At 34.7% G+C, this 71819-nt stretch overlaps 8 protein-coding genes across 9 annotated transcripts; 6 read left to right on the top strand and 2 right to left on the bottom strand.

Annotated features, from left to right (window-relative positions):
* The first annotated feature begins 9344 nt into the window (after positions 1-9344).
* Positions 9345-10529, top strand: LOC125195499 (F-box protein At3g07870-like). The gene has a single exon (XM_048093642.1). It carries the CDS (start codon positions 9345-9347, stop codon positions 10527-10529), a length of 1185 nt encoding a protein of 394 aa, XP_047949599.1.
* A 7106-nt stretch (positions 10530-17635) lies between these two features.
* Positions 17636-18888, top strand: LOC125197428 (xyloglucan endotransglucosylase/hydrolase protein 24-like). Its single transcript, XM_048096163.1, has 3 exons — positions 17636-17975; positions 18077-18270; positions 18391-18888. The coding sequence occupies exons 1-3, from the start codon at positions 17664-17666 to the stop codon at positions 18746-18748; spliced, it is 864 nt and encodes a 287-aa protein (XP_047952120.1). The 5' UTR covers positions 17636-17663; the 3' UTR covers positions 18749-18888.
* Positions 18889-20156: 1268 nt separating this feature from the next.
* LOC125195500 (ATP-dependent DNA helicase PIF1-like) lies at positions 20157-21674 on the top strand. Its single transcript, XM_048093643.1, has one exon. It carries the CDS (start codon positions 20157-20159, stop codon positions 21672-21674), a length of 1518 nt encoding a protein of 505 aa, XP_047949600.1.
* A 1274-nt stretch (positions 21675-22948) lies between these two features.
* Positions 22949-27277, top strand: LOC125197296 (serine/threonine-protein phosphatase 5-like). The gene is made up of 12 exons (XM_048096024.1): positions 22949-23253; positions 23326-23495; positions 23584-23655; positions 23897-24047; positions 24380-24488; positions 24665-24782; positions 25254-25401; positions 25845-26093; positions 26283-26408; positions 26514-26614; positions 26725-26799; positions 26926-27277. Exons 1-12 carry the CDS (start codon positions 23169-23171, stop codon positions 26983-26985), a joined length of 1464 nt encoding a protein of 487 aa, XP_047951981.1. The 5' UTR covers positions 22949-23168; the 3' UTR covers positions 26986-27277.
* Positions 27278-28461: 1184 nt separating this feature from the next.
* Positions 28462-31521, top strand: LOC125196171 (ubiquinone biosynthesis O-methyltransferase, mitochondrial-like). Of its 2 annotated transcripts, none has more exons than XM_048094578.1 (10): positions 28462-28794; positions 28880-28969; positions 29093-29171; positions 29421-29498; positions 29841-29889; positions 30281-30330; positions 30451-30600; positions 30857-30937; positions 31026-31138; positions 31338-31521. In XM_048094578.1, exons 1-9 carry the CDS (start codon positions 28511-28513, stop codon positions 31131-31133), a joined length of 969 nt encoding a protein of 322 aa, XP_047950535.1. In that variant the 5' UTR covers positions 28462-28510; the 3' UTR covers positions 31134-31138; positions 31338-31521. The 2 variants fall into 2 exon arrangements, with proteins under 2 accessions (XP_047950535.1, XP_047950536.1); XM_048094579.1 differs by having other exon boundaries at positions 31367-31521.
* A 1439-nt stretch (positions 31522-32960) lies between these two features.
* LOC125194484 (citrate synthase, glyoxysomal-like) lies at positions 32961-36749 on the top strand. Its single transcript, XM_048092726.1, has 13 exons — positions 32961-33318; positions 33464-33644; positions 33864-33949; positions 34124-34228; positions 34435-34497; positions 34619-34728; positions 34891-35010; positions 35089-35164; positions 35279-35352; positions 35453-35573; positions 35726-35823; positions 35914-36037; positions 36342-36749. Exons 1-13 carry the CDS (start codon positions 33082-33084, stop codon positions 36471-36473), a joined length of 1527 nt encoding a protein of 508 aa, XP_047948683.1. The 5' UTR covers positions 32961-33081; the 3' UTR covers positions 36474-36749.
* A 198-nt stretch (positions 36750-36947) lies between these two features.
* LOC125194485 (pentatricopeptide repeat-containing protein At2g01860) lies at positions 36948-38667 on the bottom strand. The gene has a single exon (XM_048092727.1). It carries the CDS (start codon positions 38407-38409, stop codon positions 37009-37011), a length of 1401 nt encoding a protein of 466 aa, XP_047948684.1. The 5' UTR covers positions 38410-38667; the 3' UTR covers positions 36948-37008.
* A 12076-nt stretch (positions 38668-50743) lies between these two features.
* Positions 50744-51301, bottom strand: LOC125195501 (transcription factor ILI3-like). The gene is made up of 2 exons (XM_048093644.1): positions 51143-51301; positions 50744-50938 (listed from the first exon to the last, which is right to left on the bottom strand). The coding sequence occupies exons 1-2, from the start codon at positions 51230-51232 to the stop codon at positions 50744-50746; spliced, it is 285 nt and encodes a 94-aa protein (XP_047949601.1). The 5' UTR covers positions 51233-51301.
* Positions 51302-71819: the final 20518 nt, after the last annotated feature.

Genomic DNA, 71819 nt, shown 5'->3' on the forward strand with positions numbered 1-71819 from the left:
TTAGCTCATATAGTGACGTAATTGATTCAGTTAATGGTTTGATTCTTGTGAAGGATAAATGTCCTAATTTGCTTTATGTGTGCAATCCAATTACTCTTGAATATGTCGAGCTTCCTTTCCAGCCTACATGTGATGGAATATTTTGATTTGGATTAAGCAAATTATGTGAGCAATATAAAAATTTATACGGTAGTAGATCTATGTCATGTCATGTATGTACTCTTGGAGAAGAGTCTTGGAGAAGCATCTCAGAAGCAGCACCTTATGGAATTATGATATTGCTGTGTTTTTAAATGGAAGTCTTCATTGGTTGGCATCTGATGTCGAGGAAAAGAATAAATTCATTTGTTGCTTTGATCTCGAAACCGAGCTATTTACAAGCTTTCCTCTTCCTCCCTGTGTTTATGGTAGCGACATACTTTGCGAATATCGCCTATGTAATTTGGAGGGTCGGCTATGTTTTTGTGATACTTAGCAATAATTTCGCAATTTGGTTGATGCACAACTATGGTGATGACAAATCTTGGGTAAAGGAATATACCTTCCAACAACCTATACCTATTTGGCAATCCGCTCATAATATACTACAACGTTTTCGGCCGCTCAAAGTTTTGGAAAATAGTGATCTATTCTACTAAAATAATAATATAATGTTTATATACTCTACAAAGACCAATCGTGTTGAGCCACATAGTTTTGTTCTTCGATCTTCGTATCGTTTTTTCCAACATTGCTACTTATACCCCAAGTTTTCGTTCGCTCAAAGCCATGGGAATTCACAATGTTCGATCATTGACATCATTATATCATATGAGTTTCTCCAAACGACAACAATGGTTATCCAAAATCGCCAATCGTGTTCCGAAATTATCATGTCACGGTATTTGGTAATTTGTAGGCAAAACATATTGTGTACTTTTATAGATTCTTGTAGGAGTGGAGTACTATTTTTTGGTTTTCTGTTTTTATTTCCTTATTAATATTTATGAAAATTAAATACTTAAGTATATAATAAGGGTGCATGACCTCTCAATTCATAACGAGAAATGTACTCATGTATTTGTAAAATCGAAATGAAACTTATACACACTTTGTTACATATTTTAGAATTCAAATATTTCTTGTAGGGAAATTGAAGTTTTCAATAATTTTTTCCATTATGTTCTATGAATAAAAATCAAAATCATACATATATCAAATATACATTTAAGAGCTAATTCTTTTGTGTGGGTTATTCATTATTAATAATCATCGTTAAAGCGTTAAATCTGATGTGAAACAAAGCGGAAGAACAGCCTAATCTATTAAGTACATAATTTACCTTTTCCAATTTATATAAAATAATTTAAATATTAAAATATTTATTTAATTTAAATATTATAATAAGATTTGATATTTGAAAAAAATTATTGTGTAGTCATCGAAAATAAATTAATACTACTCAAGTTATAATTTATAAACCTATTAAAAGTGAACAATAAATTACTAATATTGATTGCTATAAATAATTAAGGAATCAAGTGAATGATTGGTAAGGGAAGAACCCAAGCGGGAGAAGATAAAGAAAGTCGCTAGCTTTGTCACAATCAATGATTCAAGACGGAAAAGTAAATAAAGATAAAGTATATTATTTCATTGATTGATTCCTAAATATAATAATATGCCCTATTTATAATACTAATACTGAGCCCAATAAAACCAATATATAAAAAAGATATGGAAATCCTAAAATATCTAAATATAATAATATTCGTATCCGAGTAAAGATTTAACTGACATGATTTACATCGTTTCCCATTTAAATTAGGGTTATCCCGTTGTTTATATAGAACTAGAAGAGAATAGATCATCTCCAATATAATATTTTTTTCCTTCATCCACACTACTACGATGAAGATGGAATGTGATAGTACTACTGAAACGAAGGAAGATTTTTATCTTCCGGAAGAGTTGACAAGAAAGATCCTCGTAAATCTCCCGATCAAAAGCATCTTAAGGTTCAAGGGTGTTTGTAAGTCATGGCGCGATATGATAGAGAGGGTTGACTTTGTGAAGTCGTATTCTCCGAAACCATGTCTGGTATTCTATTGTAGGAACACCTACACTGTCTGCGATGGCGAGGCATTCGAGCCACTTTTCAAATTCCAGACACTTGCTCAAACCATTGGATATCAAGAAGTTGTTCACAATTGCATTGTAGCTGGTTCAGTTAATGGTTTGCTTTTGGCGAAGGAGATATACAATAGTATTCTTTTTCTGTGCAATCTAATCACTCGTGAATGTGTCACGCTTCCTCCTCTACATACGTTTTGTTGCATATTTGGATTTGGAGTGAGCAAATTAAGCGGGAAATATAAGATTTTATGTTCGAATGAATTTGGGTCATGCCATGTGTGCACTCTAGGAGAAGCTTCTTGGAGAAGCATCTCAAAAGCCGCACCGGGTAGGCGTTTACCGGATCATTATATTGCTTCATTTTCGAACGGAAATCTTCACTGGCTGGCATATAATTCCCAGAAGAAAAACTTTATTTGTTGCTTTGATCTTGAAACCGAGCTTTTTACCAGTTTTTCTCTCCCTCCTCGTGTTTATGGTAGCAACATACTTCGCGAGTATCAGTTGTGTATCTTGGAGGGTCGCCTATGTTTATGTGACATTTTTTATCGCTATAATTTTGTTATCTGGTGGATGAGCAACTACGGAGATGAGAGTTCCTGGGTAAAGAAATTTGTCTTCCGCCAACGTATAAATAAACCTACTTGGCAGAAAAACTTTGATTTCTTACAACTTGTTTGGCCGATCAAAGTTTTAGCAAATGGTGACTTGTTGTTCTGTAATAATCAACTATATACATACTCCAAAGAGTCCGAAACTCTTGCGACTTGGGGTGGTCGTCTTGGGGAATCTACCCATCATAATTGCAACATCGCTATTTATACACCAAGCTTTCTTTCGCTCAAAGCCATGGGGATTCATAATGTTCAGTCATTAGAAATACTGAGTCCATTTTATTCATCTTTCTTACAAGAACGACATGCCAACTCTCATAAGAGGAAGAGAGGTATTGATGATATTCAATCATTAAGTTTATCGTAGTGTTCATGTCGTAATGTGATCTTCAATAATTACAGACTCTTGTACTATTTTTAGCTTTAATACATTATAGTAATTTATTCTAAATTTATTTCAATAGATCCTTATTTAATTGTATCACTCTTTATAGATAAATATAATTGATTTTTATTGTTAAATAAATATAATTAAGAGGGATATAAAAGATAAATTTTAATTTTATAATAGACACAAATTTTCAACTTAGAAGATTGTGACAAAATGATTAGTAGATATTATTAGTTTTTTTTTCTTTTCTAATTAGTTTAATGGCATATAATGATGTACTGAAACAATTAATCATTCTACAAACAAGGATCCATGTAACTAAAAACTAAAAATACAAAATGAACTATTAAAAACAAAAAAAAGGACAAAAATCAATACGAATATGACTATGTTTTGCTTAATATAAGAACTTAATGATCGATTTTTTGCAAATTCCGATGCTTTTAAGCGAAAGAAAGCTTGGGGTATAAGTAACAATGTTGGAATTGTTGGGGATTCTGTATTACAAGAGATAAACACTAGCCGGACTAGCCGGACGTAATATAACCCAAAAGAAGGAATATAAATGGAAAATAGAAATGAAATTACAATATTGAAATCGAAACAAATAAACCGTGAATAGTTGTTACCCAAGTCGAGAAGTCCTATTTCCGCAAGATGAGATACACCCCGGTAGTGCTCTTCGGATTGGCTTTTCGTCCCCAAAGATAAAACGACTACGTCTCTGATGAAGCAGCACCGCTATCAACATAGCTCCGGCGAACTGGATGGAGGAGAGGGCAGAGCTTCGACAGAAAAACAATGCAAGAGAGGAAGAGAGCTTATGCCTTCTAGAATGCTTGTGAATTGTGTAGAGAATGCAAGAGAATGCATGCCTATTTATAGGCCAAGCCCAATCATTTGAATTGATGGAGTCAACACTCATAAAGTGTGTCATGATGGCTATATTGTAACCGCCGGGGGTTACTAGCCGTTACGGACGTTACAAACGTCAACCATGGAGCATGACCCTGGACGGATGTATCTAGACACCTCTCACGTAGTTGTTCATTCCAGAAATGTATCTGGACTACCCAATCAATGTGCATGCATTCTACGAAGCTTTCTCCGTATGCTCAATTGCCACATTGTTTTATCTACGTGTCCAAAATTAATTAATTAATTATATATCTCCATATATCGTGACATTCTTTGATATATTATTTCTCACTCACCGGGAATCGGTTTAGAGAAAATGAATATACCACAATCATCTACTCGGAGCGTAGATCGATTATAAATTATTTAATTTTATCAAAATTAAATATTTCGTCACTTGAACTATCCGTCAAATTGCATTGACCGGACCACGATTCCAACAATGTCCCACATGAGTGGAAATAGACAAATGCAAATGCATGCAGACACAAGTGAACCGTCGAGAGGTATATAAGCATAAGGATAGTGATTTTTTAGCTTTGAACCTTCCATAGTCAACGCTATCGGATACACAGGCGGCCTAGTAGCGCGATGATTTGAACTAGTCCCCCACGGCGTGCACCGAGACAATGGTATTAACACTTAAACACCTCAACCTCATCCGTTCTCACGTTTTGTTTCCTTTGCGGCCTTGGATACCACTTTGAATTCATAAGTGTGTAATTTGAAGCGGTCACACTTCACACACGTAGGTGATTCCTACTCCGAGTATCTTGACCTACTCGGTCTCTTTAAGAACTCAATCTCCTTGAGATCCTTAGGAGTCATTAAAAGTCATAGACTTAGCCTTACCACAAGACAAGCTTTCAAACACTCTATTGCTCTCTAGGGAATAGATGTAGATGAGTGTTTACCATGAACTCTCATAGCTTAGTTTTTCCATTGAACCAAGTTTTTGGGATCTCCAGTCATCATGGTTGGGTTACCACTATGACAATTCTTTAGTTTTTGGATTTCAAACTCATTCCCTCTATCAACTTATTCATTTGATCATGGTTTAACCCTTTGGTCAGAGGATCCGCTAGATTATCTATTGACTTCACATAGTCAATTTTGATCACCCCTGTTGTGATCAAATGTCTCACGGTATTATGTATTCAACGAATATGTCGAGACTTACCGTTATAGAAGCCATTGTTCGCCCTTCCGATAGCGGTTTGGCTATCACAGTGAATCAACACTGGTGGCACTGGTTAGACCAACGTGGAATCTCATAAACATTTCATCCTTCAATTTACAATTTAGGGTTCGCAATTTGGTTGGGGATTTGAAGCCCGATATTAGAGGAAGAATATGCTCGCAGCTCATTTGATTCTCCAACGACGACGTCGGAGGAAGAACGAATGAAAAACGATTCTTCTAATCCTATTGAAGCCCAACTGTGTCGCCTTTCTGTATTACGTAGGTAGCTCTCGTACTGAGAATGGTCTTTCGATATCCTCACAATTGGATATCACACAACACCTATGTTAAGTGAGCTTGTTCTTCTGTTCCTCGTTTGCATTTCACAGCTTTTTAGTGTTGCTTTTGATAAATGTCCTAATCTGCTTTACATGTGCAATCCATGCCATGTTATGTATATACTCTTGGAGAAGAGTGTTGGAGAAGCATCTCATCACCAGGTGTGCCTTTATGGAATTATGATATTGCTGTGCTTTTAAACGGAAATCTTCATTGGTTGGCATCTGATGTCGAGGAAAAGAATAAATTCATTTGTTGCTTTGATCTTGAAACTGAGCTGTTTACAAGCTTTCCTCTTCCTTCCTGTGTTTATGGTAGCGACATACTTTGCGAATATCGCCTATGTAGTTTGGAGGGTCGGCTATGTTTATGTGATACTTATGATAGCAATAATTTCGCTATTTGGTTGATGCACAACTATGGTGATGACAAATCTTGGGTAAAGGAATATACCTTCCAACAACCTATACCTATTTGGCGATCCGCTGATAATATACTACAACGTTTTTGGCCGCTCAAAGTTTTGGAAAATGGTGATCTGTTCTACTATAATAATAATATAATGTTTATATACTCTAGAAAGACCAAACGTGTTGAGACACATAGTTTTGTTCTTCGATCTTCGTATCGTTTTTCCAACATCGCTACTTATACCCCAAGTTTTCGTTCGCTCAAAGCCATGGGGATTCACAATGTTCGATCATTGACATCATTGTATCATATGAGTTTCTCCAAACGACAACAATGGTTATCCAAAATCGCCAATCGTGTTCCGAAATTATCATGTTTCGATATTTGGTAATTTGTAGAAAAAGCATATTGTGTACTTTTATAGATAAGAGGACAATATTTAGGTTTTCTGTTTTTATTTCCTTATAAATATATATATGAAAATTAAATACTTAGGACTCGTTTGATAAAAAAGATGGGTGAAGCTACTGGAATGGTACATGTGTAGTGTGTGTGCAATTTTGCGATATTCAAATAAGGCAGGTTCCCCAGATCCAGCAAGTCCACTAAATCACTTGGTCTAGGAACTCGTAGGTCGTGCGGAATCCCGGTCGTCGGACACACAAGTACTTTCCCGCTTCAAAAACCCTCAACCACTTTACTAAACCTAGTATAGGGAAGTAGGGATCGATCTCACAGAGAAGGATGCGTAAGACTTATAATCAAGGATTTGGGAGTATTTTTGGTGTTGGCTGCTGCCACGCATTTTCTTGGGTTGAGGAAAATTAAAATTAACTTGACTTGGGAATCTTAGAAAGAAACTTAACCTAACAGCTAGACCTAGGAGATAATTCTACGGTGGGGACCATGTCTAAAAAAAAGCAAAGTACGACTGAAAAGTGGCAGAATAACTAACTCTCGTACTAACTGACAGTGACATCGTCTTCTACAACCAAATCCGCATAAAACTTCTTAAGAAAACACATAAGCAAATCAAAACAGAGCTACTAACTTGAAATCAAATCTATGCATAAATAACGAAGAACTAAACAGATCTGCATACCTAGACGAAGTGAAATAGAAACCAAGAGGAAATAAAACAAGTCTATCAACTACTGTTTCTTTCACACGCCAAAACCAACTTCAGACGCTAAATCCACTCCGGATCCAAGCGTCCGACACGAACTCCGAACAGAAGAAATTCTCCATCACGTCAGATTCTACAATTTTAAGCTCCGAATACTCAATCAACCACAGATCTGTCACCAAATTCCACATCAAACACCTCAATAACGAAATAAACAGAGATCGACATAGCAATTTAAGAATTACGCTAATAGCAGAGAGATCTAAGCAAAATAACTTGAAATTAAACAGATAAACGCAGATCCATAAACGGTAAGCAGTTAAACATCATCAACATCAAAATCGACTCCCAAAAGTGAAGTTCGACGGTGGAAACTAGCAAAAACAGCTGAAATTAAAATAATTGTATCTTCGCCCTCACTAGGACGGTGTTACCAAACACGAGATCTTTAGAAAGTACCCCTCCTATCACGATTACCCCAGAATCATTCCCAAGTGTGTGTAAAAAAATGTATGAGCTAAGAAGAGTGAAAAACTATCTCCATTGCGCTGCATGCTCTTCTCTATTTATAGGCATTTTAGTGGGCCCAGCGAGGTATTGATAATGACTTTGTTGCCCTCAGCTGTAGACTCCTCTGTCACGCCACTTTCCTTGTAAATTCTGCTCATTTTCATTCCTTTTTCTCGCTAGACCACCTTCTTCTTTGCTTCCTTGATCTAGCGCTTTTCTTCACACACCTGGCTTAGGAAACGTGTTAGACCCAGCAAATTATAACATTTTTTTGCATATACCGACGCATGAAATTAGCTTTATCAATGGGATATGAGAAGATATGTAAAACTGGCAGAAAATCGTGAAACCGAGCTGTAACCGCAAAAAACCGCCGGAAACCCCAACCATTTTTTGGTGGTTCCGAACCGAAACCGTAACCGCCGGTTTTGGAAGCGGAACCGCGAAACACCCTCGCGGTTCGGTTCTAATTCGACAATTTCCCAAACCGGAACCGGCGGTTCTGAACCGTAACCGCGTGTTCTGGAATCGTGGGAATCTCTAGTTGCAACTAGAGCTGATTCATTGGGCTAGCCTATCGAGTTCCGAGTCATTGTACCTGAGCTAATTCTATCTCAGCTAACCGGGTTAATATTTTACAACCCTAAGACCAATTTAGTGTTTGTTTGGTAGCTTAGATAAGACCAAAATATATGATTTATATGGATTATATTATTTGATTGTTTGGTAGATAAAATAAGGCCATGTTAGGCTATCAAAGCCCATCTCTGCCTACTTAGGCCCGGAGTGATTAGTTCAAAAATCAAAAGGGTAGATTATTTAACAACCAAAAAAAAGTGAGATAGCATATCCTTATCTTAAAGTATATCTTAATTAATTATCTTGTGCTAATTTAATATGCCTACCAAACATGCACTTAACTTTATAAATTTAGCGGGATAATCAGATTAGCTCTCGGATTTTGCGCTACATTGATATTTCTCATCGGATTAAGTAAAACTTTATCGATAGTTCTCGTCGTTCAGTTGTTTCGTTTTTTCCAATCTATATCAACTAATTATTAATTTATTTATATTTTAATATTCAATATATAGTACTCCCTCCGTCCCAATAAATATGAAACATTTGGTTTTCGGCACGGAATTTTATGCAACAGTGTTTTGTGAGTTGATGAAGAAAGAGTAAAGTAGGAGAGAGGGAAAAGTAGAGAGAGTGATGTTTCCATTTTAGGAAACGTTTCATTTTTAGTGGGACAATCCAAAAAGGAAAACGTTGCATTTCTAATGGGACAAGGGAGTACTATAAGATTTGATTGTTTTAATTTAAATCTTTTTTAATGTACTCCATAATTAATCAACCGAATCTATATGTTAAGTACATAATTTAGCTTTTCCAATTTATAGGAGTATAAAATATTTATTTAATTATTTAATTTAAAGATTATAATAAGATTTGATATTTGAAAAAAAAACTTGTGTAGTCAAATAAAATAAATTAATCCTACTCAAGTTAGAATTTATAAACCTATTAAAAGTAAACAATAACTTACGAATATAGAATGCTATAATTAAAGAATCAAGTGAATGATTGAGAGGATATATACGAATCCGAGTAGAGATTTAACTGACATGATTTACATCGTTTCCAAATCAAATTAGGATTATCCGGTTGTTCAAAAAGAAGTATAAATAAATTATCTCCAATTTAAATTTTTTGTCTTTCATCCACAACTACTACGATGAAGATGGAATGTGATAGCACTACAGAAACGAAGGAAGGTTTTTATCTTCCGGAAGAGTTGACAAGAGAGATCCTCGTAAAACTCCCAATCAAAAGCGTCCTAAGGTTCAAGGGTGTTTGTAAGTCATGGCGCGATCTGATAGAGGGGGTTGACTTTGTGAAGTCGTATACTCCGAAACCATGTCTGGTATTCTATTGTAGCGACACCTACGCTGTCTGCGATGTCGAGGCATTCGAGCCACTTTTCGAATTCCGGATGTTTGCTCGAAATAGGTATGGAAACACTGTTCACTATTGTATTGTAGCTGATTCAATTAATGGTTTGCTTTTGGTGAAGGAAATAGCATACAATAATATGCTTTTTGTGTGCAATCCAATCACTCGTGAATGTGTCAGGCTTCCTCCTTTGCCTACTTATTGCTGCATAGTTGGATTTGGAGTGAGCAAATTAAGTGGGAAATATAAGATATTATATGGTGATAAATTTGGGTCATGCCATGTGTGCACTCTAGGAGAAGCTTCTTGGAGAAGCATCTCAAAAGCCTCACCGGGTAGGCCTTTACTAGATCGTAATATTGCTTCATTTTCGAACGGAAATCTTCACTGGCTGGCGTCGGATTCCCAGAAGAAAAACTTTATTTGTTGCTTTGACCTTGAAACCGAGCTATTTACCAGTTTTTCTCTCCCTCCTCGTGTTTATGGTAGCAACAAACTTCGCGAGTATCGGTTGTGCATCTTGGAGGGTCGCCTATGTTTATGCGACACTTTTGATCGCTATAATATTGTTATCTGGTTGATGAGCAACTACGGAGATGAGAATTCTTGGGTAAAGAAATTTGTCTTCTGCCAACGCGTAAATAAACCTTCTTGGCTGCACAACATTGATTCCTTACAACTTGTTCGGCCGATCAAAGTTTTAGCAAATGGTGACTTGTTGTTCCGTAATAATCGACTATATACATACTCCAAAGAGTCTGAAACTCTTGCGAGTTGGGGTGATCGTCTTGCGGTATCTACCCATGATTATTGCAACATCGTTATTTATACACCAAGCTTTCTTTCGCTCAAAGCCATGGGGATTCATAATGTTCGGTCATTAGAAATATTGAGTCCATTTTATTCATCTTTCTTACAAGAAGAACGTTACGACTTTCATAAGAGGAAGAGATATTCAATCATTTAGGTTATCGTATTGTTCATTTCGTAATGTGATCTTCAATAATTACAGATTCTTGTACTATTTTCGTTTTTATAAGTTATAGTAATTTATTCTTATTTTATTTCATTAGATCTTTATTTAATTGTATCATTCTCTATAGATAAACATAATTGATTATTATTGTTATATAAATATAATTAAGAGGGATATAAAAGATAAATTTTAATTTCATAACAGACACAAATTTTCAACTTAGAAGATTGTTTTCAAATATTTAACGAAAAGGACTAACTTTTATTATCATTAATGGATGCAATATTAATTATAGTTCACCCTTCGTGACAAAATGAACTCTACAATGATTTGTAGGTAGTATTATTAATTTTTTTGGTTGAAAATGAAGTTCACTTCATAATAGATAAGTCTTTGTCAAAAATAAAAGTTGACTAATTTTGTAGGACGAGCCAAACTAGAAAATAAAGCACGGAAGAAAGCTCCAAATAGAAATTGAAGAATATACAATTCCTTATGCACTAAGATACTTGTACTATCAAATTTGAAAAGTAGTAGTATATGATGTGGGAATTAAATAAATGGCAAATGATGGTGTCGAAACAATTAATCATTCTATAAAATGAACTATTAAAAACAAAAAAAAAAAGTACAAAAATCAATACGAATTTATGACTATATTTTGCTATAAGAACTTAATGATCGACTCTTCGCGAATTCCCATGCTTTTAAGCGAAAGAAAGCTTGGGGTATAAGTAACAATGTTGGAATCATAATAGGTAGTTAGTTGATCAGGATCATAAGGCTCAACTTTTTTAGTCTCTCTGAAGTAGATAAATATGTGGTTATACGACCATTGGTCATTCACTGATGATAACAACAAGTCACCATTTCCAAAAACTTTGAGGAAAAAAGAAAGTCCAAGAGCATTCGGTCTTTGTTTGCGAAAGGTATGTTTCTTTGTCCAAGAATTCTCGTCTCTATAGATGTTCATCCACCAAATAACAATACAGTCATTTGAACCATCAAATAAACATAGTCGACCATCCAAACTACGTAGGTGACATCCGCGAATTGCACGCAAAGGTCCAGGAGGAAGAGAGAAACTAGTAAACACCTCGGTTTCAATATCAAAACAACAAATCAACCCATTTCTCTGAAGATCAGATGCCTAACCAGTGAAAATTTCCATTAAAAACCAAAGCATAATTTGCACCACATCGCAGTCTAGGGTTGTAAATCTTGTTTAATAGTTGCATTTTTCCAAGTCTATTCGGCTTTGTATTTATTTATTTTAGGTTATAAATTGGAATTAGATATGGCTTTCTTAATTGAAAAAATAAATATAATCTACTCCAGAATTAATTTAAAGAATCCACGGAAATCATTAAGCATGTCATGAGTTGAATTAATAATGGAATAATTTTAATTTTTAAAATTAAAAAAAAAAAAAACAAGTTTTATTGATAATCTTTCTGCAAATTTTATCTTTCTCAAATTATGTAAGTATTTTCGTATTTAGAAAATTAGAATGATGAATCATGCTTAATTATAATAATAATGATAATAAATTACAACAGTTATAATTATAGCAAAGATATTATCAATATATTTTTCTATTATTATAGCAATATACAATAATTTTGTCATTAAATTACTATAATGATATTCACTTAATTTAGACCCGATTGACATTTACTTAATTTAGATCGTTTCGAATTTATAATAGGATTAATCGATTGTTATAAATATGACTTAGGAGAATAGTTCTTTTCTTCATCCACTACTACTCTCTAATTAACGCAAGTCTAAAATGGAGGAAGTTTTCTTTAAAAAACTATCGAAAAAGTTGACCAGAGAGGTCTTGGCTAGACTCCCTATTAGAAGCATTATGAGGTGCAAATGTGTTTGTAAATCATGGCGCGCTCTGATAGAAGGGTGTGAGTTTGCAATGACTTATACTTCGAAACCAGGCCTGTGTATCTCTTCTAAAGACCGCGGCTATACAGTCTGCGATGGTGAGACATTCGACCCACTTTTTGGATTCACGATTCATCGTGACATATTATATGCATGTGCAAATATATTTGTTGATCGTCATGTGATTGATTCAGTTAATGGTTTGCTTTTACTTTTGTTGCGCTATGGATATGATTATGTTTATTATGTATGCAATCCAATTACTCGTGAATGTGTTGTGCTTCCTTCATTAGCTCCTCTCCTTAGAAGTGGAGCGAATTCCATGCTTGGATTTGGAGTGAGCAAATTAAGCGGGAAATATAAGGTTTTATATGTGGTTGAATATCGATTATATGTATGCGATCTTGGAGGAGGGACGTGGAGAACCATATCAGAAGAAGCTCCGGGCAGACGTATATTGCTTAATAAGACTACATTTTTTAACGGAAATCTTCACTGGCTGGCATTGGATATCGAGAACAATCCCATAGTTTGTTGTTTTGATCTTGAAACCGAGTTATGTACCCGTTTTTCTCTTCCTCCTCGTGTTTATGGTAACGAAAAACTTCAACAATCTCGGCTATGTGTTTTGGACGGTCAACTGTGTTTATGTGATGTGAAATTTGACCGTGTTGTTGTTATTTGGGCGATGAATATCTATGGAGATGAGAATTCTTGGATAAAGGAATATATGTTCCACAGACCGCATCACATTGATTCATATGTTAGGCCAGTTACTGTTTTAGCAAATGGTGACTTGTTGTTCATAACGAAGTATATTGGTCGACTACTCATATATTCCACCAAAAACAGTAGACATCTTGCGAGTTTCGATCTTCCTAAAAGAGTTGAGGAATTTGAGTCCGAGGTTGCTATTTATACACCAAGTTTTTATTCGATCAAAGCCAATGGGGTTGGCCATGTTATTCTTCATTCTACCTAAGTTTTTAGTAGGATTCTCAATGTTCCGTCTTTTAAATTTGGGTCATTTCAATTGTTATTAGGCAATACATATATATTACTCTCTCCGTTCCATAATAATGGAGGCGTTTCTTTTCGGTATGGAGATTGAGAAAAATAGTGTTAGGTGAGTTAAGTAAAAGGATAGTAAAGTGGAAAAAGAAAAAGGTAGACAGATGAAGAGAGAGTAAAGTAGGTGTGGAAAAATATGTCGACTTTTATTAAAAAGGGAAATAACTCTATTACTATGGAACGTACCAAAATGGCAAAAAGACTCTATTACTGAACGGAGGGAGTATATTTGATATGAGACATTATTTTATTTCATACTAATATGTAATTCATTTACTTTATTATAAGTTCGTTTTCGGATATTCATTGTATTGAACGATAAATCTACCAACAAAATCATAATTTATCTTGTTCAATTAATTTATTATCATGGTATGTCCTCTAACTACTTTTTATAGTGAATATTTTCTTCTGTAACATAAAAATAGTGCATATAAAATTAAATGAAAATTAATATAGAATTAGTAAAATAAGAGAGAGGAAAGGAGAATGATTGTTAAAATATTGTTAAGAGAATGATAAATCATACTTACTACTTAATAATAGTAATAACAATAATTATTATAAATTACTAGAATTATACTAATAGCAACAAGATTAATAAAATATTATTTTATCATAGCAATAATTTTATCTTAAAATTATTATAATGATAATATACAACTCACTACGATAATTGTAATTTAATTAGTTAAATTATAATCATAGTAATACTTCAAAATTAATGATTTTTATTTATTGTTTTTATTATTATTGTTACTACTGTTATTATTTCATTATTAGTTAATAGTTAATTAATAAAGTATTACTTTTAAAATTATAAGTTATAACCAATCATAATAAAGTAACAATAAATAAATAAATAAATAAATAAAATTGTAACAGTAATCATGTTCATTGTTATATTTATAATTTATTATTTTGCTAAAAGTTTTTAAGAAAGTCCTATGATTATTATAACTATGAATCATAATAAATTATAATTATAATTATGATATTTTCATTAATTCCGTAGTAATACGAAATGTTGAGGGTTGATTGAATATTTTCTTGATCCGCCCTTATTCTAGGTGGATAGATACAATAAAGCCAAGAAAATCTTATTAATATAATTTTTATTGATATTTCTAATCACTATATAAGTAATAAATATGAAGAAGAGAAATTACAATCTCCAAAAAGATTTCTTTCCTAACAAACAAACGCCAAATATTCACTTAATTTAGACCGTTTCCCATTCGCAATAGGATTAATCGGTTGTTAAAAATATAAGTTAGAAGAATAGTTTTTTTCTTCATCTACTTCTACTCTTCTCTAATAAACGTGAGTCTAAGATGGAGGAAGTTTTCTTTACAAAACTATCGGAGAAGATGATGAGAAACATCCTTGGAAGACTCAAGATTAGAAGCATTATAAAGTGCAAGTGTGTTTGTAAACAATGGCGCGATCTCATAGATAGGGTGTCTTATCAACAACAGACATGATTATGATTTATTGTTATAGCGGTTATGATTTTTGATTCATTTTAGTAGTATATTTTTTTGTATCACACGTATTACAAATATGTGTGGAGATATTTGATCGATTAAGACCGAAGAAATAAAACACGATATTTTTATCATTCTCGCGGTCTCCCTTAAACCACTCCGCTTCCTCCTGATCTCTTTTAATATTTGAATGGAAATTTTCACTTGTTGGCATTGATTTTGAGAACAATCTCAAGATTCATTGTTTTGATATTTTGAAACCGAGCTATTTATCTGTTTTTGTCTTCCTCCTCGTTTTTATGGAAAAACCTCGTATTGATACATATGTTCGGTCGTTATCAATTTTGGCAAATAGTGAATTGTTATTTATGGCAAAGTATGATGGTTGATTATTAATACTATTGAATGATATTTTTCCAACACATGTCGTGTACATTCAATGGGGTTTGCAATGTTCATTTATTAACCATTTATTATACCTAAGTTTTAAGTAGGATTCACAATGTTCAGTCTTTAAAATTTGGGTAGTTTCAATTGTTAATATGCAAAATATATAGATGTACAATTGAATAGTAGTAGTAATATATTTCCAGCACATGTCGCGTACGTAAATTTAATATAGTATGAACTACAAAACAACCCCAAAATCCCATTAGATACATCAAATAAATTAACTTACTCATTTGGGGTATGAATTATTTCTATGGGAAGGATGAAAAAGGAAATATGACTTATTTCTATGGAACGGAGAGAGTATAAAATATGCACTTTGATACAAAATTATTCCTAAGCTACACATAATTTCTCTTATACAAAAGAAATGCTCATAGCCAAAAAAAATTGACAAGTAATATGTATCAATTCGTAATAGAATCAATAAAATATAACTAGAAGATAATAGTAAAACGAAAAAAATATACGAGAATCTTATGAAATACTTACAAATATACGAGAGTTTTAGTTTCATTTTTAAGAGGTCTAAATATGTAAGAAATCTAGCAAAAAGTACAACTTTCCTTAATAATTCAATGTTTTATTACCTCAAATTGTGATAAATAATTCACTAGCTAGCTCTAGTTATTTATACACATTATAATTTATATTTGAAAATTAGATAGAAGACATAAAAATAAATGAACGAAAATAGACATTATAAATCAAATTATATAATATATAACTATAAACTAAACCTAATAATAATGAGTTTAAAAACGTGGTAATATCTTACGATAAAATCCAAACTAAGTACTATATTTAATAAGAATTTCAAATAAATCACCAAATTAACAAATACAACTAATCAACAAACTAAGTACTAATCCCTAAAAACCAAAGAAAAAAACAAAGTAATAAGAATAAAGAGTATTATTCTTTTATAACGACACTAATTCTTAAGAGAAATATTACTATATGTATGTTATACAAATACCTATAATTATTTTAAATTGTAACGAATCAATTAATCCTACTAAAAGGAAAGGGACCCTCTTCACCGTCTCACTATGTAATTGGTCTCAGTGAAATGATCAAAAGTTGGTAGACTCTTTATGAGAAGCTGCCAAGAAATAATTAGCACCGCCGCCTAGTATATAAAATATTAATTCTACCAATAAAAGTTACAAATTCATAACTTATATTGCTTTATTAGTTTATTATCATGATATCTATGTCCTCTAACTACTATTCTTATAATGTATAATGATATATATGTCCTCTAACTACTATTCTTATAATTCATGCATTTACTTTTTTCCATCTTTCTCTAGGTGTGATATACCTAAATTTAATATTTTTAAATTTTCAAAATAATTGGATTTTTATTTAAATGGGACCGCATTTAAAATTAAAATAAATTCACCTTCATTTTAAATAGTGAAAGTCGGGTAACACAAGAAAATACTCCCTCCGTCTCAGATAATTCGACTCAATATTTCATTTTGGGCAGTCCTACATAATTTGTTTCATTTCACTTTTACCATTTTTGATAGTGGACCCCATATTCCACTAACTCATTCCTACTCACATTTTATTATAAAACTAATACTTTAAAAGTAGGACCCACATTCCACCGACTTTTTCAACTCACTTTCCATTAGATTTCTTAAAACTCATGCCGGGTCAAAATATCTTAAATTATCTGAGATGGAGGGAGTAATATGTATTTACGATCTAATTTTATTTGAGAAAACATATGAAAATAAAACTAGAAAATGATAAAAGTGTGATTTACAAAACATATCAATCTAATTTTAAAAATAAGTTCGCTATATATATTTACTAGTGAGGATCACCTATGGCTTTTCCTACACCATCGTCTACTCCACTCCTCATAAATATAAAATATGATGGTGGGGTCATTACTCATGTATATGAGCGATGGAGTAGAGGATGGTGTAGGAAAAGCCGTAGGTGATCCTTACTGTTTATTTACAGCACGCCCGAACTGAAAAATCCTGACTCCGATACTGCACCAGAGAGAAAGAGCAACGTTCTTTCATGGTCATATGTGGTCAAGACATGTTCCTCTTGGTATAGGCGCCAACCGAATATAATAATATGGGTGGATTAGGATATGACCCATTGCCAATGAATTACGCGTTCAATTATTGTGTTTGCTCTTCAATTGCCAGCTCACACTTTCCCAACTATATATACTCTTCCAAATCCCATGCTTCTCTATCCATATCTCTTTCTCACTCTCATTTCACTACACACAAAAATGGTACCTTCATTTCTAGCATTCCTCTCAGCCTTCCTGGCCCTAGCCTTCTTGACCGCCGCCGATTTCTACCGCGACACCACCACCACATTTGGCGAAGGCCGCGCCAAGATACTTGAAGGCGGCCGCGGCCTCTCTCTTTCCCTCGACCAATCCTCTGGCTCCGGTTTCCAGTCCAAGAACGAGTTCTTGTTCGGCCGCTTCGACATGCAGCTCAAACTCGTCCCCGGCAACTCCGCCGGAACCGTCACCACTTTTTACGTTAGTATTTAGAATTAATTCAAATTTAGAATTCGATTTCATTATTGAAATCATTAAAGTATTGAAATATGACTTACAGTATATACTTATAAAAAATGCAGTTGTCATCTCAAGGTCCAGGCCATGACGAAATCGACTTCGAATTTCTTGGAAATTCGAGCGGAAATCCCTACACAGTTCACACAAACGTGTTCTCGAAAGGAAAAGGCGACAAAGAGCAACAGTTCCATCTCTGGTTCGACCCCACCGCCGCCTTCCACACCTACTCCATCGTCTGGAGCCCCAACAAAATCATGTAATTATTTTTCATTTTGGTCCGTTTAAAAAAAATAGTTTTTCTTTTTTTTTTAAGTAACGTATCATGTCATTTTATTTTCTCTTTCTTATTTTATTAATTTTATATTTAAACTTGCAGATTCCTAGTGGACAACAGCCCCATCAGAGTGTTCAACAACCACGGTAGCTCGGGCGTGGCCTTCCCCACGAATCAACCGATGAGGGTATACTGCAGCCTCTGGAACGCGGACGACTGGGCCACGCAGGGCGGCCGCGTGAAGACCGACTGGACCCACGCTCCATTCACCGCATACTACAGAAACTTCAACATCGGCTCGTGCGCAGCCGGAACGCCCTGCGCGACTCAGGAGCTCGACGCGAAGGCGAGAAACAGGCTCAGATGGGTGCAGCAGAATCACATGGTTTACAATTACTGCGCAGATTCCAACAGATTCCCTCAGGGATCTTCTCTAGAGTGCAAGCGTTCCAGATTTTAATATTCCATCATCAGTTTATTTTAATATCGTGTCATATCATTCCTGTGTGTCTATATTTGATTCCCTTCATATTCTTATTCAATGTAATTTTATGTGATGAAGTTCTCACCATAATAAAATATTTCACATTTTATTTGTAACTTTATTGTAGTGCATAATTTTTCTCGTACACATACGTGAATCGCATAAAATAAAATTACAATGTTATAAAGATATGTAATGTTAGTGCCATTGATAAATTCAAAAATTATGATTTTATAAAAAAAATTCAAATTTTTTAGAATTAATTTTAGTTATGATGTACTAATATTATACTAATAAATTTTAAATTTATATAAATATTTAAGAGTAAAGGCTAAATCTGGTCCTAAACATATTCTCATTTTATGATTTTGGTCCTATATTTTATCTTTTGAATTTTTGCATCCTAAACATTTGAACTCGGATCACAATTGGTCATACACTAACAATTCCGTCAATGTTGAAACAGTTTTAATTTTGACATATTTTTAAACGGTTTTACCCCGAAAGGGACTGTTAAAACCATCAAAATCGGTCAAAATCGGGTTAGAACCGTTTAAAAATTAACAGTATTGTTAGTGTATGACCAATTGTGATTCGAGTTGAAATCTTCGGGATGCAAAAATTCATAAGATAAAGTATAAGACTAAAATTATAAAATGGACCTAATGTTCAGGAACAGTTTTGGTCTTTTCTCAATATTTAACTTTGGAGTAGAATATAATTATGTACAAAAAGCGTGACACTGAATCTTATCCCATATTATTAGTACTCCCTCCGTCCCGACTAAAATGACACATTGCTTAGCCGGCACGGGATTTTAGGAGTTATTGGTTAAAGTGTTTAATTGGAGAGAGAAGGTTGGTGTAAGTATTAAAGTAGAGAGATAAAGAAAGATAAATATTTTAATAGGAGTGAGAAAAAGTGGTTGAATGTATTAATTGGAGAGAGAAAGTTACCAAAAAAGGAAATGTGTCATTTTAGTTGGAACAAACTAAAGAGTAAAACGTGTTATCTTATTCTTAAGCGGGACGGAGGGAATAGTATTTATTTTGATTAAAAAGATAAATGGCAAATTCATGCCCCCAAATCGAATTTAATCAATTCTATAAACCTAGTGCTGAGATAGGCCCAAAATATCGGCCCGAAATCAATCCGAGGCCCGGATTCAAAGCATCGCCTGCAACCTCACTCCTCCCTCTCTGCTAAACCTAGCTGCTGAATCCAAAATTGCGATGCTGTGAGCAAGAAATGAGGTAATTTCACTCGATTATGTTGATTGCTATTGATTTTAAGAAGAAGAATGCCTGTTTTCGAATTCGATTTTCCGTTATCTGCCGACATTTCATGACCTAGAGTGAGAGAGAGCATAGATATGATTGTGACTATGAAATTGTGGTCGTTCGCCGTCACCGTGTGCCGCCATTTCAGCTCCAAATCTGCTTTTGGCACTAGCCAGAAAACTGGCAAATTTAATTATTGGATTAAGGCTGCAAATCGTTCCAAAAAAGTGAGAACGCCTAAAATTAATTGGACGGATGAGCAAAATCGAGCGTTGGAAGCTGTTTCGAATGGAAAATCTGTTTTTGTTACAGGCTCTGCTGGTACGGGGAAGACGTTTTTGCTTGAGGAAATCATTAAGAGGCTGAAGAAAATCCATGGCCGGTCTAGGGTTTATGTGACTGCTTCGACCGGGGCGGCCGCCTGCGCCCTCCACGGACAGACGCTGCATTCGTTTGCCGGCGTTGGTTATGGGGAGTTGGATAGGGAGGGGCTGCTGGAGAGGGTTTTGTCGGATAAAAGGGCGTGCCGGAGGTGGAGGAACGTGAAGGCATTGGTTATCGATGAGACGAGCATGGTTGATGCGAAGCTCTTCGATGGCATGGCTTACGTTGCCAGGACTTTGAGGGAGGAGGATAAGGAGACTTGGGGCGGGATTCAGCTGATTGTGAGTGGCGATTTCTTTCAGTTGTCGCCTATTATTGAAAAGACGAAGACGAAGGAGAAGGGGAAGAAGAAAAGGAAGAAGAAGGGGGATGTGAAGGTGTATGCTTTCGAAGCAGATTGTTGGGGGTCGAGCTTTGATCTTCAGATTGAGCTGACGAGGGTGTTCAGGCAGTCGGACTCGTTGCTGGTGCATTTGCTGCAGGGGATACGGAGGGCAGAGATCGGCCCTGAAGAGTTGGAGCTTCTGGTTGAGTGTTGCTCGGTGAATGAGCCGGATCCTGACGCTGTGCGTCTCTTTCCAAGGATTTCGGATGTTGATGAGGTAAATAAGGAGAAGATGAAGGGATTGGGCGAGGAGATTTACACCTACACAGCTCAAGATTCGGGCGAGAAGCAGTGGAAAAGGCAGCTGGAGATAGGGATTGCTCGCGACACCCTTGAGCTCTGCGTTGGTGCTCGGGTGATGCTGATAAAGAACATAAGCCCGTGGCGTAAGCTGGTGAATGGTGCAACCGGGACTGTCTTAGGGTTCTGCAAGCTCGTTGACAAGAACTACGGGATGTCTGCTGGTTGCAGCCACGGGGACGTGCTTCCTTTGGTGAAGTTCGACTCGGGCTCTGAGCTGATAGTCGAGCCAGAGACGTGGGAGGTCAGGGACGGGGATAAGGTGGTTGCTAGACGAAGGCAGATCCCACTTATACTGTCGTGGGCGCTGAGCATTCACAAGTGTCAAGGGATGAGTCTCGACAAGCTGCACGCGGACCTGTCTCGGGTTTTTGGGCATGGGATGGTCTATGTTGCGCTGTCGCGTGTGAGGAGCTTGGCGGGGCTGGGTCTGTCGGGTCTGGAGCCATCGAAGATCAAGGCTCACCCCAAAGTTCTGGAGTTCTACCGCGGTTTTAGTGAGAGCGGGGAAGGGGGAAGTGAAGTGGTTGTTGGCAAGAAAAAACCATCTTAGGATTGAAGAGAAGCAGTTTTAGCTCTGTAACACCAGCCTTTGTGTGTGAATCTGAGATTCCTTGATATCGAATTTAATGGGATAAGATTCAATAGATTCAATCTTTATAGATCACATGTTATAGAAAAATCAATCAAGTACAAACTCTGCCGAATATCGAATACTTCCTCCATCGGATAAGCAAGACATTTCTTTTTCGCACTTGTTTTGGGAAAATAATATATTACATTATTCTTCCTCTTATTTTAATTAAACTTCATTTTAAATATTTTAAACGTGTGCGAAAAAGAAGCGTGTAGCTTCTCTTTGGATGAGTTGTTTTATATTTTGAGATTCTTATAAATCAATACTAAAATATAATATTGGATTCGCTAAAATTTAAGAACTCATGAATCAAAGGCAAATTTTAAAGTAATGCTTATTGCTTTATTACATGGTTAATAGTCATTTAACCACTAATAAAGTTTGATCAAAATAATCGGTGACAATCAAATGCCGATGTATCAGTAAAATAAGTGGAGTACTTGTTTCGTCGGGGCGTCCATGTTCTAGATACCTCTCCGTCATGTATTAGTATCTGGCTCCTGCACGACACAATTGGTGTGGTGTTCTTATTATCGGTAACTTCGTTTTTTGAGATTTTCAGGTTACTTTACTACCAAAAAGAATAAAATAAAGTGGAGTACTTTTTATTTCATTATTTTTTAAAATAGTGTTATTTTAAACATTATTATTAAAAGATATCGCTTTGAACATAAATGAGTTGATGGAGAAAAATTAAAACTTCTAGAATTAAATTAAAATTCATGATTAAAAAGACTACTCCTTCCGTCCACATAAAATAGATCACTTTTGCCATTTTGGGACGTCCACAAAAAATAGATCACTTTCTAAAAATGGAAAGTTTATCTCTCATACTTTTTCCACTTTTTCTTCCCTCTCTCATACTTTACTCACTTTTTCTCCATATCTCTCTTACTTTACCTACTTTTTCTCCTCATCTCTCTTACTTTACCAATTCTACATTAAAACCCGTGCCGAACAACAATAAATCTATTGTTTGTGGACGGAAGGAGTATTATTCTAGTACTATTATAACGTTATTAATTATAGTAGTATTAATTATAGATTCGTGACATAGAAGAACTACAAGTTAAATTACAAGTTCCCACACACTAAATTTGATCTTAACCTAAATTTTTATTTTTATGAATTTTTGTAAACGCATATATCTATTTATTTATTATTTGTAATTTCTCACTCAACAGTATAAACTACTACTCCTGAATCAGCTAGGGCTGAGCTCTGTTTTTCCCCTCTTCTCTCCTTCGTCTTCTCCACCGCTCCCCTCCCTCTCTCTCACACACCACACGCACTCAAACCTCTCCGGCAATACCAAATCCACTCTCCTCAAACAGCAAACAACACCAATCATCGCCGCTCCCTAATTTACATCACCAATTTACACTTGCCAATTTACACTATCAATTTCATATGCCCCCATCCATGGCGACTGAAAACTCCACACACACTTCGCGAGCTGAGGAATTCAAAGTCCAAGCCAATGAAGCCTTCAAAGGTACTATTTTTAAATCAATTTCATTTGTATTTGTGTTTAATTGTAGTAGTTTATTGATTATTGCGTTTGCAGCGCATAAATACTCTCAAGCAATTGATTTGTATACGCAAGCGATAGAGCTGAATAAGGATAATGCGGTTTACTGGGCTAACCGTGCCTTCGCGCACACTAAGCTGGAGGAGTATGGGAGTGCTATACAGGATGCTTCGTCGGCTATTGAGATCGATCCGAAGTATTCGAAGGCGTGTAATTTTTTTGTTTTGCTTTCTATTTGGTGAAGGAATGAGGCAATGTGGCTTGGTGGAATGATGTTGTTCTTTTCCAATGCAGGGATATTATAGGCGAGGCGCGGCCTATATGGCGATGGGGAAATTCAAGGAAGCTCTCAAGGACTTTCAACAAGTTGGTTTCTTCGTTATCATGTTTGATTTTTTGCGTGTTTGATGAATTATTTGTTAATTTGAAATGAATTTGAAAGGTTTAGTCTTGTTAATATTTTACTGTTGAGACTTTAGCCTTAGAAGTATCTGTTGCTTAGTGATTGGATTTCGACTATTCGTTCCTATTTTGGCCTCTGTTAGGCAAATGTTGTGATTGTATATTTGTATTTTGATGTCTTCTTTTGATTATTTGTTTTGTTTAGGTGAAAAGGCTTTGCCCGAATGATCCTGATGCTGCCAAGAAATTGAAGGAGTGTGAGAAGGCAGTCATGAAGCTAAAGTTTGAAGAAGCTATTTCTGTACCTGAGTCAGAAAGACGTTCAGTAGCTGACTCTATTGATTATCACACTATAGGTATGTTCTTGTTGATTTACATGACGCGGTCTCTCGTAAATTTTCTGCTGATTTCATACTCAATTATGTGTGCAAATTCAACTCTTTTCGAACTTTTCCCTTCTTATTTGATCAGCTCTGAATTTATTGCCACATATTGAAATTTATCTTTTAGCCAGTTCCTGTGGCAATGTCTTCTGTTGAAGTACATTTTGGGAAAATGTGTAGTTTGTCTCCTAACCTAATTTTTGTCTTTTTCTACATAGTTAAAAATATATAGTAACTTGCTAGACATGCTAAAGAACAATAAAATCTCCTGATTGACAGTGTTTTTGTGTTTTTATTTCAAATAGAGGTTGACTCACAATATTCTGGAGCAAGAATAGAGGGGGATGTTGTTACATTAGATTTTGTCAAGAAAATGCTGGATGACTTCAAGAATCAGAAGTTCCTACACAAAAGGTATACTGCACTAGCATGGTAAATTATGTGTTTTGCTTCGTAATATATTGATTCTAGATGTCTATACCTCCTAGAGCAAGTCCTGCACTGCTATGGCTATTTTTATTTTTATTTTATTCCTTTTTCTTTTAAGAGTAGGTATTTGAATCTGAGTATAAGATTTTTTTTGGTTACAGATATGCATGCCAGATCGTGCTGCAAATAAGAGATGTGCTGCGAGAGTTGCCATCTCTCGTTGATATCCATGTTCCTGATGGCAAACATTTCACTGTATGCGGTGACGTACATGGTCAGGTAATACTGATTCTTTATTGTTTAAGCCCCACCCCTTTAGTTGATATTGCCGATTTGCTGCCACTAGTTAACTGTCTTAAGTTCCTGCGTGACTGCGACACTTTTTTATGCTGTCTTGTAAACTTTCTGTCCAGGCTTTCTTCTGGTAAAGTATCATATTCAATAAACATGTAGCTAGCTATGAAGTGCAATATGGATGGACATGTGACATGTACACTAGTGTGCTAAGCCATTTTTATTTTAGCTTCTCATTTCCAATTAAGTAAATCTTAATTTAAGGTTCCTTTGTTCTTCTTACCTGTTCTTTTGACAGTTAATTTAATTTTTTTGGTTCTTCTGTTGTGTTTTTGGTGATCGACAATATCTTCTCCTTTGTTATTGTATAAAACAATGACATGAGATGCTTCTGTTGGATTCATTATGTGACCTTCCAGAGCTAATTTATGTCAATGACTCATATTTTGTTTGCAGTTTTATGATTTGTTAAATATATTTGAGCTCAATGGACTTCCTTCAGAAGACAATCCCTATCTGTTCAATGGAGACTTTGTAGACAGAGGTTCATTTTCTCTGGAGGTTATACTGACACTGTTTGCCTTCAAGTGCATGTGCCCGTCAGGTGATCCAAGCATATTATATTTAATTGTATTCTTAAATCTTAACACCCGAGCTACTTTCAATCTATCCTATTCATTTGAGTACTGGAGAATCCATTTTATAGGTTAGTTTGTTGCTTGCGTGTGCATGCACAATATCCCTAGTCATTACACCAATCCTACAAACGTCCCTGTTGGTCAACTAATTGCTGAGTATTTCTAAGTGTTAGGCAGAGCATGAAAGGACCTAAAAAGTAGAAAAAATCTATACTAGCCATCAATCATCATTGTGTATCATCTTTTTAATGTTTTGAGATTCACGTCGAAGTCATGGTTCTTGAATAACAACTTATCCTGTTCATTATATCTTTCTTTTGATTATTTCTTTCAGCATAGTCTTAAATATTCTGTGTCTGACAGCAGTCACAGCATTGGTTCTGACAATATCTGTTTATTCTAATTTCAGCTATATACCTTTCTCGAGGAAACCATGAAAGCAAAAGCATGAATAAGATCTATGGTTTCGAGGGTGAAGTTAGATCCAAATTGAATGATACATTTGTGGAACTATTTGCGGAAGTGTTCTGTTGCTTACCTTTGGCTCATGTCATCAACAATAAAGTTTTTGTCGTTCACGGAGGTCTTTTCAGTGTTGATGGAGTGAAGCTATCTGACATCCGTGCAATTGACCGTTTTTGTGAGCCTCCTGAGGAGGGTAAGCTTAAGATGCAACATATTAGCCCCTTATCTGGCATTTTCGTCTAAATTATCTTGTGCTTAAATTCGGTAGCTTAAGCCTTAATGTTGATAGCAAAGAACAGTAATTCATTTTGTGCACATAATTATCTCAATCAGGACTGGTAAGTTAGGTAATTTTGATGCATTTTCTCTCACTGTTAACCAGGGTTGATGTGTGAATTACTGTGGAGTGATCCACAACCTCAGCTTGGCAGGGGACCAAGCAAGCGTGGTGTTGGCCTTTCATTCGGAGGAGATGTAACGAAAAGATTTTTACAGGACAACAACCTAGGTAAATCTTTACAACTTTCTCGTGATTCCATGAACAGCCACTTGTTAATTCACTAGCTCTAGTTGCTGTATATATTATCACCATTTGCGTGACATTATTTTACAGATTTAGTGGTGCGATCACATGAAGTTAAGGATGAGGGTTACGAGATTGATCATGATGGTAAACTCATTACTGTATTCTCTGCTCCAAATTATTGTGATCAGGTAATGTAATATTGTTAATCCAGCTTTTCTTTATAGCTTGTTTTGGAGTCTTGATATGCTATCATTGAATGCATGTAATTTTACTGCGATGAGTTTACACATTGCTGCAGATGGGAAACAAAGGCGCATTTATTCGTTTTGAAGCACCAGATCTCAAACCCAATATTGCAACGTTCACTTCTGTGGTTAGTAGTTTCTCCTTCACACCCCCTCCAAACCACAAACTTTACAAAAATGTATTCGGTAACATCTATCTTTCCCTAATTTATTAAATATAACTGACCTTTTCTTCTGTATTTTTTGTTCTGCAGCCGCACCCTGATGTCAAACCAATGGCATACGCGAACAACTTCCTACGGATGTTCTCGTGATCCTTGAGTTCTCCTTCCCACCTTTCTAATTTTTCTTTTTAGTGCAAGAGAAGACACTCTTGTTGCTTCCACAAGTGCAGAATTCCGAAGGGCTGAAGACTCGGTTTAATTGATCAAAAGTTAACATGTGTACATTGGACGAATTGCCGGTTTGGTTGGAAGTGTGTGCCGAGTTGCTGAAGGTGGCAACTGGCAACTAGGTGCTCAATGTAGGCATGTACAACATGATCCTTCTTTATCTGTATTTACATCGATTTGATGTATGATTTATTTAACCGTTGATTGTTTTTTACCTCTTTGAAGCAAATCTATGATTCTTGAAACCCATTACTTTCGTTGTTATAGCAGTGCAGTGTAAATGATTGTCGAAATTATTGTTTTAGGTGAAAATTTAGAGCATGCACTAAAGCACCTAAATCATTAGCACAAAGATAGTTGAGTGTTTTATCTCCATTTTTTTTGCTTTCACGTGCATTTAAATCTTATGTACTTCGCACTATTTACATTTATTACTACTATTATTTTGTTGTATTTTGAAATTAAGAGAGAGTAAAGTGAGAAATTATATTGAAATGCGTAAGAAGTGTGATCATCCATTGACCGATTAATCAGATAATATGCTGAGAATCATGAATTTAAATACTATATTATCAGAAGTTTTCATTTTTGTTCAATATTTGCATTCATGTATAAAATGATTGTCACTTCATCTCTTGGTTATACTTAAAAGTGTGATTGTTTCATTAAAATTAAAATAAAAGAGAGAAAATAATATCGACCTTTTTTTAAGTGTTTTGACTTTCATTTTTTTTAGGTTACGACGTAATAATTTTTTTTTTAGCAAAAACAATCCCTTTAAAGTTCTTATGAGATGGATGCTAGGAAAGAATATATATTCATTGGTATTAGTAACATCTATCAAATTTGTCAAGCCCTTCTCGAATGCAATCTCATTTATGCATACCTCAGAATCCCTCTCGTTTCTGTGTGTTAAGGTTCATTCATGCACCCTCCACTTCAGATGTAGGAGCCGCTCATTGTTCGTGCCTCTGCAGTGATGTTACTTCCTACTCTTGTCCGTGTGTTACACTTTTACTCTATAATCTTTTTTCTTAACTTAATAACTAGCCGTTCCTAAAATTCTATATTGGAAAGAAATTTCTCACTTGAAATGAGACACTGAAAAAAAAATTTGATCACTTCAAGAGGATATGTTGTTCTATGAAACTAAAAAGTAAAAAATAGTATTAACAGGTTGTAGCGCAGTTAGCAGTGCGGAGCTGGTAATCTTGAGGTCACGGTTCATACCCCGCCACTTGATGAGATCCTTTCGGCCTTAATCCGTAAATCCCGTCGAGCAAGATTAGTCAGATTTTGCCAAAGGTGGATCCGTCGAGCAAGTAGTACTAACCAATTATTAGCCCGGCCCACTTTGATTATTCGTTAGATTTTGGCCCGGCCCATTATCTATCTCTTCCCCACAGTGTTCTTCCGAAGAGCCATCTTTCCTCTTCCGTTTACGAAAATGATTCCAAGGCAAATTCTAGCCCGAGCCCGATTGCTAGCCCGGCCCGCCCCTCGCAGTTCACAGCCCGTTAATCACTACTACCCGAGCCTTGAATTTCATCACAACCTCCAAACCCGGCGTTATTCGGATGCTCCGCTTCCAATTCCGGCCGCCGCCAATCCAATCACTCCGGTCTCCCCGGAGCCTCCTCTCGTTCCGGTTTCAACTCCTTCACCGACGGCTTCCAAAAGCTCTTTGAATGAAGCTGAGCTGAAGAAGTTCGCCGCCATTTCCGAGACATGGTTTATAAGAAGAATTGATTCATATGTTTGTTGAATTTGAAGATTTTGCTTGAATGTACTTTTCAATTTGTTCAATTGGTGTTAGGTGGGATGCTGATGGACCGTTCAAGCCGCTGCATGCGATGAATCCGACGAGACTTGCGTTTATTAGGTCGACTCTGTGCCGGCATTTTGGGTAATTTCAGTTTGCCTTTGCATATTTAGCTGTTTCTGTAAATTGATTTTCTCTATGTAAATGTGAAGAATTTTTGAGCATTTTCCCCAAATTTTGAGTAATGTTCAATGCAACATGTTTCAGGAAGGATCCACGGAGTTCGAGGCCGTTTGAAGGGTTGAAGTTTGTGGATGTTGGTTGTGGAGGAGGGATTCTATCTGAGGTATAACTTTTATCTGCTTTGGTGATCTTTGGAGTTGGCATGATTCGTTGATAGATATTCGGATTTCGTGTTCACTGGGCTGATCGGAGTTTGTTGAGTATTGTTTATGTAGTAATAGTGTTGTTGAATTGGTTATCTATGTAGTATACTTGTGAATCTTGATATGTATGTGGAATGTTTGCTAGTATTGGTTCGTGTCTTAGGATGACTCGTTTCTGGCCTTCATTGATCGTTTTATCATATTTTCAGCCTTTAGCACGCATGGGCGCAAGTGTTACCGGGGTTGATGCTGTGGAAAAGAATATCAGAATTGCCCAGCTTCACGCGGTATGTCTTATTTATGGAGGAAACGTAGAATTGAACTAGTTCAGTGCATTTCACGCACATGTCTTGTATGGTTTTATTTTGAAATTGCATGTCATCTTGTTTCATATTCAACCATATACAATAAATTACAGGAAAACTTGAATATTGATCTGCAAACCTAGTATTTGTTATTAGTTAAAGATAGTGGTGGACAATCTGAGAAAATAAAAATGGAATGAATTCTATCCAGCAATATATTTACAGAGCTGTACTCTGCATGATGTTACCAGAATGAACTGAAATTATTGCCTATTGTCAACCCGTTTCCGTATACGTTTCAGTGAGAGTGTATATATTTTGCAGGATTTGGATCCAACAACTTCATCTATTGACTATCTTTGTACAACAGCTGGTATATGTCGTACTTATATGTTCAGTGTGAAGGTTAAGGCGGTTGATTAATTATTCTTTTTTCCTTACATATTTTCAGTCACTATCTTTAGCACAGAAACTTGCATTTTTGTATTTGATCATGACTTGGTTAGCTCATGTAGTTATTTATTGCTACCATTTCTGACAGTTTTGACAAAAAAGTTCCGTCTTTGTGGTTTTGTGTCATTCTGTTAATCTACCCTCTTTATTCTTTTTTTTTTTCCGTGATCCCCATATGGGGTATGAACATTTTTCGGGAATTAACATCTATGCCTTTGTTGATCTATTATTCGATTCATTTATATGAGATTTACTTTCTGGACTTGGAAACCTATTCTTCTGAACCTGATTTAAATACTATGCTTTGATAGAGAAATTAGTGGAAGAGCAGAGGAAATTCGATGCTGTACTTGCTCTTGAGGTATGTTGTTTATGCTTTAAATGGAGATTTATACTGAGACATTGTGTCTGTATTTGTTGCTTTCCCGTGATTCTTCTTGGATTGTGGAGATGTCCACCTGATTGTTTACATGCTATCCAGGTAATTGAGCATGTTGCAGACCCTTCTGATTTCTGCAAATCGTTGTCATCTTTGACTGAAAATGGTGGAGCTACTGTGATCTCAACAATCAATCGATCAATGAGGGCATATGCAACAGCTATCGTCATGGCAGAATATGTCTTGCGTTGGGTATGCTACTTTTCCATATTGCTCAATGTGGTTAAGACATGCTTATTCCACAATGTTGACAGCCCTGTAAAAAATAAAGTTATGCTTCATAAACTCAAATCACGTAGACTTCTAGTGTTGGTACTGTGCTTCCCGAGCTTCATATCTGGGCATTGTAGTCGTATCTACTTAGGCATTCCATAAATTCTGCAGATATATTTTTCATAGGTTTTTGTTCATAATGATGACACTGTTTTGACTTGCATAAATCTGTCAGCTACCAGCGGGCACACATGACTGGTCGAGCTTTCTCACCCCAGAAGAGCTAGTCCTAATTCTTCAACGCGCTTCAGTTTCTGTAAGTCCGAAGCAAATCATCATACCATTTTGTAGCAGTCCGTCCTTACGTTCGTGAGATGTAAACTACTGCTTGCTTTACCTTTCAGGTTCAAGAGATGGCTGGGTTCGCCTACAACCCCCTGACCGGGCGATGGTTCCTCTCTGACGATATAGGTGTAAATTTCATTGCATATGCCACAAAGAACCGCGAATAGATCAGGTCTAACGATCGCTCTGTTTCTTTCTCATGTTTTAATGGGATAATTGTCGCTAAAACCACAAACATCAGGCCAATTCGGGTTTGTCTCGTGCTTTTCGAAATTTGATGGCAGACTAGAATTGACCAAAGTTCGTAGTTTTAGCAGCAATTACCCATATACTTCTATTTATTTATTTTTTGTTCTAATTTACCATGGCAGTGGTTCTCATTTTTGCACAAATGTGGCAGAAGGAATGTTTTGAGGCCGAAAGAAGTGTTCAATATTCGAAGATATACCAGTTTCTTTTTTTTTTTTTTTTTTATGGCTATTAGTGACAAAATATACAAATAATAATATGTTTATTCAATGATTTTGTTGCGTTAATTGTTCTCTATTTATGGTCTTTCTGAGAAGTTTTATCATACTTAAAAGCCCCACCAAATTTAACTAGTACTACTATAACATTTCAACTAGATTGTTGTTTTATGACTTTATCACAACAAAATATTCTCAATTTTATATAGAAACATATAGAAACACACTTTTATAATAAGAAAATATTGGAATTTGAGCCTCATGATAATATTGCAAAAACATTAAAATCTTATATAAATAATTTGTTTATGATATGATAAGGATTATATAGTGCGCATCCCAACACACTGCCATGCATGCCGCAAATTGGGCTCCACACCACATTTTAATTATAAATATCTTTATCCATAACTCATCATAGTTATATTTGTAACCATTAAATATCTCATACTTTCTATTTGACTGAAGTGGTCAAATATTTTAATCAAATGTTTTTAAAGTTCCATAAAATATTTAGCTATAGAAATATCAATTATAGTAAAATTGATTCATCTTTTCAAGTCTGAATTAGTATTATTTAAATGTTATTTACCAAACTAATAATAAATGTTAAATAGTAGTACTAGTATTTTATATCGCTACTTCAGAAAATATATGGTGTTTTAGAACTTTAGTAGTAGTAATATTTCTTAAAAAATAAAAATCTGTAACACAAAATCACTAATCATTCTTATTTCAATCTAAAACGACATCAACTTGTAGGATGAGGTAAACTCTTTTACTTTATAACATAAACTTTTATTGAATACTACTCGATTCCTATATATATATATATATATATATATATATATGGGCGTAACGAGTTTTAAGAAATATTAAAAAAAATGGGTGAAAAAAGGTTAGTGGAATAATAGTCTCATTTATATATATTAGTTTTAAATGAAACGTGGGTGGAATGAGTTAGTGGAAGTTGGGACCCTATTACCATTTATGGTAAAAGTGAATCGGGATTCTTATTCGCGAATGGACTAAAAACGAAACTTCTATTCACGGACAGAGAGCACGTGGTAAGACAAAATTCAAAAGTTGGAGACAGAATATACTCTAATTCCATGCAAATTTGAATAAATGTCTAGGAAGAATATATAAAATTAGTAGAATGAAATCTCATTTTTATTAGCTTTATATACTTATTAATTTTATACTCCCTCCGTCCCCAATTAAGAGTCACACTTTTCCATTTCGATCCATCCCCAATTAAGAGTCACACTTTATTTTTACCATAAATGGTAGTAGGTCCCACATCCCACTAAATCACTTCACTCACATTTTATTATAAAACCAATATAAAAAAGTGGGTCCCACATTCCACTAACTTTTTCAACCAACTTTTCTTTACATTTTAAAACTCGTGCCCGGTCAAACTAGGACTGCTAATGGGGGACGGAGGGAGTAATAAATTAGGAGAGTATGAGGTTTCATTTTCAAAGTACAAATTGAAACATTATAACGTCATTCCAAACTGAGTTAGTTATCATATTTGCTTCCTCTTCTCATTAAGCGCGAAATCTCTCTCTCACACACGTAAATTGAAGTTCCTTTCACCACTGTTCGATTGAGGAAGACAACTACTCAAACAAGAAGAAAAATGGAAGGCGATCACTCAAAACTCGCCCGAGGCCGCTTGGCCGTGCTCTCAGCTCACCTCGCAGCTCCATTCGATCACCGCGCCGCCGCAATTCTCGAATCATCCGCCTGCTCCGCCGCCGTCGCACCGCCGCCGTATCTGCAAGGATCGCTAACCCTAATCGACGACCGCACCGGCAAAAAGTACCAGGTTCACGTCTCCGAGGAAGGCACCGTCAAAGCCACCGACCTCAAAAAGGTTTCCCCCAATTTCTATCTCATTATTACTTCAATTTCAAGTGTGTGTGTGTGTGTGTGTGTTGATGTTATCGCTTCAGTAGTTAATTCGAATAATCGATTTAATTTCTAATTTTCTAGTGTGGTGATTCAATTGAGTGTTGCAGATTACCACCGGGAAGAATGACAAGGGGATTAAGCTCTACGATCCTGGTTATCTCAACACGGCGCCGGTGCGATCGTCGATCTGCTATATTGACGGAGACGAAGGGATTTTGAGGTACAGAGGCTATCCGATCGAGGAGCTGGCGGAGGGGAGTTCGTTTTTGGAAGTTGCTTATCTTTTGAGTAAGCTTTGCATTCTGTGTTTGCATCTGAGGAAATGCCTAATTTATGATTTGATTTGGCATCGAACGCCTGATTTTGTTGATTTGTATGTTTAGTATTCGTAAGAGTGACTCTGTTTTGGTTGTTAAGTTCACTGGCTAGTCAATTTGATTTTCGACATTGGTTGCTTTTTCGCCTCTCTCGCATTTAATTTTGATGAAGTCTTCCTTTTTTTGGTAGTGTATGGAAATTTACCGTCCGAAGGTCAGTTGGCGGATTGGGAGTTTTCCGTCTCACAACATTCAGCTGTTCCTCAAGGAATATTGGTATTTTTCTCTAAGTTGTTTTCTCTGTGTGTGCGCATGTGTTTCTTTTCTATTGTATTTATCAGAGTACCTTTATTTTGGGTTGATCATATATATGGTTAGGATACTGTTCAATATCGATGGGTTTTTCACATGAAAATTGAGTTTCTAAAGGTATTTCACCGTCTTTGGCAGGACATCATACAAGCAATGCCACATGATGCTCATCCAATGGGTGTTCTTGTTAGTGCTATGAGTGCTCTTTCAGTCTTTCATCCCGATGCAAATCCAGCTTTACGAGTAAGCTTTTTCTATTTTATTTTTTTAGTATAGAGTTTTTACAGTTTTTCTTCTTTGTTGTTCACTTGTTCCTTATATCAGATTTTGACTAGCTTGAAACTCCATAATAGAAAGGGTACTGTTGGTGTTGTTGCCACGACTTCAGAATTTATCTTCTCGAAAGAATACTTTTCTGTTTATTTATTCATCAATGTTCTTTGACATAGGGCCAAGACATATATGAGTCTAAGCAAGTGAGAGACAAACAAATTGTCCGCATACTTGGGAAGGTAATACTCAGATTATGTCTACTGTCTGCATGCATATTTGCTTCGACATATTTCACAACATTGTACAGCCGATCATGATATTTGGTGGAGGATATATTAAAATCCTATCAATTTTTTTCAGGCGCCAACAATTGCTGCAGCTGCCTATTTGAGAATGGCAGGGAGGCCACCTGTTCTTCCATCTAGCAACCTCTCATACTCGGAGAACTTCTTATATATGCTTGATTCATTGTATGCACTTATTCCTTGATGTGTTCCAAATAATTTGTCTTTAAGATTAATATCAAGTTAAGTATATCCTACTATAGATCTATCTTAGTGCATATTACCAAATGTTTGATTTGTTTTTAGCTGAGGTGATGTTACAACTAATGTTTCGCTTTAAAAAAACAGGGGCAATAGGTCTTATAGACCAAATCCTCGGCTTGCTCGTACACTAGATATTCTTTTCATATTACATGCAGAGCATGAGATGAATTGCTCCACTGCAGCTGCGAGGCACCTTGCTTCAAGGTTATATCTCATCATCTTCTTGGACAATAAAAAAATTGAAGTTTTCATTTGTAACTTGGTGTAAATCTGCTTCTACAGTGGCGTTGATGTGTATACAGCCCTTTCTGGTGCAGTTGGCGCTCTATATGGTCCACTTCATGGTGGAGCAAATGAGGTACTCATCAATTACTTCTCTGAAACTACTTCATAAGAAGATTTTGGTATCTGTGATTATGAACTGTTCAAGTTACATTAAAATCCAGTCTTTTCTTGTTTGTTTACTTTGTAGGCTGTGCTTAAGATGTTGAGTGAGATCGGAACCATAGACAATATTCCTGACTTCATCGAAGGCGTAAAGAACAGGTTGGTAACCTTCCATGCCTGCCATCTTTTTTAAGACAACTAGTAAAAGGTTCACGTGGATGGATTTAACATTGTGCGAGTGTAATGTCATAATCTCTAGGAAGCGTAAGATGTCTGGTTTTGGGCACCGCGTCTACAAGAACTATGATCCGCGAGCGAAGGTCATCAAGAAACTAGCTGAGGAAGTATTTTCAATTGTTGGCAGGGATCCTCTAATAGAGGTGGGTCTTTTGAACCCTGAATTTCGAGCATTGCTAAAGAGGAATAATTATTTTTCGATAACCTTATTAATACATGATCCAAGCATTGCTTGCAAATCAAGAGTAAAATTTGAGATGCAGGCTGGATCTGAATCGGTTAATGTCATTTACAGGTGGCCATAGCCTTGGAAAAAGCTGCATTATCGGATGAGTACTTTGTGAAGAGGAAGTTGTACCCAAATGTTGACTTCTATTCTGGCTTAATATACAGGTATTATTATTGACATTCTCTTTGGCTTCATTTTCATCTTGCAATCATTTTGGTATCTTCTTAGTCTACTCGTCTCCATGTTGTATTCAGGGCTATGGGTTTCCCAACAGAGTTCTTTCCAGTTTTGTTTGCGATTCCTCGAATGGCTGGCTACCTATCTCACTGGCGAGAGTCCCTAGATGATCCTGACACGAAGATAATGAGACCGGCACAGGTAATCTTTACCCGGCTTTCTTTGTCAAGTTCTTCCTTCGAGACATTGGGCTTGTTATAGATGAACTAGAATGCACCACGGTTTTTTTCCCATGTCGTTACCTTCCTAGATTATGTAATTGGCCTGAAAATTACACTGCATTTATCACGTATTGATGGTTTCCGAGACAAACAGAGTCCTTCAAGAGGGCGGCCTACCATTCTGATCGTCGTTGGGGAATTATCTATATGTCGTGCTGCATTTTGGGGAATTATGTCTTCATTTTATCGATTCTACTGCATTTTGAAATTGGTTTAATTTCCAGGTGTATACTGGTGTGTGGCTACGACCGTACGTGCCACTGCAAGAACGAATGGTTTCAAGAGAAGAAGATAAACTTGGTCAGGTCGCAGTCTCCAACGCAACCAAGAGGCGTTTGGCTGGTTCCGGTGCATAGCCCTACACAACTCCCTGCATCAGATCATCCGTTTTCTCGCCTATAGAAATAAGTATCGATCTTTCAGTCGTATGGCCGCTCTGCGTTTTTCATCCCCGTTCATGGTTGAAGTAAAATAAAATGTAGCAGCACTCTTACTTCCTTTCTATTTGCTGTTTCTGTATTTAAAACTCGTGTCAAGTCAAATGGTGACAAATTATAAGGGGCAGAGGGAGTATTAGATCTATGCTGTTAAACTTGTCTACCATTTATTTATTAGACTTTAGTATAGTCAAATTTAATTCTATAAATTATACTCCTTCTATCTCATTAAATATGAAACATTTGCTTTTTATCGTGAGATAACATTTGCTTTTCATCACGAGATTGAATTTCAATGGTGGGGGGCACAACTTTGTTGAAGTTGTGAAGTATTTTATGAGTGATAAAGCCAGGATTTCAACGGTGGAGGGCCCAATTAAAAGGCACTTCAAATCCAAAAAAATCACACCATAAATTTTCATTAATATAAATCAAATTCACATATCACCAAAAACTACATCAATTTGTCAAGATCTATCTTGAATCCATTCATCTCAGCCTCATGGCATATTTCCTTACACTTTGCAAGCCTTCCATCAGCCATAAACACCCCAATCACTCCCCTGTAAATATCATAAGTTGGAGTAAAACCACATTCCTTCATCTTGGCAAAATACCTCCCGGCCCTCGACACGTCGCCCGAGGCAACGAAAAGCCTCAGCAGCACGCGATACGCCGGGAGATCAACCGGGCAATTCGAAGCCTCCATTTCCCACACAACCGCCATCGCATCCCTGTACCTCCCCTCGAGAAACCGGCTGTGGATCAGAGCCGTGTACATCACCACCCCGGGGACGATCCTACCCGAGCTCCTCGCCCACTCGTACAGCGCCTCCACGACGTCGAACTTCCCCAGCCTCGCGCAGACCTTCATGATGGCCGTGCAGTCCTGCTGGCTCAGCGCGAGATCGTCCCTCTTCGCCAGCTCCTCCAGCAGCGGCAGCGCGAGCGCCCTCTTATCCGGGCACTTCCCAAGTTCAAGAATCACTTTCGCGTACACGCTCGGGCTCAGCACTCTTTTACGACTCTCAGCAGCCGAGAGAAGCCTGCACGCGAGGCGCGTGTTGCCTCCTCTCACGAGCCCCCTCACGACCGCCTCGTACACGCTCTGGCTGGATAAGTTGAGGAAGCTGTCCAGCTCGAACGGCATCTTCAAGTCGTGCGCCCTCGCCATGACCTCAACCGTGGAAGCAAGGATCCGGTCATCGGGGAACAAATGCGGCTGGTTTTGAGCCCAGCAGAGCACGTGCAACGCGCGGTTCGGGAGCCCCATATGCCCGAGCTCCCTCACCGTCAACGACAGCGATCCTTTCCGGAGAAGCCGGCTCCATTGGTTGAGAACTAAGGACACATTCTCATCAGATTGGAGGCTCTTGATCTCCCTAGCTAAGCTGATCAAGAAAGCCGGATTCTTGTAAATCTGATTCGACACTGGCTGCCTCGACACAGCAACATGAGTCCTGATCAGTTTCTTGGAAGTGGGAACTCCCAAAGGCCGGATCTTGTGAGGAATCGGAAGCGGAAGAGGCCGTTGCCGGCTCAAATTCCCGGGCTTCTGAGGAACTCTCCCTTGGAAAAGGGATGAAATGGCCTCGAGTTCATCCGATTCCCACGATACATCTCCATCGTCGCCATCAATTGTATCGATTTCCTCACAATCGGAATCCTCAACTTTGTGAATCACAGGGTGGAAGTCGGGCGGAGCCTCGGTGTGGCGGCGGTGGCGGAGATTCTTGGGAAGCTGCAGCCTTTTGCGGTGGTTGGGTTTTTTGGCGGATGCGAATGCTGCTACGGGAGAGAATCTGTTGCTGCGGTGGAAGGGATATGGAGACGTGAAGCAGATTAAGCTCTCCATCTATCAAAATCGGAAGCAATTAGTGCGACGGTTTCTCATAGGCATTTGATCGAACATGTGGTGTGTGCGGGTTTGGAAAAAGGGGATTTGTGGATTGATTTGAGCAGTGTGAAATTCCGATTGGGTAGCTCAGTAGAAAACAGTATTCGGAGAAATTCTAATCGGAAACAGTGTGAAATTCCGATGACAAATTGAATCTACCAAATTTTGATTTTGGAAAATCCGAATTCCGATTAATCAACTATCTCACCCGCTTTACTGGTTATTCGTGTGTTTTTATTTTTTTTAATTGAATAAAGTACTATTATATCCACGTGGACACCACATTTAATTATTTTTTTATTTTTATTTTTATTTTTATGTTAAAGTTTTTACTTTTCACTAATATACATCGAATAAATGTCAGTTTTGATATTACCAAAATACGAATTTGTTAAAAAACATTTACTTTTTGAAAAACAGGTCCATAACAAATGAAAATGTCGCCAAAGTTTTGACATCGAATAAATGTCAGTTTTGATATTACCAAAATACGAATTTGTTAAAAAACATTTACTTTTTGAAAAACAGGTCCATAACAAATGAAAATGTCGCCAAAGTAGTCCTTTTCTCGACGATTCCGCAAAAAAACTAAAAGTCAATGCTAATTGCACAATGACATGACTGTTAGTTTTTTACAGAATCGTAAAAAAAATATCACTCCAACAAGGATTTCATTTGTTATGAACCTATTTTTCAAAAAATGAATATTTTAGACCAATTTATATTTTAGTCATATATCTAGAACCAAAATTGACCATTAATATCCGTACATTTTGCTTTTCACCAAAGTATTAAATAATTTATACAAAAGGATTTAAAAAGAATCAAAGGTGAAGTTGGGATTGATTTGTGGGCCTACCGCAAGGAGTATTTTTGTGTTGGGCCAGAGGATTCAAACCTATTACAAGAGTTGGGCCTAAAGGAATTATGTTAAGTACAATCTCTTGGGCTTAATTATAGGTAAACTGCCTCTAAAATCATGAACTTTCACGAAAGTCTGGAATTTTCCGTGAACTTTAAAAGTTGCATAAAAAATCACGAACTTTGCCGGGTTGTGCAAATTTCCCGAATGACCCGACCCTGAAATTTTCCGGCATAAACTCATCTTATGTGGCAGCCGGAAGTGTGACTAGGCAGCCGGGAGACAAAACGATGTCGTTTTGTGTTTGTTGAGAAAAAAATTTGAAAATTTGGAGATGAGAAACAAAGGGAGAGAGAAGGGACAGTAGGTGGAGATGAATTGGGACGTGAATTGGATGGGGGAGATGAATTGGGGCGGTTGGCGGTGGATGGTGATGATGGGGGCGAAGCAGCGAGGGGAAGGGACGGAGGGCGACGGAGCGCCGCCGCCGCCGCAAGGGAGATGAATTGGGGCGATCGGCGGGGGATGGTGATGATGGGGGCGGAGCAGCGAGGGCAGAGGGCGACGGAGCGTCGCCGCCGCCGCTAGGGAGATGAATTGGGGCGGTCGGCGGTGGATGGTGATGATGGGGGCGGAGCAGCGAGAGGAGCGACGGAGCGCCGCCACTCCCACAGTGGCGGCGCGAAGAGGCTGAGAGTGGGAGAGATAAGGAGGGGGAAAGAGAGAGAAAGGAGGGAAAGAAAGAGAAGAAGGGGAGGAGCAGGTGGTGCGCCGGAGCGGCTGCCGGCGGTGGTGGTGGTGGTGCTGGAGTGAGAAAGGAGATCTTTTTTTTTTTAAAAAAAAAAATTAAGGTTTGGGTAAATGAGGTGGAAGAAGAGTGGAATGAAAATAAACACACTAAGCATCCAAATCATCGTCCATGTCAGCATAAATGCCAACATCATCACACTGCTTAGCCGGAATACTCGACTCGGGAAATCGGCACACGAGAGTAAAGTTCATGATTTTTTATGCAACATTTAAAGTTAACGGGAAAAACCAAACTTTTGTGAAAGTTCATGATTTTAGAGACAGTTTACCCTTAATTATATTACAAGAATTAAACCAAGCAAATAAAGACCAAGAGGATGTTTGTTTCACGACTCCACACTCACTTCATAACGAATTTCCAATTGTTATCAACTTCCCAAATATTGTTATCATATTCAAAGAAAAGCAAATCATGACAAAGAAATACAGACAATCGAGAGCTAAAGTGTCTCCCTCAATCTCATGGTTTCGATGATGAAATTAGGACTGACCCGGCTTCGGAAGCACGGGAGATGACCACGGTAGCGCTGGTTACACGGCGGGATACATCCGTGCGAAAAGCACAAAAACTTGGTCGACCTACTTGGTCTCAAATTATAATTGGTGCATAGTTTTTTAGTCCCAATTATGACTAGTACTTAGTTTGTTTAATTTTGATTATGTAATTTTGCCTAACAACAAATGTCTCACTTTGAATCGATGGAATGTGCATTATACTTTAATATATAGAAGGTGAGTGAAATGCATGTTTAAAGGATTTTGAGAAATACTCCCCCGTCTCCAAATATGTGTCCTACTTTGACCCGACATAAGTTTTAAGAAATATTAAGGAAAGTGGGTTAGAAAAATTAGAGGAATGTGGTCCAACTTTTAGTAATCAGTAATATTGTAATAAAATTTGAGTGTGAATAAGTTAATGGAAGGTCTACTATTGAATATAGTAAAAATGAAATGAAACTAATAATAAGGGATGTACCAAAATAGAAAACTTGGGGACATAATAGGGGACGAAGAGACTAGAATAGAGTAGGAACATGTGGACGCCAAATTTAAATATATCATTTTTTCATTTTAATTAATTTAAACCTTCTGTCAAATTCAATCTATCTCTATTTTAATTACAATAATATATTCTCCAATGTAATGTGGTGGGTGTTGGAATTGTGTACTTGGTCAAAGAGTTTTGACCAAGAATAAATGTGATAAAGACATTTAATTTTGTCAAATTAAATGACATATCATCGATCTACATTCGAATTAGATGACCGTGTTATATTCAAATTCTTAAATTTGATTTTCAGTGAGTAAGAAATAATAGATTAAAGTTCTTATAAAAATGAGAACTATATAGGAAAAGTTCCCATGTAGGAAGTGACACCCTTATTAAATATTAGCCGCAATGGAGGGCCGATCATGGCCCTATGACATTGGCCACGGCCGATTGATCGGCCATTTGGGGTGAGGGGTGGGGTAATATCGGTATACCGGCACATACCGATATTTACCGATTAAATAATAATACAATTTAATATTTTGGATTAACGACAAATATATCCATTAATAATTTATGGGAAATTGGTCAGAAAAATCGTGAACTTTCACAAAAATTTGGTATTTCCCACAATCTTTAAAAGTGGTCTTAAAAATGATCAAATTTTCAAATCGTGCGAATTTCCCACACTAAAGGTTTCAGCATAAAGTTTGCCTATGTTGAATGTCAAAAAACCTACTTGTAATAGTCGGAGCTACACTCCAACTTGCAGAGATGATGAAACTATGTTGACGTGGATGCTCTAGAATTAGTATCGACATTCCACCCAGGCAAAATTTATGCCGGAAACGTTAGTGTGGGAAATTTATGCCGGATACCAAATTTTTGTGAAAGTTCTGACCAATTTCCCATAATTTATTAATCATTTACTCCCCATGTCCTAATGAAGATAACCCCTTCCTTGGGCGACACGTGATTTATAATCTGATTGTTGTTGTCAACAGGATTAATTTAGGTAGTTGTTGTTAACACATTTTCTATATTAAGGATATTTTAATCTAATTAAGTTGCACGTCATTTAGGATATGGTTTGGTTTAGTGATTTATTAGTCTCATGAATATTTTTTATAACCTTTTTAAGTTATTAGTCTCAATTTATTTTTATTGTTTGATAATTGTTTACTTGGAATGATTATATTTGGATGATTCTTCTAATATTTTATTGCACATGAGTTATTTGTGATAGGCGAATCGGTGACTGATGTCTTCGCTGTTCGGCCGATGGATGACTTCCACTGCAAGGACATCAATGGCAATGTGAATTGTCTTTGTTACATACCATAAACCAATTAGCTGCGTTCACAAGGCCAAGGGTTTGCTACTCCTAGTGCAAATAAATTTTACTTAGCTGCATATACGTTTCGTTAGTGTTTGATGGATGAATAGTTTGTATGTTTTTCTTTTGTTTTAGGAGCATGCATTCTTGATCGGGGTGATTTTGATGGTTCATATGCTCTGCAATCGGTGAATTTTTCTAGATTTAATTTCTGTAATCAAGATGGTCGTAAATTTTTTATTTTATAAAATTTATGTCGTTACATTTTTATAAACAATTAATATCATTGTTGGATCGAGATGCCATGTTTTATTGTGAGGCAGTCCACATTTGCTACCCACCTTTTGCTACGTTCTGCTTTTTCAAGAGTCTCGTATCTTGTCTAGGTATGTTCCCATTGTTTTTTCAAGCGCACCAACATATTAAGTGCAGCCTCCATAGATAGTTTTCGCCATCTTCTTTACATTTTTCATGCTTGCAGGTTGGGAGAGAAGTACCATTGCATTTTTAGAAGGCAACCTATCTAGTGAACTAAATCCGGGTGAAACTCAAGCTTATGACCAACTTCAAATTTTTTCTTGCAGTTATCCATTTTGGAGAGCTGCAATGGCCTTAAACCCATACTTGGCCTTCTATTTCCTTTCTCGGTTTATAAACTTACCCTACAGTAGTAGGAACATGTTAGAGCAATGTTTCTAACATTGAAGACAATAATGAGTCTGATATACTTGGATTTTGCATGGTTTTGGAGCGTAGTCTTAGATGATTTTGATTATATTTTGTCTATTGTTCGACATGATTGTGGCTATATTTCTATATTTTGGTATTTTAACATGTTTGTTGACAAATGATAAAAAAAGGATCAAAAAAAAAGTTTTACTCTCACATTAATATAAATGAGCTATTTTCCCTCTCCACCTAACATACAAAACAACATCTCCTTAAATTTCGTGTCATTCTCCAACTATGCCATCTATTATAGGACGGAGAGAGTACAAAATATGTGGATGTGCAACAGCCTTAGCCGAGGAAATTTTCTTGGCGATTTTGAAGTCCAATCAGCCCCTAATGCATATCATTCTCTTCATCTCCGAAAGAGCTTCGCGTGGATCTTGCACACCGGAGTCCAGTAGAAGAAGTTGGCCGTTTTACGAATAATGCACTGTCCAGAAAATCCGACCTATTTTGGCCATGTAACTTCCATCGGGATGGGTCACTTCCACCGGGATGCGTCACTTTCCACTAAGTTTTTAAGTTTCACAATCTATGAAGGAATTTCTAGTAAAAGTTCTTTTCACTATGATTTAGTTTAGTACTCAATTTTCATGGTTTTCAATGTTTAGGTGAATCGGTAACTTCGTCGGTCGATGGATGGATGGTTTCCACTGCAGGGACAGCCATGGCAGTGGCTCTTATACTGTCGTTGTTCGTTGTCATAAGACATTTAGTCGTCTTCATGAGGCCAATGGTTTGTTACTCCTAGTTGCATATATGTTTCATTATTAGTTTGATGAATGAATAGTGTATGTTTTTCTATTGTTTCAGGAGCAGACATACTTGATTGTAGTGATTCTGATCGTTCCAACTTATGCCATGGAAGCGGTAATTTTTCTAGATTTAGTTTATCTAATGGTCGTAAATTTTTGTTTAGTTCCAGATAACATAAATACATATATATCAGGCTTGTTTGTTTTCAAGTAGCCATGATGTTTGAGGATGTGTTGGATTAGGTCTACTGGAATTTTGTTTTTTTTTTTTTTTTTGTGTAAAGCTATTCATATAGAGAATCTAGTTTCTTCAAGAGAGGTATATTGTTTTGGCGGATTGGAGTAAGTGTAGTTGGTTATGATGGAGGAAAATGATGATATTGGAAGTGGATGCTTAGGAGTAAATTTTGGTTTCTTGAAGAGGGATGTGTGAAGTCATGAATCATGGATAAGCTTCTGTTTTGAGAAATTCTTGCATTCTGGTTAAAGAGCATAGGATTTTGCTTTTTGAATAAACTAACGATTGGAATAACTTATTAAATTGATGAGGGATGTGTACATGTGTTTGGACTCGTGAGGGATTGATGAGCTTTTTATTTGAGAGATTATTGGGTAATAATTGGAAAAACTTAGCAAATAAGTAGAGACAAAATATTTTAAAAGTTTCTTTAAGATTGTTGTGTTGTTGCGGCAAATTTATCCTATGCAAGCCGTAAATTTTTCAATTGATGTCATTACATTTTGATAAACAGTTCATATCATTGTTGGAAAAGGATGCGACATTTTATTGTGATGTCGTCCATGTTTGCCACCCACCTTTCGCGGCATTCTGTTTTTTCAAGTATCTTGTTTCTTGCCTAGGTATGGTTGGGGAGAGGAGTGCCATTGCATTTCTGAGAAGGCAGACCCCATCCAGTGAGCTAAATTTGGATGAAACTCGAGGTGGTGTTGCTCTGAGGCATAGGTTGGGCATAGGTTTCCAGAGAGGTGGCTCTTCTTTGAATGGAGACTTGACAACCATTTTTATGGAATTGTGAAGACTAGAATCCACAATTTTATGATGATGTAGCCAATGTATATATTGGTTGCACAGCTCTTAGTTTTAATGGATTTCTATGTAGCAGACATGCTAAATTTCTCTACGCCGTAAGTTTTCCTTTCCCGTCTTAACATTTTTATGATAGGTTTTTTATGAACAACTTCAATTTTTTGCTTGCAGATATCCGTTTTTGAGACTTGGAGAGGCCCTCACCACATATTTGGCGTTCTATTACCTCTGCCCTTTTCAATTCTTATTACTCTTTTAGTTCAACTTTTGTACAACCAACTAACTCATTGGACGAGACATCTTAAGTAGCTAATGGCTCATTCAAACCGTAGCTATAGCATTAACTAAGTATTCACTGAATCGTCAAAGAGTCTAACCTCAATCGTGGGAAAGAAGTAAATAGTTCGATCTTGATTTCTTCCCCGCATATGAGACAACTCAATTGCCCAATATTCCCACCCCCAGGTCAAACTTATCATTCCATCAAATTGGAATTAAACTCAGTCATGATATCGTTACTCACATGCTTCTCCAGACTTCCAGTACTTGAAACTACACAATTAAGATTATTGGCTACATGTTTATTAGATTAAACACCATTAGTGTTCCTCGGACTTATTTAACCTTGAATCTCTGCCAAAACTCATACAATTTTGAAAGGAAAACAACCAAAAGTCACATAGCCAACAACATATAAGTATCAGATTAAGGATCACATAGCAGTTTCTCCACAATTGCTTATTTTGCATACCTTATTTCAGAAAACTTATCTGAAATTTAAGACAATAGTAAAAGGAAACAGAATGTGTGGACTTAAACTTGTAGATTATAATGCCAAAACTTAGCTAATAAACAACGTTCTGTATCGGCAGGAACTTACCAACAACCCAGCCGTAGTTACCCCTAGTGGCTGATCCAGATGCGCCGCCCTTTGAAGTCACCGTCGACCCCACGGTATGCCGGAGCAGGACGAGAGCAGTCACGGTTCTTGGTGGTCATGTGTATGTGACGACAAATTCATAGAGAGAGGGAGTTGTTTGAATATTTGAGGGGAAGAATTTGAAAAATTGAAATGCGAAAATGGAGTTGCAGGTGAGGGTCAGGAGGAGGAAAGAAGAAGACGGAAAGGGAAAATGAATTCACACGTTATTTGGCACTTTTGTTTCAATATCTTTTTGATAATTGCGTATTATATTCCAGAAATTAATAGTAGTAGTTTTAATTTTAAAATTTGATAATTCACTTAAATTAAGTTTTCACAATGTGATCACTTATAAATGAAAACTAGTAATTAAAGTAATTAATTAAGGAGTGACAAGAAACATAATAGTAAGAGTTTGAGTAAAATATATGGGTTTGCTTTAGTTGTGTTTTGATGATAATAATAGAAGTCTGACACTACTTAATTTTATTTGTTCTTTGGTTTTATTTTCAGATACACACACACTAACGCACTCTCTCCTTTGTCGTCCTCTCCTATGTCGTCGGAGGCTCGAATCAGAGGTTTCCATTCTTTGGTTTTATTTTCAAACACACACACACACTAACACACACACACTCTCTCTCTCTCATGTCGTCGGAGGCTCGAATCAGAGGTTTCCATCCATTGGTTTTATTTTCAGACACACACACACACTGAACTCTCTCTCTCTCTCTCACACACACACATTGTTTGATTTCACACGAATCGTGATTACTGTTTGATTTCAGGTTGTTCTCTCAGACACACACACACCAACACACTCTCTCTCATGTCGTCGGAGGCTCGAATCAGAGGTTTCCATTATTTGTTTTTATTTTTAGACACATACACACACTAACACTCTCTCTATCATGTCGTCGGAGGCTCGAATCAGAGGTTTCCATTCTTTGGTTTTATTTTCAGACACACACACACTGAACTCTCTCTCTCTCCCTCTCTCTCATGTCGTCGGAGGCTCGAATCAGAGGTTTCCATTCATTAGTTTTATTTTCAGACGCACACACACACACTAACACTCTCTCTCATGTCGCCGGAGGCTCAAATCAGAGGTTTCCGTTGTTTTATTTTCAGACACATGCACATACTCATACTCTCTCTCACACACACACACAAATTGCCACGAATCGTGATTACTGTTTGATTTCAGGTTGTTCCACCTCACACGATCGTCGAAGCAGGTTTTTCTCTCTTCCCCCTCCCCTGCCTCTCTCGCTCTCTCAGACACACACACAAACACACTAACACTCTCTCTCTCTCATGTCGTTGGAGGCTCGAATCAGATGTTTCCATTCTTTGGTTTTATTTTCAGATACACACACTAACACACTCTCTCTCTATCTCATGTCGTCGGAGGCTCGAATCATTGGTTTCCATTCATTGGTTTTATTTTCAGACACATACACACTAACACACACACTCTCTCTCTCATGTCGTTGGAGGCTCGAATCAGAGGTTTCCATTCTTTGGTTTTATTTTCAGACACACATGCACATACTCATACTCACACTCACACACAGGGACGGATCTATATGGACATCACAAGGGGCAATTGCCCCAGCTGAAAAAAATCATTTATACTATTTTGATTGTTAGTTTTTAAATTTTTTTGAAATATCTCTATATATGCCCCTTCTCTACTTCTTTAAAATAGCTTTATATATATTTTTGCCCCATCTGTATGGAATTCCTGGCTCCGTCCCTGCTCACACACACACACATACACATTGTTTGATTTCAGGTTGTATCTAACCTCACACGAATCGTGACACACGATCGTCGAAGTAGGTTTTGCTCTCTTCCCCCTCCCTTGCCTATCTCGCTCTCTCAGACACACATACACACTAACACTCTCTCTCTCATGTCGTCGGAGGCTCGAATCAGAGGATTTCATACTTTGGTTTTATTTTCAGATACACACACTCTAACACTCTCTCTCATGTCGTCGGAGGCTCGAATCAGAGGTTACCATTCTTTGGTTTTATTTTCAAACACACACACTAACACACACACACACACACTCTCTCTCTCATGTCGTCGGAGGCTCGAATCAGAAGTTTCCATTCTTTGGTTTTATTTTCAGACACACACGCACATACTCACTCTCTCTCTCTCTCTCTCTCACACACACACACACATTGTTTGATTTCAGGTTGTATCCAACATCACACGAATCGTGATTACTATTTGATTTTAGGTTGTTCCACCTCAAGCGATCGTCGAAGCAGATTTTGCTCTCTTCCCCCTCCCCTGCCTCTCTCACTCTCTCAGACACACACAGAGACACACACTCTCTCACACACATTTGGTTAATTTCTCCATAGATTTTGCAGAGAGTGTTAATATCCACATTTCACACTTGGTCAAACATATTCGTCAGTTCACTAAGAGTGACACTCTTATTTTTACACTCCTTTCCTTGTTTGGGCAGGATCTGAGTCTATTGTTATATGTTGGTTGATATATAATGTTTCTGGTTCTATTGTTTATGTGAATGAAATTAATAGCGTTAGTCTCGAGCTGATTATTTGGTTGACCAATGGTATGCACATCACTTTTTGGCTGAATGTCTACGAGATTTTGCTATGTTTGTTGGTGCTTATGCATAGTCTTTAATACTTTCTGTTATTCTTATTATTTTGATATTCAATGTTTATTTCTTTGATGTTCACAATATTTGTATAGCTGTTTTCGGTTTAAGCTTTAGTCAAAGCAATTTTTATGTTTGTTTTAGATTTAGTTTAAGTCTTGATTTATAATCTCATTGTTGTTGTCACTAGATTTAATTTAGATAGTTGTTGTTAAAACATTTTCTAGATTAAGGCTATTGCGAGTTATGGTTTAGTTTAGTGTTTAATTAGTCTCATGAATATTTTTTATAATCTTTTAAAGTTTCTCAGTCTATGAAGGAGTTTCTCAACATGCTCTGCTTGGCAATTTAGATAGGAAACTATGGCACACCGAAAGTGCTTGGCCTTATGAATTTTTTTTCACCATTAGATGCGAGCACCAAACGGGTGCTCGGAAAAGAGAGACCACCCTAACTGTGCTTGGCATACAAAAAAATACTCGTGCACTTTATTCAACAATTTTGTCACTATGAATGGCGAAATATGTGCAACGCATATTAATTTTTCACTGATTTAACCGAGCACTATATGTGTGGTCGGATAAAAATATTAAATTAAAAAATATCATTAGTCAATAGCGAGCACCAAATATGTGCTAGGAACTACATAAAAAAATACTTGTGCACTTTAATCAACAACATTTTATTTATTACCAATACTTGCAAGCACCAAATATGTGCTCAGAATATTGCAAGCAATATAAATGTGCTCGGCATACATAAAATTATTTGTGCAATTTTTATTCAACAACTTTGTCACTAATATTGCGAAATATTATATGTAATACATTTAATTTTTTCACTGATTTAACTGAACATTATATTAAATATTAAATAAAGTAGTTATTTGGTGGATGAACAAGTACGAAGATGAACGAAATGTGGTAAGGCAATATGTGTTCCACAAACTCAAAGTTTCTCCACCAGTCTTTGGAATTGTTTGCCCGCTCAAAGTTTTGGTAAATGGAGACTTGTGTTGATGATCGACTATTTATCTACTCTAAATGTACTAAAGCTCTTGCGACACGTGGTCTTCTTCAAAGATTTGCCTCTTATTCTCACAACATTATTCTTTTTACCCCAAGCTTCCTTTCATTCAGAGCCATGGGAATTCACAATGTTTAATCATTAAAATATAAGGCATAGTTCCCTATAGTTACTTCTTTTTATTTTAGTAGGTCTTTATATGTTTTCTAATTTTTATGTCACTAGGTTATTCTTATTGGATGATAAATTTTTCATTATCCGTATCATGGAAAAGTAGTTTATAAACTTAAAATACTTTTACAAGTTACAATTGTCATACTCCTATTTAACTTGATTCACAAAAAATAAAACTTCTTTTGAGTATTTATAATAACCTATCTATATGCTTTTTAAAACAATCCTCATCTTGTTAGAAATATGAGAAGAAACTTGAGAGTGAATATGCGGCAACCAAATGAAAAAAGCACGATACAACAGAACGAAATTTACAACGAAAATAATAAAAATAAACAAACTTTACAACGAAAATAAAATAATTAAAAAAACTCATTGTAAGACTACAGTTCTAGCCATTAACACACTTAAAAAAGGCAATAACAATTACATCCAACCCAACCGAAGGGCCAAAAGTCATGCTATTGCTATTATTAACTGCCATATATTTAATCTATTCCATGATTTATTCACCTAATATAATTTTATTGATTTTCAAATTTTAATTGAATGATCAATTATGTTATAGGAGTAGATTATATTTATTGTTCCAATGTAGAATATCATTTTTTAATTTTTAACCTGAAATAAATAAATACAAAACCGATAAAAGGGTACAAGATTTACTCATTTCCCCCTACATTTCATAAAATTCGTGTCGGGTCAATCTATGCCAATTAATGGTGGACGAAAAGAGTAATATGGAATGAGATTTTAGGGAAGAAGATGAAGATCATGAGACATATGATAGAGAGATTTGAGTAAATATATTTTCTTATTATGGTAATAAAAATGTAACAAGAGTTTAAATAAAAAAAAAAACTAAAAGAAACCCTATGCGGTTCAACTCTCTTATGTGATCCGGGAAAGAACCGACAAAGAAAACCCGAAAAGGAGCTTATTATACGATCACACTGTTACAATAATTAAAAACCACAAATCCTATATAATTAATTTCTTCGTAATAATGCCCTAATTACAGGTACTAGAGGATCATTTGGATCCAACGTCCTCAGTAACTCCGATAGCCTCTCCCTCGAATCTCCAGTCCTCAGTAACTCCGATATCCTGACACTCAAATCTCCAACCTCACTGCGCAAATTTGTGATGTGACTGGTAGTAGCGTCAAGGACCCTAACTGGATCCTGCAATTAATTAAATTATATTCAAATTTCAAAACAATTAGTATTATTAAAAGTTGAAACACACAAAGATGCATGCATGCATTTTATTCAATATATGCAGATTTATCAAATTTAGTTTTGTTTTCATGAGCTAATTTCATGAAGTTGTACACACAGGCGCACGATACTAGTGTCTCGTGCGTACATGCATGTCGGGAGATGCACCTGTATTCTGTTGCCGTCAGGCAAGAATTGCCTCAGATTGTTGAGGATTGCACGCAACTCCTGCTCTGTGATCACTCTTCTCCCCGACATCCTTAATATAAGAAAAAAGTGTTTTATAATTGTAAATATAGTTGTGGCAGTGAGAAGGAGGAAGAAGAAGGTATGGAGTTTGTTGTTAGATGAGATAAGAAAATGGTATGCAGTGAGGGGGTTATATAGTGGGATTGGATCCGCATTAAAGTATTGAAATCTCGTGACATTCAAGAAATTTGTAGTTTTGAATGAGATCGCGAGAGTATTATTTAAATTATGTTATACGATTGTTGATATATGTAATTGTATTTGTGACATATATACATATATGAGTAATGATATATGTAATTGTATTAGTGATTTTATTCAAATTGAATTAATTGGCTGTTGATTATATACTTTTCGTAATATGATTACTAAAGTATAGAAGTATTAAAATCTCGTGACATTCAATAAATTTGTCATTTTGAATGAGATTGCGAGATAATTATTTAAATTAAATGGGTCCTGTTCTAATGTTTATAGCACCCTAATCCAAAATCAAGACTAAATCTCCACCCTTGGATTTTAAAATGAGTGGATGAGATTAAAGCTCACAAATCTCAATAAATAGTAGACAAAATATCAACAAAAGCGTAATATCGTCATTATGTTATCATATGATAATTTTCGTGGGTGTTTTTTTATATCAACATTGTGTATTACAAATATAACAATATGACATTAGAATATCAATACAAGGACAAAAAAATATCAACACATTTTTATTGAGATTGGACATATATAATATTGAGATTTTGCCTACAATATATTGAGATTTTTTTTGCATTTGTTGATAAAAGCTGTTTATCAACATGTACGAAAATTGAAATATAATTTATCAAATTTCATCACCCGAACATCGTCGGAACATATGCAATTAAGATCTTTAATTTGATATATTTTTTGCGAAAAAATAATTTAAATTGAGATAGTTACGTAAATTTAAAGATTTGAGATGATTTTGAGGAGAGAGAAAGTAGTTAGTTATAATTACTACATATAGGATTTGACATTAATACCCTTTTAATTTAATTAATAATTATTTAAATTTAAAATATATTACACTTGACATTATATTAACCACAAGATCTTCTAATCTAATAGTTGAAAATTGGTCTCATTTTTGGATTGGTAATTAGTTAGCAATTGATTACATCCCTAAATTATAATATATGATTGTTGATATAGGTTTGTGTTAAAATGACAACAACTCTTAAGGTAACACCATACCACAATTCCTAGCCAATCATTTGTACACATGGACGAATAATCAGCTGCCATGTGGCAATCATAAAAAATGGTCAAAGGTACATTTTCGCGGGCTGCAATATCCAATACGCTAGACTGCAATTTTTCCCGCCTACAATATCCAATACGTTAGACATTGCAGTCTAGCGTTTATAATATTGCAGTCTAGCGTGGTGTCACAGTGTCACTTTAAGAGATGTTGTCATTTTACACACCCTTGTTGATACATATGTAATTGTTTTAGTGACATATATACTTGTATGATTATTAATATATGCAGATTGAATTAATTGACTGTTGATTATTTACTTTTCATAATTTGATTACTAATATATAAACAATTGAGTTGAACACAGTTCACGATTATGTTAATTTGTGAGAAAGTGTTGCTAAATTGCGACAATATAATTAGTCACCTGATCCCGTGCATTTGCACAAAATTTTTTTGGTCACATATTAACATAGGCAGAACCAAAAATTTAAATAAAGTGCTGATGTTAAAAAAAGTACTGTATACATTAAAATATTATATTTTACATATAATGTGTTTACAATTTATACGATCGCTAGACGCTAGATGATAATTTATAAACTGATAGTTTATTTAAACTGTTACTCCATTTGATAAATTGTGCAAGTATTTGATGATCTGATAGTTTATCAATTTATAGTTTAAACGGAACAATTATTTTGCATGTAACGTTATTCATTTTCTCCTTTGTAGTCTTATCTATTGAATATTATTGCACATTAAATAGGATTTTGGATCTTTTATAGTTTTCTCTTTGTGCCTGTTGTGATGGCTACAAATTAATCGAACTTTGTAATTGATACAATAATTTACCTTTATTTAACTAAATAAAACGTGCCGACTATGAAATACTAAAGTGGATATATATTTATTAATCACATATTACAATTAGGGGTGTCAATCTAGTCCAAAACTCGTAGATTGGCCCAAACAACCCAGTAAAAGAATATAGGGTTAGGGCCGTAAATGGCAACCTGAATAGAAATTGGGCTTTTGGAGTCAGCTTGTTCGAATTGTTGGGTTATTATGGCTGGCCCGGTCGTATTCAAGATGTTCACCTTTCCCTTTTAGTTTGTCCCACTCAAAATGTCCACTTTCAATATTTGGAAATAAATCTCTCTCTCAACTCTCTTCCATTTTTTATCTCTACTTATTCCACCTAAAGATTCCTCCTAAAATTCTTATGCCACTCAAGAATGAGGGAGTATTAAAATAAGGAAATTAAAGTAGGAGACGAATAACTCAACTTATTTTTAACACAAGTATACTCGCAAGTATACGGGGCTAATGTAGTAAATAGTAAGCAAAGAGTATCGTATCCACAGAGACAGTATCAACCTAATTATCACGAACCAACCTCAACTACTATCTAGATGAATCAGAAAGTTTTGGTTTTCTAAATCCACTTAAAAGCAAGGTAAAAACAATTAAAAACAACTAGAGAACTAAAAGCAAATAAGAAAACGGATGTAGATCAAGAATGAGGAATGTAGAATCCTACAGGATCGATAACAACTATCATATGCTCAACTAATTTTCAAACTATGCCAACAAAGGGTCTCAAGGGTTATTAAGCTATCACTAAGGTAAACTATATCTTTTCTCAAAGCATATAATTTGTAGATTGCTACCTAGAACCGAAGTGTCCTTCCTAGAACTAAGGTAACAACTCCTAAAAGCTCCTAAGATACTTAGCTTCATTCAACGGCTCAAATCTGTCGATTATATTGGCAAAGACGTCAACTTCTCTTCTTTCAAATTAAACTACTCATCTCCCGAGTATTGTAGTAAAATCCACATGCATTTATAAGGTGATCACTCAAATAAATGTATAAGCACAAGAGAAGTCAAAATAACCACATGAGCCAAGGCATAGAAAAAGGAAGTCAATTAAACATAAGAATCATTGTATCTCCCCCGTAGAACTCTACGGAGAATTTAGCTACTCATTTTCAACACAAAAGTTAAAGCAATATTCAAAGAAATATTCATAAACATTGTTTGAACAAGAATAAAACTAAAAGATGAACTCCTGGAATTGGATTGGGCGGATTAGAGGTCTCGTCTTCAATCTCGCGATGAATACTCATCCTCTGCTCGTTCTTGTCTTCTTTCTAGGAGAAAAAAGTGGCATTTTTAGGGTAGGAGGCGTGTAAGTTGTGTTTGGAGGTGTTTCCTAGGCATATTTATACCTAGGGTTGACTTTGGGCGTGAAATAAACTGTCGGATGAAGCTGGCGGGTCACCAGGTTGGGTGTGCGTCGAAGCTGGCGAGTCGCCAGATACCTACGGCGTTTCACTCGGGTTTTGCTGGCGGGTCGCCTGGTTCATTTGCATGCAAACCTGGCGGGTCGCCAGCTATATCACTGCTCCACGCAGTCTTGGTAAAACGGCCATAACTACTTCTACTTAACTCCGATTGAGACGTTTAAAATATCCACGCGAAGCTCTTTCGAAGACAAAGATAATGGTATGCATTATGTGCAAATTGAACTTCAAAATCTCCAGAAAAACTGTCTTGAACCAAAGCTGCTGCACATCCACATATTTTGTACATTTTTCTACACATTCTTCACAAAACAAAATGGTCAAAATACCAACATAATAGAGAAGTAGCTATAACCATGTCAGTACACAATATGTGATCAAAACCAAGTAAAAATACCCTCTAAAACCATGTAAAATCCAAGTGAAACAATGAAATAAAGTACTATCAGAGAGGAAAAGAGATATTAAAGTATGATAAAAAAAGTTTCATCAAAAGAAAGGAAATGAGATATTAAACTACCTTGAGACATAGGGAATATTATATAAGATCATAAGCTAAGACACTTATGTGTAGGACCAAAGTTTTTTTTTATCAAATGTAATGAACCAATTTTGGATTTAGTCTAAAAGAATAAGAAAGTTACTGTACTCTCTCCATAACAAGGCACTTGAGAAGGTGTGTTAAAAGTTAAAGAAGAAAAAATAAAGTATCAAAGATGAAGAAAGAGTAAAGTATAGGTGAGAATGAAGTGTTTGCCAAAAAAAGGAGACGACTCAACTATTTTTGGGACATTCCGAGAAAGAGCATGACTCAACTACTCTCGAATGAAAAAAGTACTCTCTCCGTCCCGGATAATTCGGGTCACTTTGACTGGGCATGGATTTTAAGAATTGTAATGAAAAGTGGGTTGAAAAAGTTAGTGGAATATGAGTCCTACCTTTATATATTAGTTTTATAATAAAATGTGAGTAGAAATGAGTAAGTGGAATATGGGGTCCACTACCAAAAATGGTAAAAGTGAAATAGGACAAATTACGTGGGACGGACCGAAATGGAAAACTGGGACGAATTATTCGGGACGGATGGAGTATTTACTAATTTAATATAATAAAATAACAATTGAGTGTAAAATATACCACAATTGAGTGTATTTACTATTTTTGGACCATTCTACCCTTAAATGTAAAATATACCACAATTGAGTGTAGTACACTTAAATGCTCCCTCTGTCCACTATTTAAAGAACCATTTTGCCATTTTGAATTTTCCACCTTTTAATGAATTATTTACTTTTTTCACTTATGGTATATTGATCTCACATCCAACTAACTTTTATACTCACAATATATTATAATACTAATAAAATAAGTTAGTGGAACGTGGGATTTGTATATTAAAAATGGTTATAACATTCCACTTACTTTCTTTCTTTAATGTTTCACAATGCCAAGCAATTTCTTAAAATTCGTAATGAATCAAAATCACTCTTTAAATGGTTGACAGAGGGAGTAGTATTATCATTGTTACTGAATTATCTCTATTTTTTCCTCTTTCGTACTTTATTTTATCTCTTCATTTAACTTATAAAAGAACACTATGTAACATTTTCATGTTGAAAAACAAATGATCACATTCTTTCCTCCGTGTTTTTCACACTCTATTTTCTAAACACGAAGTTGTAGTCTTGCAATTATAGTTGTAATATTTATCTTGTTAAACATGCGTTCCATTTATTCATTGTATTACGTGCTCTAAAATTAACGCTAAGACAAGGTTTAGAAGTACAAGTGAAGAAGATGCAATCCTTAAAGAGAGAAAGGCAAGAAGAATGAGACATAGATTTTATTAGATATGTTTTCTTACTACCATAATAATGGATAACATGAGTTTCAATAGAAAATTAAAAAAAAAAAACCTCTGTGGTTCAATTCTAGGGCTGGGAAAAAATACCGAAAAAATGATATATCGCTCGTATCGTATTGAAAAATATCGAAAAATTATCGAATTTTCGACATATCGTAATTTTCGATACGATACGACATCGTATCGTAAGTTTTCAATACGATAACGATATGAATTTCCTTATATCACGATATATCGTTTTATATCGAAAATACGATATATATCGAAAATTTTCGGTATATCGATATATATCGATATTTAACGATATATCGAATTTCGGTACGATATATCGAAATATCGATACAATAACGATATGAAATTTTTTTATATCGAAAGTTCGATATATCGAAATTCGATATATCGAAACTTTCAATACGATAACGATATGAAATTCTTTCATATCGATATTTTCGATACGATACACGATACAACGTTTTCGATACGATATATCGTATCGACCCACCCCTATTCAATTCTCTTACATCGGGAAAGAACTGAAAAAGAAAATACGGAAAATAATCGTAATTAATAGTAGTACACAATCACCACCGAAGTAATCCCTCAACAGCTGTTGATGATTCATCAGATTCAGATTGAATAATATTCTCTCATTTGCTAAACATTCGTTGACTTGTTTGAGTTCGTCGATAATTTTTTCAACCGCCTTCTTTACACTTTAATTTCCTGAATTGAATAATTATTAAATAAATTACATAAATCCGCCTGCTTAATTTCCAAACATGTATTATACAAAGTTGAAACACACATGCATGATACTACGAGTCTACGATGACGATGGAGTGCAATTTAATTGGTACTTAGAGATTTGAGTCACTACGGGATGGAAATGAACTAATATTGATCCCTTTAACGGAAAAATAAAGAAAAAAAATGCAATATACTATATACATGGTACTATTATTACTATCTTCGTCCTTTTAAAAATAACAAATATTGCAACTACAGGAGTTTTAATACACCATTAATAAAATAGCTGAGAAAAAGTTGGGAAGTTAGATGGTGCATGTGGTCTACATTATTAGTACTCCTTCCGTCCTGTCAAAAGTGGGGTGTTATTTTTACCACGTAATTTAAGAAAACGATGTTTATAATGGGGATAGTTGGGTCCACAGAGTATAAAATTGTTAATTCTAATAGTATAAGTTGTAAATAAATAATGTCTACCTAGAGTAATAATATATTGTTTCTAGAGTAATAAATAAAACTCATGCTATTGCTATTATAAACAGCTATATATTTAATCTATTGCATGATTGATTCACCTAATATAATTTTATTGATTTTCAAATTTTAGTTGAATGATCAATTATGTAATAGGAGTAGATTATATTTATTTTTCCAATTTAGAATACCATTTTTTAATTTTTAACCTGAAATAAATAAATACATAACCGATAAAAGGGAACAAGATTTACCCATTTTCCCCTACACTTCATAAAATTCGTGTCGGATCAATCTGTGCCAATTAATGGTGAACGAAGAGAGTAATATGGAACGAGATTTTAGGGAAGAAGATGAAGATCATGAGACATATGATAGAGAGATTTGAGTAAATATATTTTCTTATTATGGTAATAAAAATGTAACAAGAGTTTAAATAAAAAAACTAAAAGAAACCCTATGCGGTTCAACTCTCTTATGTGATCCGGGAAAGAACCGACAAAGAAAACCCGGAAATGAGCTTATTATACGATCACACTGTTACAATAATTAAAAACCACAAATCCTATATAATTAATTTCTTTGTAAAAATGCCCTAAGTTGAGCTGCTCGAGGATCATTTGGATCCAAACTCCTCAGTAAATCCATTAGCCTCGCATTTAAATCTTCAAACTGAGCAGCAGCCTCAGCTGGATGCTGTAATTAATTAAATTATATTTAAATTTCAAAACAATTAGTATTATTAAAAGTTGAAACACACAAAGATGCATGCATGCATTTTATTCAATATATATACATTTATCAAATTTAGTTTTGTTTTCATGAGCTAATTTCATGAAGTTGTACACGTAGGTGCACGATACTAGTGCCTCGTGCGTACATGCATGTCGGGAGATATACCTGTCTTCTGATGCCGCGAGGTACGATTTGATTCAGATTGTTGAGGAATGCCCTGAACTCCTCGTCTGTGACTCTTCCCCCCGACATCCTTAAGAAAAAAGTGTTTTATAATTGTCAATATAGTTGTGGCAGTGAGAAGGAGGAAGAAGAAAGTATGGAGTTTGTTGTTAGATGAGATAAGAAAATGGTATATAATGAGGGGGTTATATAGTGGGATTGGAGCCGCATTAAAGCATTAAAATCTCGTGACATTCAAGAAAATTGTAGTTTTGAATGAGATTGCTAGAGTATTATTTAAATTATATTATACGATTGTTGATATATGTAATTGTATAGTGACATATATACATATATGATTATTGATATATGTTATTGTATTAGTGACATATATACATATATGACTATTGATATATGTTATTGTATTAGTGACATATATACATATATGACTATTGATATATGTTATTGTATTAGTGACATATATACTTTTCATAATATGATTGCTAAAGTATAAAAGTATTAAATCTCGTGACATTCAATAAATTTGTCATTTAGGGTATTATTTAAATTATAATATATGATTGTTGATATATGTAATTGTTTTAGTGACATATATACTTGTATGATTATTGATATATGTAACTGTATTAATGGTTTTATTCAGATTGAATTAATTGACTGTTGATTATTTACTTTTCATAATTTGATTACTACAAATATATAAACTTTTGAGTTGAACACAGTTCACGATTATGTTAATTTGTGAGAAAGTGTTGCTAAATTGCGACAATATAATTAGTCACGTCATCCCGTGCATTTGCACAAAAAGTTTTTGGTCACATATTAACATAGGCAGAACCAAAAATTTAAATAAAGTGCTGATATTAAAAAAAGTACTATATACATTAAAATATATATTATATTTTACATATAATGTGTTTACAATTTATACGAAATGCTAGATGATAATTTATAAACTGATAGTTTATTTTAACTGTTATTTGATAAATTGTGCAAGTATTTGATGATCTGATAGTTTATCAATTTATAGCTTAAACGGAATAATTTTTTTGCATGTAACGTTATTCATTTTCTCCTTTGTAGTCTTAGCTATTGAATATTATTAATTATTGCACATTAAATAGGATTTTGGATCTTTTATAATTTTCTCTTTATGCCTTTTGTGATGGCTATTCATGTACTAAATTTCGTCTCATAATAGATGTCACACTTTCATTTTTAGCTTGTTCTCGAAAGATGTCACATTTTCTTTTATCGAAAAAGTTCTCTCTCACATTAATAAAAATATACTGTTTTCTCTCTCCACTTAACACATAACACAACATCTCTTCAAATCCCATGCCATTATCCAAGTGTGTCATCTATTATGGGACGGAAGAAGTAATAGTTTTGAGTATTTGCAATTCGCCTATAACTAAAATGCAAAATTTCAACAATATAAAATGCAATCCGCCTATAACTAATATGCAATCTACAGAAATCCATCTACAGCTTCACAAATGTATATTGCATTTTAGTGTTCACAATATTACATGTTTTGTGTCACGTGGCAACACGAGATTGGAAGTATGTTGTTACTCTAATTAAGGAGGCGCCCTAATGCTCCTCTATTTTAGTACGGAGTATAACTATCTAGATATAGAATTCTCTAGAATATACTCCCTAATAAAATATGTAGATCTTTATAGAGCAAAATCTAGATACAAATTTTAAAAAGTGGAGTACATAATTCTAGAATAACCAATGCCTATAAAAATAATATCACAGAATTTTAAAAAATATCCATAAATATTAATGAAATTATGTTTTTTTCCCTTGAATGATGTCTCATGCGCAATCATCTTGTCAATTTCATCTCATTTCGACATAGTTGTCGTTTCTTTATACTCCATGTCCTATATGTTCTTATGCATCCATAGAAATTTAGAATAGATAATTGTAAGTAGTAACTATCTTAACCGTCTCTTTTTAAACTTGTATAGTACCATTTATTTATTGTATTACGTGCTCACTTTTATCAAAATTAAAGAAAACAAGGGAGACAAGTTTTTAAGAAGTGCTACAAAGATACAAGCAGTCTTCTTCCTTAACAAGAGAAAGGGAAGAAGATCATGTGAGTGAGATATAGGATAGAGACATTTGATTTAATAGGTTTTCTTATTATCGTAATAATCGGATAACATTGATTTAAAAAGAAACTAAAAAAAGAAACCCTGTGCAGTTTGACTCACTTGTGCGATCCGGGAAAGAACCGACAAAGAAAACCCGGAAACGAGCTTTCAGTGCGCTCGAGTCTGTTACAATAATCAAAAGCCACAAAACTGTATAGTCACAATTAATACATAATCAGTGTCCAAATATTAACCTCCTAATAATATCTACTGCATAAGGATTCGTCGAGATTTGATGATTTGATATCATGTCATTCTAAATAGCAGCCTCGCCTTTAAATGTTCCGAGAAAGTTGATAGTTTGTCGAGCCTCCTCTTCCAAAGAATCTTGTCATTAAATAGTGAAATGTGAGTCTTAATTTCAAGCTTGTACTTCATCTAACCACGATTAATTGGCATGAGCTGACACAACTCGGGTTCTAAGAAATATAGAGGAAAAAATAGTTTACTTTACATTCCATATAATTATTATGATAATAGAATGTGACTGAGACGAGTCACTGGAATATGAAGTTTGTTACTTAAAATAGTCAAAAGTAAAGGTGTCAATTATTTCCGGACGGACCAAAAAAGAAAGTTATGCCAATTAATCATGGACGGAGAGAGTATATTATTAAAAGTTAAAGACGCATACGCAAACACATGCATGCATGCAATATAATTTAATGATTGATAGCAACTAATAATAAACTTCAAACAAAATAGGAGACATAATAAAAATAAATTACAATACAATACTAGAATTGAAATTAAATGATAATCTATAGAATTAAATTGTGACTATACTAAAGTCTACAAAATATTAGTAGTATTTATTATTATAATATGAGCTATTTTTTATTCTCGATCAGATTGCAAAGATCATTATTTTATGAGCTTAGATTTAAAATATGTAGACATTTATGTCTAAATTAATGTTGGTGTGCATGAAACTTATTAAATTTACTCTATAAATTCGTGATCCTGAATGAGATGGAGGGGGTATTAAATAAATTATAAAATATGATTTATAGGGGCGTGATCAATTACTAACTTTCTTAAGTTGCTAACTTGCTAACTCATTAATGCAGTGTATTAAAAATGTCAACACGATTGACATTAAACACATAATTTTGTTGAACTTCAATATAATGTGTTGATATTATGGGTTGACATTTTAATGTCACCGTGTTGACATTTTTAATACACTGTATTGATGAGTTAACAAAGTTAGCAACTTAAATAGTTAGCCATATAATGCACCGCATGATTTATACTCCCTACTATAGATGTCAAATGGGCCGGGCTGACCCAGGCCCGGTATGGGCCGGCCCGGGACCGGCCCACCATTTGAATGGAGCGGGCTTGGGCTGGGCCGCGTAGATTAAATGGGCTCCAATTGGGCCTTTTTTACCGACTCAGGTCCGGCCCAAGCCCAGTCCCCTTAAAAGCCCATCCCAGGCCCAGGACCGGCCCAAGCCCAGCCCAGCCCGGCAGAATCTGACTTATGCTGGTAATCCTGTTATGCACTTTGTTTCATATATACTATATTAGCTCTTTCAATAGTTGTTTATGCATGTATATATATGAGTGAAGATTGAATACTCCATTATTTATTCTATAACATAATAACATTCGTATCTTATATTAATTTATTAGTATTAGATGCATGATTATACATTTGTACTATACTTATATGTTATGCAAAATATTCGATCAATCAACTTAAATCAAAACATATAATGAATTTATTTCCATAATTATAGAGATTAGTTATTGACTAATTTTTTTCAAAAATAGTGAATCCTAGAATTGATTGTGTTATGATTTGCATAATTATAGAGATTAGTTATTAATGATTTATCTCTATCAAATATAGTTCTATAAATATAGTGATTGATTAGTTGTGTATAAGTATGCAAATTGTATTATGCTTACGTATAGATATGTACTATATGAGAATGAAGCTTGATATTATTTCATACATATCAATATCTTTTCTATTAACATGATTATATTTTATTTATATGTTTCCAAGATAATCATATCTTTTGTTAATGAAATTGTGCAAAAAAATAATAAATCAATTCAATTACTCAACCTAAATCTAAGCTTATAACAAATTTAGTTTCTTTAATCACTTTTGATTTCGATAATTATTGATATTGATTGTTTATATTTGCATAATTATAGATATTAGTTGTTAATTGATTTGTCTCTATTAAAAATAGTTCCATAATTATGGTATACTATTTTGCTTCCTACTTCTGTGGGATTATAAAATAAATATGCGTGTGTAATCCATAACTAAAATACACAAATTTTGGGAATATATAGAACTTCACGTCTACAAAATTTTGATACCTTATTTTGTGTGAATACTTATTTATACATCATTATACACTATACTATTCCAATATTGATCAATTAATGTTTAATTAGCACAATAAATATTTTTTAACTTGGCCCAGGCCCAGCCCAGCCCACTTACCATCTGGGCCCGGGCTCGGACTGGGCCCATTATTTATGCCAAAACCCAGGCCCGGCCCAGCCCAGAACATCAGCCCAAATCTCGCTGGGCCTCATCAGGCCTGGGCCGGACTGGGCTGGCCTGGCCCACTTGACACCTCTACTCCCTACGTTCTAGAATGTGAGTCATATTTAATTATGGTACGAGTTTTAAAAAATGTAAAGAAAAGTGAATTGAATAAGTTAGTTGAATATGAGTCTCATTTATATATATCAGTTTTATAATAAATTGTGAGTGAAATAAGTTGGTGGAACGTGGGGCCTACTTACCATTTATGGTAAAAGTGAAATAGGACTCTTATTATGAGATAAACCGAAATGGCAAAATAAGACTCTTATTGTTGGACGGAGAGAGTAATTGTTATATATTTGTAATGCAATTACATATATCAACAAAAGGGTGTGATCAATTGTTAACTTTCTTAAGTTGCTAACTTGCTAATTCCTCAACATAGTGTATTAAAAATATCAACACGGTGATATCAAAATGTCAACATATAATTATGTTGAACTTCAATATAATGTATTGATATTATGTGTTGGCATTTTGATGTCACCGAATTGACATTTTTAATACACTGTATTGATGAGTTAGCAGCGTTAGCAACTTAAATAGTTAGCAATATAACGCACCCCGTATCAACAAATATCTTATACCCTTCACCTCATTCAAGATCAAATTTCATGCACATGCACCAATATTTGTTGGAATATGAAGTCCACTATAAAAAATGGTAAAAATGTAAGGTGACAAATATTTGAGGACGGATGAAAATGGAAACAAGTGACAAATTTTTAGGGGTCGAGGGAGTACATTTTGGAAATTTTGTCTATTATAGTGTCGAAAGATAGATTTATTTGATAAGAAAAATTGCTAAAAATATGTATTATAATATTATACATCAAAAAGTAAGACACTTAGCATGCTCAGATTTTTAGCCATAGCACATGCAAAAATTAATATAGACTCTAATCTAACTATTTTTCGAAATTAAGGAATTAACTATAAATTAGTCGAACTTTGTAGTTGATACAATAATTTATCTTTATTTAATTAAATAAAACGTCCCGACCATGAAATACTAAAGTGGATGTACATTTATTATGTCAATCTAATCCAAAACTAGTAGATAGGCCCGAACAACCCAGTAACAAAATTATAGGGTTAGGGCCGTAAATGGCAACCCGAATCTGAAATCGGGCTTTTGGAGTCAGCTTGTTCGAATTATTGGGTTACTATGGCTGGCCCGGTCGAATTCAAGATGTTCACCTTTTCCTTTTCGCTTGTCCCACTCAAGATGTCCACTTTCAATATTTGGAAATAAATCTCTTTCCTAAAAATTCTATGCCACTCAAGAATATGGACATCTTGAATGGGCCGAAGGAAGTATTAAAATAAGGAAATTAAAGTAGGAGATGAAATAAAGTAATATCATAGAGAAAAGATAGATTAAAGTATGAGAAAAAAAATTGTAAAAAAATAAAAGGAAATAACTCAACTATCATGAGACAACAAAAAGGAATACAACTCAACTACCTTGAGACATAGGGATATTACATAAGATCATAAGATAAGACACTTATGTGTAGGACCAAAGATTTTTTATCAAATGTAATGAACCAATTTTGGATTTAGTCTAAAAAATAAGAATGTTAATGTACTTTCTCCATACCAAGGGACTTAGAGACATTTTTTTGGCACAAGATTTAATAAATTGATGTGTTAAAAGATAAAAAAGATAAAATAAAGTATCAAAGAAAAAGAGAAAGTAAAGTATGAGTGAGAATAAAATGTTTGCTTAAAAAAAAGACGACTCAACTATTTTTGGGACAATCCGAAAAAGAGCCTGACTCAACTACTCTCGAATGAAAAAAGTATTTACTAATTTAATATAATAAAATAACAATTCAAAAGCATCAACTATTTTTGGACCATTCTAACCTTAAAATATACAAAAATTGAGTGTAGTACCCTTAAATACTCTCTCAGTCCACTATTTAGAAAAGCCATTTTGTCATTTTAGATTGTCCACGTTTTAATGAACTATTTACTTTTTCCATTTTTGGTATACGAATCACACATCCAACTAATTTTTATACTCACAATTCATTATAAAACTAACACGAAAAATTAGTGTAATGTGGGATCCGTATATCAAAAATTGGTCTTACATTCCACTTACTTTATTTCTTTAATTTTTCACAATGCCAAGCAATTTCTTAAAATTCTTGATGAATCAAAATCACTCTTTAAATGGTTGGTTGACAGAGGGAGTGTTATTATCATTGTAACTGAATCATCTCTATTTTTTCCTCTTATGTATTTTATTTTCTCTCTTCACTTCACTTCACTTCACTTCACTTATGACACAACATTATATAACATTTCATGTTGAAAAACAAATGATCACATTCTTTCCTCCGTGTTTTTTCACACTCTATTTTCTACACACGACGTTGTAGTCTTGCAATTATAGTTGTAATATTTATCTTGTTAAACTTGTGTTCCATTTATTCATTGATTACGTGCTCTAAAATTAACGCTAAGACAAGTTTTAGAAGTACAAGTGAAGAAGATACAATCCTTAAAGAGATAGAGAGGTGAAGAAGAATGAGACATAGATAGATTTTATCAGATATGTTTTCTTACTACCATAATAATGGATAACACGAGTTTCAATAGAAAATTAAAAAAAAAAAAAAAAAAAAACAAAAACCTCTGTGGTTCAATTCTGTTGCATCGGGAAAGAACTGATAAAGAAAATCCGGAAATAATCATAATTAATAGTAGTACATAATCACCGCCCAAGTAATCCCCCAACAGTAGATGCCGCTTTCGAATCCATCAGACTTAGATTGAATAATATTCTCTCATTTTCTAAACATTCGTTGACTTGTTTGAGTTTCTCGATAATTTCTTCAACCGCCTTCTGTACTCTTCCCTGAAATTGAATAATTATTAAATAAATTACATAAATCCGCCTACTTAATTTCCAAACGTCACATGATACTAAGAGTTTACGATCGTGATGATCGATGGAGTGCAACTTAGTTGGTAGTTAGAGACGGGATGGAAATGAACTATTATTGATCACCTTTACGGAAAAATAAAGAAAAAAAATGCAATATACTACATACTACTAGTACTCCCTCCGTTCGCCATTAGCAGTCTCATTTTATGGTGGCACGAGTTAGTGGAATGTGGGACCATATTACTATTTATGGTAAAAGTGAACCGGGACTCCTATTCGCCGACGGACTAAAATGGAAGAACAGGACTCCTATTTGCGGACAGAGGGAGTATTTACTATCTTTGTCATTTAAAAATTCTACTCCCTCCGTCCCAAGGAAGATGACCCTTTCCTTGGCGGCACAGGATTTTATGCAGCTTTATTATGTGCGTTAAGTGGAAAGAGTAAAGTAAGAGAGAGAGAATAAAGTAGAGAAAAAAAAGTGTTTCCAATTTTAATAATGAATAATCTTGGTTGGGACAATAAAAAAAGAAAAGTGGGTCATTTTCAATGGGAGGGAGAGAGTACTAACATATTTTGAAACTACATGAGTTTTAATACATCATTGATAAAGTAGAAGAGAAATAGATGGGAAGTAGTGTTAGTAGATGGTGTGGTCCGCATTATTAGTACTCCTTCCGTCCTGTCAAAAGTGGGGTGTTTTTTTATCACGTGATTTCAGAAAATGAGGGATAGTGGAGTCCACAAAGTATAAAATTGTTAATTCTAATATAATAAGTTGTAAATAAATAATGTCCCAGAGTAATAATTATATATTGTTCAATTGTTTCTAAACTTAGAATTACACAATTTTAAGTTCAATTGTTTCTAAACTTAGAATTTCACAATTTTAAGGGACAGATCGAAATGAAAATACTATTTTTAAAAGAGAGAGGTAGTAGTATAATTTATTAAGTAATAACAACTCGTACTAATAAACTTCGAAAAAGGAAAATATGAGGCATAAAATTGACGTACTTGTCTGGAATGGATTAGGTAATCAGGCATGTATTGTTTCAGTTTGTCGAAGAGAGCATCGATTATATAATTATCCAACATCCTTGAAGAAATTTAAAGAGTATTTGAATATGTAAATAAAGTTGTAGCAAAGGAAGAAGGAGGTGTATGCATATATAGTGAGCGGTGGAATTGAGATGATAAAAATATGAGAGAGATATATCTGTAATATTACTTCTTACAATACTATAATATGAATTAAATAATAATTTATAAAATTAAATTGTGACTATACTTAAGTGTACAAAATATTATTACTATGATATAAGCTATTTTTTATTCTCAGATTGCAACTATCATTATTTTATGAGCTTCAATTTGAAATATTTAGACATATATATTTAATCGAATATTGATGTGCATGAAATTTATTATTTTACTTTATAAATATGTGATCTTATTAAATGGATGGAGTATTACTTAAATTATATAATATGATTGTTATATAGTATAAATGCATTAGAGACAAATATGATTGTTATATGGAGTAGGTGATTTTTATATATATGTAATGCAATTATATATATCAACAAATCATATATATTAATATAGAAATTATTTAATATTCCCTCCATCGATCGGAAATCTATAAAATAAAAGGCTCAACACTAGTAAAAAAACTCCTATCGTCTCCTAAAAAATAGACTAATTTTACTTATTTCTGGGTTGTCCCTTAAATTAGATAAATTCTAAGAGAACATTTTTTTGTTTGGTCATTTATAACTATAAATTTATAATTTAGAAGTTTATTTTTACTTGAATTTAACAATATGAAATCTTTTATAATCAAATCAATTTCAATATACATATTCCAAAATCACTTACTCCATTATTTTATTTATTATCTATTTTCTATTTAATCATAGTAAATTTTTGTAAAGGTAAGTTGCTTAAAAAGCTACTACTCCATCCGTCCCAAAGTAGATGTCACATTTTGGAATTAACACGGAATTTTAGGAGGTGTTATTTTGTATGCTAGATGGAGAGAGAAAATACTATATTTATATTAATGTGAGATAGAGCTTTTTCTAAAAAAAAAGAAATATAACATCTTTTATGAGACAAACTAAAAAGGAAAGTGTGACAACTGCTGTGGAAGGAGAGAGTAATATTTTTTGTCAATCACACGACTTTTAAGACCAACTACTCCTAGATTTAATAACTTTAATAATTTTATCATAAACTTCAATAATTAAATCAACGGTGTCATAGCTTTAAGAATTCAGAATTTTAGCATGCTCAGATTTTTAGTCATGGCAATTACAAAAAATGTCAAAATTCCTAATATACTCTGATCTAGCTATTTGTTAAACTAAGGAATTGGCTATAAATTAATAGAGTTTTGTATATATTTTTTTCCAATAATTTACCTTTATTTTTTTAATTAAATAAAATGTGCCACCTTGAAATAATAAAGTGGATATATACATATTAATCACATATTATAGTTAGAAATGTCAATCTAGTCCAAAACTCGTGGATCGGCTCGGACAACTCAGTAAAGTTACAGGGTTAGGGCTGTAAATGGCAACCCAAATCTGAAGTCGGGCTTTTCGCGTCAGCTTGTTCGAATTGTTGGGTTACTTAGGCTGGCCCGGTCGGGTCCAAAAAATTACTATAATCCTAGGGTTACAATAAATAGACAAAAAGTTATCCGTGAGAGATCCAGTAACAATCAAGGGACATTGAATAATGTGTACCATAGAAGGTCCAATTAATAAAATATGTAGTTGAATATATAATCACTTGTTTTATTTATATTAATTGAAAAATATTGAAGCTAATGAACAAAAAAAAAATCAACAAATTAAAGCAATCCATGGCTAGATCCTTGTAGCCGCAAAGCGAACACTTGCGATTCCTCTTCAGCCCGCCGTGAAGCGCATGCTCACACGCCATTCTCAAGCCCACAGTATCACCACGGAACCCGATCTCCTTTTTGCAAACGCAGCACCGGGTCCCGGGCTCGAAGCAAATCTTCATGAGCCCCAAGTCGTCATTAATGCCTATGATGTGCACGTACGAGTACTTCGTCTCTATACTCAAGTCGACATTTAATTCGACATACTAAGGTACTGTCCCGTTGACTCCAATAGCGTTGACCACATTCTCCCACGCGCTTGGTCAAGGGACCGCGCAAGTGCTTGTCGCTTCCTATGTGATCCGTGATGGCCTTTTCGACTGCATCGTACAACAAGCGTTCTCGGAAGATGATGGTGGCCGTGGTGGTGCGTTTTGTGGAAATCGAGGGAAGAAGCCGTGGCTTGGCTATAGAAGAAGAAGAATTGACGTTTATGAGATGGTCATAATATTTGGTGAGGAAGGAAAAATTGAATTTGATGCTAGAATGAGGGAAATCAATATGGTGGAGTGGTTGATTTACTACTTTCGTTGAGACTTCAACCTCCTTCATCCACGTCTTGGAATTCCAATTCCAATTCAATAAAATCAATGTCAATTCGAATGTAATTTGGTTTGTACAAGTGAGATTGTATTTATTTATAGACCTACACGAAATCAAAATCCTAATTTTTTTATGGAATATATCGTTTTCCTTCTTTACATACTATAATGTTTCTACTCTACCTATTAAAAAAAGCCTTGCGTTATTATAGGTTGAATTCTATTTTAACATCTTAATTTGCCAAATTTTTTTTATTTATTTTTAAGATTTCCGTCGTTAGGTGGATTATGATTTTATTTATTTCAATGTGTTTGAATTATTTGAACATCTTAATTTGCCAATTTTATTTATGAACCCTAAACCCTTCGATTCCACACGCTTTCCAGATTTCATTATTAAATTGTGACTATGCTAAAGTCTACAAACTTTATTATTATTATTATTATTATTATTATTATTATTATTATTATTATAACAACAACAACAACAACAACAACAATAATAATAATAATAATAATAATAATAATAATAATAATAATAATAATAATAATAATAATAATAATAATAATAATAATAATAATAATAATAATCTGAGCTATTTTTTAATCTCATATTTCAACAATCATTATTTTATGAGCTTAAATTTGAATTTAGACATATATTTAATTAAATATTGGTGTGCATAAAATTTTTAATTTACTTTATAAATTCGTGATCTTGTGGAGGGAGTGTTACTTAAATTATATAATATCATTGATAATTGCATTAGTGACTAATATAACTGTTATACGGAGTATGTAATTGTTATATATATTCCTAGAGTTGTGATCAATGTCGAACTCTTCTTAAAGACCAAACTAGAGACCAAATTAGGGCTTCCATTTTCTTAATCTAGTGGTTATAATTAATTTAGAATTAATTTAATATTTTATTCAATAAAAACTTTTTTTTTAATATTCATTTTTTAAATTTATTTTATTTATTTTTTATTCAATAGAAACTTGCCGGAGTAAATAATGAACTATATTCACTAAATAATGAACTAGATGAACTTATGTTATGAAGTAATTTTGACAAGTTATTGAAACACAAGGGAGTGATCAATTGCTAACTCATCATTTAATTGTTAACTACAACTAATTTAAGGTCATAGGATTTTAGAAAACGTGTGGTCTACAATTTGCCACGTTTAATTTTCGTTTTTATTAATAAAATAAAAAAAGATAAAAAAAAAACTCCAAATTAGGGCTTTGGATGAAAATGTCAATATAGTGTTTCGAAAATATCAACACAATGCTTTGAGAATGTCTAACACAATGCTTTAAGAATGTTAACCCATTGCTTATATTGAAATTCTGCGTGTATTAAATTAACATATTTTATATAGTATGTTTACATTTTTGCTTGTACGAAAAAAATTAAAAATTTTTGAATTTTTTTTCAAATTTTGACGTCGGAACATATGCATGTAGTATATCGTTGGAATCCTTATGAAATTATCTTTAATTTGATATATGTTATATGAATTTAAAGTTTTGGGATTTCTTTTAAAAGTTAGTTATAACTAAATATGTAGTTAATTGACATTAATACCCCTATTGATATTTTTTGGAATTAATCCTATGGCCTTATTGACGTTTTTCGTTGATCGTATTGACATCTAGGGATTAATAATCTAAGCCCTTAATTTGATTATCTAATGGCTATTATTTAGTTATAGTTAACAATTAAGTTATGAGTTAGCAATATAACTCTCTCCATACTACATTGATACAACAAATTTTAGTGTTAATCGTTAAACAGTAGTATTGAACTATATTGAATAAATAATGAAAGCAAATAAAACAATAATTATGAACAAAACAATAAAAGCGCAAAAGCACCAATTTCTATTCCGAATCAAGGAAAGCGATTAAAAGATGTATATGTAGATAGGGATATG

This window comes from Salvia hispanica, chromosome 6 (genome assembly GCF_023119035.1).
Source record: "Salvia hispanica cultivar TCC Black 2014 chromosome 6, UniMelb_Shisp_WGS_1.0, whole genome shotgun sequence".
Lineage (NCBI taxonomy): Eukaryota > Viridiplantae > Streptophyta > Magnoliopsida > Lamiales > Lamiaceae > Salvia > Salvia hispanica.

Excerpts from the sequence above, each read along its gene's own strand:
- LOC125197296 (XM_048096024.1), top strand. The coding sequence starts at position 23,169 with ATGCCCCCATCCATGGCGACTGAAAACTCCACACACACTTCGCGAGCT. Across the intron at positions 23,496-23,583 it reads TCGATCCGAAGTATTCGAAG|GGATATTATAGGCGAGGCGC; the intron begins GCGTGTAATTTT and ends TTTCCAATGCAG. Across the intron at positions 23,656-23,896 it reads CTCTCAAGGACTTTCAACAA|GTGAAAAGGCTTTGCCCGAA; the intron begins GTTGGTTTCTTC and ends TGTTTTGTTTAG.
- LOC125194485 (XM_048092727.1), bottom strand. The coding sequence starts at position 38,409 with ATGGAGAGCTTAATCTGCTTCACGTCTCCATATCCCTTCCACCGCAGC.
- LOC125195499 (XM_048093642.1), top strand. The coding sequence starts at position 9,345 with ATGAAGATGGAATGTGATAGCACTACAGAAACGAAGGAAGGTTTTTAT.
- LOC125196171 (XM_048094578.1), top strand. The coding sequence starts at position 28,511 with ATGATTCCAAGGCAAATTCTAGCCCGAGCCCGATTGCTAGCCCGGCCC. Across the intron at positions 28,970-29,092 it reads ACTCTGTGCCGGCATTTTGG|GAAGGATCCACGGAGTTCGA; the intron begins GTAATTTCAGTT and ends AACATGTTTCAG. Across the intron at positions 30,331-30,450 it reads ATGCTGTACTTGCTCTTGAG|GTAATTGAGCATGTTGCAGA; the intron begins GTATGTTGTTTA and ends CATGCTATCCAG.
- LOC125195500 (XM_048093643.1), top strand. The coding sequence starts at position 20,157 with ATGAAATTGTGGTCGTTCGCCGTCACCGTGTGCCGCCATTTCAGCTCC.
- LOC125195501 (XM_048093644.1), bottom strand. The coding sequence starts at position 51,232 with ATGTCGGGGAGAAGAGTGATCACAGAGCAGGAGTTGCGTGCAATCCTC. Across the intron at positions 50,939-51,142 it reads CTGACGGCAACAGAATACAG|GATCCAGTTAGGGTCCTTGA; the intron begins GTGCATCTCCCG and ends AATTAATTGCAG.
- LOC125197428 (XM_048096163.1), top strand. The coding sequence starts at position 17,664 with ATGCTTCTCTATCCATATCTCTTTCTCACTCTCATTTCACTACACACA. Across the intron at positions 17,976-18,076 it reads GAACCGTCACCACTTTTTAC|TTGTCATCTCAAGGTCCAGG; the intron begins GTTAGTATTTAG and ends TAAAAAATGCAG. Across the intron at positions 18,271-18,390 it reads TGGAGCCCCAACAAAATCAT|ATTCCTAGTGGACAACAGCC; the intron begins GTAATTATTTTT and ends TTAAACTTGCAG.
- LOC125194484 (XM_048092726.1), top strand. The coding sequence starts at position 33,082 with ATGGAAGGCGATCACTCAAAACTCGCCCGAGGCCGCTTGGCCGTGCTC. Across the intron at positions 33,645-33,863 it reads GGAAGTTGCTTATCTTTTGA|TGTATGGAAATTTACCGTCC; the intron begins GTAAGCTTTGCA and ends TTTTTTTGGTAG. Across the intron at positions 34,498-34,618 it reads TTGTCCGCATACTTGGGAAG|GCGCCAACAATTGCTGCAGC; the intron begins GTAATACTCAGA and ends AATTTTTTTCAG.